At 60.2% G+C, this 61,639-nt stretch overlaps 1 protein-coding gene across 1 annotated transcript; it reads left to right on the forward strand.

Moving 5' to 3' along the window:
• The first annotated feature begins 1,992 nt into the window (after positions 1-1,992).
• On the forward strand, positions 1,993-30,340 carry MUC2 (mucin 2, oligomeric mucus/gel-forming). The gene is made up of 49 exons (XM_086384515.1): positions 1,993-2,074; positions 2,877-3,147; positions 3,931-4,045; positions 4,242-4,332; positions 4,419-4,528; positions 4,629-4,839; positions 5,039-5,164; positions 5,517-5,634; positions 5,794-5,932; positions 6,019-6,126; positions 6,212-6,281; positions 6,614-6,751; positions 6,838-7,002; positions 7,387-7,481; positions 7,974-8,100; positions 8,416-8,671; positions 8,785-8,837; positions 8,947-9,047; positions 9,405-9,556; positions 9,870-10,008; positions 10,317-10,427; positions 10,513-10,692; positions 10,799-11,038; positions 11,449-11,605; positions 11,737-11,868; positions 12,362-12,509; positions 12,794-12,837; positions 13,221-13,427; positions 13,780-13,815; positions 14,369-21,751; positions 22,402-22,674; positions 22,937-23,145; positions 23,442-23,616; positions 24,038-24,285; positions 24,705-24,888; positions 25,154-25,379; positions 26,170-26,348; positions 26,595-26,664; positions 26,784-26,884; positions 26,989-27,020; positions 27,521-27,698; positions 27,883-27,987; positions 28,205-28,245; positions 28,408-28,530; positions 28,691-28,789; positions 29,067-29,195; positions 29,387-29,426; positions 29,749-29,875; positions 29,968-30,340. The coding sequence occupies exons 1-49, from the start codon at positions 1,999-2,001 to the stop codon at positions 30,188-30,190; spliced, it is 14,061 nt and encodes a 4,686-aa protein (XP_086240641.1). The 5' UTR covers positions 1,993-1,998; the 3' UTR covers positions 30,191-30,340.
• The last annotated feature ends 31,299 nt before the right edge of the window (positions 30,341-61,639 follow it).

Below are 61,639 nucleotides of genomic sequence, written 5' to 3' on the forward strand. Positions count from 1 at the left end.
CCCGCCCCATGCCCGCCCCAGCCAGTGGGGCTGATGCCACTGCTCACGGGCCCGCCTCACAACCTGCGACTCTGCCCAGAGGGCTGGGGGCCGGACACAGGGGCCTCGGGCAGCCTGTTGCCCACCCAGAGGGTCCACAGGGCTGACCTGCTCAGACGCAAGGGGGACCCCACCTCCTCAGTCCCAGGGGGCCCTTCCTTCTCAGACCAGAGGCTGTGCTGGGCACCCTGTGTCTGGCCAGGAATCCCTGAACCCACCAGAGCAGAGGGAGCCTGGCAGGGAAAATGACTACCCTTGGGGCCCACGGCGGGCCCGTCCTCGGGTTTTCCCAGGGCTCAGTGCCAGCCGTGCCAGCCCCACGGGAAAGCGGCACGGCCGGCCCGCTGGCCCTGCCGCTCTGGTTCCCTAATCCCTGGGCCTTCTGCTTCCAGCCCTGCGCTGTGCAAGTCCCTGGGGCCTGCGGGGAGGCGTGTCCCCAGGTCTGGGGAGGGTGGATGAGGGGCTTCACCCTCAGGAGGGCTGGGTCTGGGGACTGTGGCTCCCAGTCACCCTCTCAGACTCTGGGGTGCCCGTCCCTTGATGTCCTGGCCCTGCAGGGGCCCTGGGAGCCATCACCTGTGCTGGGGGGAGCTCGTGGCCCTGGGCGCTGCCGTGGGAGGATCGGGTGTCAGGAGAGGGAAGGCCCATGAGGGGCTTCTGTGGGGGTGCCGGGCTCAGGGACTCAGGGGGTCCCACGGCCCCCCCAGGCGGCCCCCTCTTCCAGAGTAACTGCTGAGATGAGCCCCTCCCGCTCACCCTGAAACCGGGGACTGTGAGGCTGGAGCCTGCATCTCCCCTTCATCTGAACAGTCGTCCACGCTCGTGTGGGCCAGAGTCAAAAGCTGACCCAGGATGCACTGTTTTCAGGACGGGCGGACTGCTTGGAGGGGAGGCCCAACCTCGGTTTATCCACCAGCAATGGGGGCTGCCCAGAGGTCGCTAAGGTTCGGGGCCCGTGCAGGCCAAACGCCCCTTTCCGAGGCGTTTCCAGACGCGCTGGGCTCAGCTTGGAGGGTCTGGGATGCTCCTGAGGCCACAGCTCCTCTCCGGGGCAGGACCCTCTGCTGTGGGAGGCCTGGTCTGGGAGCACCTGTGGGCCACTTCCCTGGCTCTGGTCCTCCCCACTGTCCTGGGAGGCGGCAGGGCCAGGCCTGTGCTGGGCTGAGAGCCACCTCCTTGCCCAGACCTGGCCCCTTCCCCTGGGGGATGGCCACTCTTGGCCTGGGGCCAGGTGCCCTGTGTCCCAGAGGATGCTGGGCTCCCCAAGTTCCAATTACATGTAATTCCAGAGGCGGGCTGGGCTGGGGGAGGGAAGGGATTAGCGAGTGGGCTGGAGCCAGGCCCTCACGGAGCTCGCAGGCTCCAGGAAGGAGCTGTGCTGAAGTGAGGGATCCCTGGGCCCCCAGTAGCCCACGCCTGCCCTGCCTCGGGCAGCAGGGTTCAGGGAAAGCAGGGCCCCGCTGGGGTAGCTGTGGCCCAGATGACCTCTGGGAGGCCCCCAGGTGGGAGGGGGCGCCCACCCCACAGACTGGCCTATCCGGGCCCCTGGGGAGGCCCCCACTGGACCTCACTGTGCCAGGGGTGCTGGATGGGTGAGGTGGGGACGCGGGGAGCGCGCTGTCTGCTGGGACAAGCTTCCAGCAGGACCCCTGGCCCCAGGCTGGTCCAGCAGCAGGAGGGACGGAGGTCCGCCTTGGGTGTGTGCTGGAATCGGGTAGAAGGTGCCGCATCCCGGGCACGGCCAGCTCTACCGGAGCAATAAAAGATAAACCCCAGATAACCTGAGTCAATATTTCCCCAGCGGGCCCTCGGAGCCCCCACAGCTGTTTTCCTGATGACCTGGGGGGCGCCCCACCCGTCCCGCACCCTCCTGCCCTCCCCGCCCTCTGGCGGCTCTGTGGGGCATATAAGGCCTGGCCCCTGCCCCGGGCGCTCTGCCCTGCCTTCCTTCTGGCCACCATGGGGCTGCTGCTGGCCCACCTGGCGGCCCTCTGCCTGGCTCTGACCTGGGCCAGGGGCACGGAGCTCCAGAGAGGTGAGAAGGCTGCAGGATCCCCAGAGCAGATGGTCCTGCCTGGAGGAGAGGGGGTCCTCCTCGGCCCAGGCTTTGGGGTGGGCGACCTGGCCCGGCATTTGTGGCCCCACCCCTGCTGACTCTGGGTGCAGAGAGGAAAGGAGAAGGGAAGGGGGAGTCCCTTTGAAGGTGATGGTCCGGCCAGTGTGTCCAGGGGATAGTCCCAGGTGGACGCGCTGGGCCGGGCAGCTGCCTGTGGCTCTGAGGGAGGCAGGGGCCCAGCAGAAGGGGCCAGGCCCCCAGTCCTGGGTGCCAGGGGCCCTTGGAGGGTCGAGACCAAGACGGTCCCCTCTGCAGAGCCGGCTGTTTGCGCCTCTGCTCGGGGGCGGCTTCAGCCAGAGAAGCCCGTGTGAGGGCAGGACAGGGGGCTCTCCATCCAGCGGAGCCACCGGGGCCGGGGGGGCGGGGGCGAACCTGGGGGCCCCCTCTGAGGGGTCTGGCACCACCCTCTGCTGAGTGCGGGCAGGCTGGAGCCAGGGGAGGGGGCACTGGCTGGGGCATCACTGGACAGAGTGTGGCAACGGCCAGGGTAGGGGCCCCCGCAGGGTACGGGCGTGAGGGCGAGGCAGCTGCAGATGCCCTTGCGGGGGCCCGAGACCGCGCGGGCGGGTGACCAGGGGGCCGGCAGAGGGCCCTGCAGGGCGACCTCCCCAGGGCCTGGGCCAAGACCCCAGTGGCTCTGAGCAGCTGGCGGGCGCCTCCGGAGCAGAGGGTCCTTGAGGGAGGCGGCCAGGCCACTCACGCCTCCCCCCGCGGCCCCCAGAAGGCAGAACCCGGAACCACGGCCACAGCGTGTGCAGCTCCTGGGGCGATTTCCACTACAAGACCTTCGACGGCGACGTCTTCCACTTCCCTGGGCTGTGCGACTACAACTTCGCCTCCGACTGCCGCGACGCCTACAAGGAGTTCGCCGTGCACCTGAAGCGCGGCCCCAGCAGCAGTGGGGGCCCGTCCCAGGTCAAGTACATCCTGCTGACCGTCAAGGACGACACCATCTACCTCACCCGCCAGCTCACCGTGCTGAACGGGGCCATGTGAGTGGTCCGGCCGTCCCCTCCTGAGTCCTGGTGACAGGGCTGCGGCCCCTGCCCCCCAGCCTGACCCACTCCCCCGGCCCGCATCTATTCTGGCCAACGGCTCAGAAGCAGAGTGTGGGGTCCGAGTCCAGGTCATCGATTCATTCAGCAAATGCTGATGAGGCCCTGGCAGGAACTCCCAGGGGTGCGGGGCTGGGGAGGGGGCTCAAGGGATTTATTTATCCCGTGCGTCTCTGTCACCTTTTCTGCTGGGAGCCCACCAGGCTCTGGGCTCGCCGTCCTGGCGGCCCAGCGGGCTAGGGTTACGCGGGGCCCACAGGACGCCGTTCCTCCCCCACGTTGTCCAGCATTGTCTGGGGAACAATGGGGCTCTGAGCGCACTCCCGCCCAGCGGTTCCCCACCTGCAGGCTTTGCCCTTTCCCTGCTGCTCGGGGTTTAGTTTCCCACAGCCCGGGCTCAGCGTCGGGGTGGGCACAGGGCCCCAGAGGCGGTGCGGGGTGGGCACAGGGCCTGCCCTCGGAGGCTGGGTGAGGCTTTCCCAGTTCGCCCGCCCTCCTCCCAGGGCTCCTGGGGATTCCTACCAGGAATGGAGCCTGAGGTGGGGTGTGGAGAGGGCCCTGGGCAGGCGTGTGTGGCCCCACCTGGCCAGGCAGGTGGGCAGGGGCTCAGCCACTGCTCAAGTGTCCCCAGAGAGCGGCCACCCGACCCAAGCCCACAGCCTCGGCCCCTCTGCGAGGGGGAGCTGCATGGGCCAGCGTGACCCCCGTGCCCACCCCCAGGGTCAGCACGCCCCACTACAGCCCGGGGCTGCTCATCGAGAAGACTGATGCCTACACCAAGATCTACTCCCGTGCTGGGCTCACTCTCATGTGGAACCAGGAGGACTCAGTCATGGTGCGTTGCGGGGAGGGCCGGGGGGCTGGGGCGCCACGCGGGGAGCGGGGGGGCACCCTGTGAGGGTCCCTCTGGGCCCTCAGGGCTGCCAGAACTGCCCCCGGGTCTCCCACCACAGCTGACCAGGCTCTGAGCCCCACTTGGCTGTGGGGGGGGGCGACCCTGCGGCCTGCTCACCTGTCCCCTCCCCCGGCAGCTCGAGCTGGACAGTAAGTTCCGGAACCACACGTGCGGCCTCTGCGGGGACTACAACGGCCTGCAGACATACTCGGAGTTCCTCTCCGAGGGTGAGTGCCTCCTTGGGGGCCTCAGTGGGCGGGTGCGGGCGGCCCCCTGGCGCCCTCCAGCCTTGCTGAAGGCCGTGACCCCCCAGGTGTACGCTTCAGTCCTGTCGAGTTTGGGAACATGCAGAAGGTGAACAAGCCTGACGTGGTGTGCGAGGACCCCGAGGAGACGGTGGTCCCCGAGTCCTGCTCCGAGCACGTGAGTCCCCAGCCGCGGTGCGGGTGGGGGCTTTGGGGGGTGGGGAGAGCTGGGGGCGTGAGCAGCCCCACCCATGCCCGCCTCCTGCATCACCCCCCAGCGCGCCGAGTGCGAGCGGCTGCTGACGGCCGCGGCCTTCGAGAGCTGCCAGGGCCTGGTGTCCGTGGAGCTGTACGTGCAGGCCTGCATGCAGGACCGCTGCCACTGCCCGCAGAACGCCTCCTGCATCTGCAGCACCATCGCTGAGTTCTCCCGCCAGTGCTCCCACGCCGGCGGGCGCCCAGAGAACTGGAGGACCGACGCGTTCTGCCGTAAGCGGCGTGCCGGGACAGCGGCGGGAGGACGCAGGGGGCTCACGGGGGTTGACCCCGGGGAGCGTGCTGGTCTTTGTGGGTGCCGGGCAGGGCGGCCTGGTGTGTCCAGGGCTGGGGGCCACGTGTGTGCACCAGACCCTTCATGGTGTCTGCTGCGCCCGCCCCTTGGCTCAGGGGTCTGCCTTTGTTTGTCCAGCCAAGAGCTGCCCTGGGAACATGGTCTACCTGGAGAGCGGCTCACCCTGCATGGACACCTGCTCACACCTGGAGGTCAGCAACCTGTGTGAAGAGCACCGCATGGACGGCTGCTTCTGCCCAGAAGGTGAGGACGCGGGCGGGGAGTGGGGAGGCGGGATGGGGGACAAGCGGGAGAAAGAGCATGAGGGCTGAGACCCTCCCCACACAAGCGCGCACACGCACGCACACGCACGCACATGCGTGCACACACACGCACACATGCACGCACACACACTCAGCGTCAGCTTCCTGCTCCTCACCCCTGGACAGTCCTTCTCCAGCCTGGCCCGTGACCCTGAGTCTGGAGGCAGGTCCCTCAGACACAGTGTGGGTCCACAGCGCCCCCAAAGAGGGGTCTGTGGGTGGGAGGCCGGGTGCACCTGTGGCCCTGGGAGCGGCGGGATCGGGGCAGCTGAGGGGAACGTGTCCTGTTGCAGGCACTGTGTATGATGACATCGCGGGCGGCAGCTGCATCCCCGTGAGCCAGTGTGGCTGCAAGCTGCACGGACACCTGTACATGCCCGGCCAGGAGATCACCAACAACTGCGAGCAGTGGTGGGTGCCAGGGCGGGGGTCCTGGCGGGTGGGGGTCCCGGCGGGCGGTGGATCCCTGTGGGCTGGGGGGTCCAGGTGGGCCGGGGGTCCCGGTGGCCCGGGGGTCCCGGCGGACTGGGGGTGGCAGTCGAGCCTGACCCTGGGCCCTCTGCCTCACAGTGTCTGCAACGCTGGCCGCTGGGTGTGCCAGGACCTGCAGTGCCCCGGGACCTGCAGCCTGGAGGGCGGTGCGCACATCTCCACCTTCGACGGGAGGAAGTACACCTTCCACGGGGACTGCTACTACGTGCTGACCAAGGTGGGCTGGCGCTCAGCGGCGTGTGGGCGCTGGGCCCCTGCCCCACCGGCCGTGTGACTACAGCGCCCTCACCTCCACCCCCACAGACCCAGAACGACTCCTACGCCCTCCTGGGCGAGCTGGCCCCCTGCGGCTTCACGGACAAGCAGACTTGCCTGAAGACGGTGGTGCTGCTGGCCGACAACAAGAAGAATGTGGGTGTTCCTGCCTCCCACCCTCCCAGCTCCCCCGGGGCCACGGCCCTTCTCAGCCCCTGTGTCCCCTTGGCCTTGCCTGCAGGTGGTGGCCTTCAAGTCGGACGGCAGCGTCCTGCTGAATGAGCTGACGGTGAACCTGCCCCATGTGACGGGTGAGTCCTGCTCCAGGTGCGCCGACTTGAGGGGGAGACGGGGGAGGGAGGAGGAGATGGGGGATGGGCAGACCCCCACCCCTTACCGCCCCTCACACCCCCCCTCACGCCCCCCCACCGCCCCTCATGCACCCACTCACCGCACTTCATGCACCCACTCACGCCCCCCCCACCCCTCTGCCACCGTCCCTCACGCCCCCCCACCACCCCTCACGCCCCCCTTACCTCACTTCATGCACCCCCCTCACGCCCCCCCTCACCCCTCTGCCACCGCCCCTCATGCCTCCCCCCTCACCGACCCTCACGCCCGGCCTCACGCCCCTCCCTTGCAGCGAGCTTCTCCATCTTTCAACCGTCCTCCTACCACCTCGTGGTGACCACGACCTTCGGCCTCAAGCTGCAGATCCAGCTGGTGCCGGTCATGCAGCTCTTCCTGACGCTGGACCAGGCGGCCCAGGGCCGAGTGCAGGGTAAGTGGCGCCGCCCGGCTCCCCCTCGCGGCCGCCGTCGGGCCTCTGCGGCCCCCGCCCTTCCCAACCCTGTCCCGGCCCCTCAGGCCTCTGCGGGAACTTCAATGGCCTCGAAGGGGACGACTTCAGGACGGCCGGGGGGCTGGTGGAGGCCACGGGCGCCGGCTTCGCCAACACCTGGAAGGCCCAGTCGAGCTGCGATGACAAGCTGGACTGGCTGGAGGACCCCTGCGCCCTCAGCATCGAGAGCGGTGAGGCTTGGCCGCCGGGCCCCGGCCCCAGGCAGACGGGGTTCCTGGGGGGACGTGGTGGGTGGGTGAGGTGTGGCCGGCTGGCTGCCTGCTGCCTTCTGCCTTGCGGCTGGCTTACGGTGGCCCACGGTGGCAGCTGGCCGAGGGACCCAGCAGAGGGTCTGCTAATCCGTGGGTGGTGGCCTCGACTGGACGCCCTCACACCCACTGGCCGCCTGCCACGTCTGGGGAGCTGGCGAGAGGCAAGGGGCACCTGCCCTGAAGGGGGGGGGCCTGTTTTGGTCCACCGAGGGGCAATGTCTGCTCCAGCCTGGGTGACGGGGAAGCGGGATGCAGGGACGTGCTAGAGCGGCCGTCGCACTGAGGGGGCTGAACCCTCCACAGCCAACTACGCCGAGCACTGGTGCTCCCTGCTGAAGAAGCCCGAGACCCCGTTTGAGAGGTGCCACTCCACCGTGGACCCAGCCGAGTATTACAAGGTGGGTGGGCACGCAGCGGCCCCCGCTCCGGCTAAGCCCCACCCCTCCTGTGGGAAGCTGCTGTGTGTGCACAAGCACGTGTATATCGCTGCTTGTGTGAGTGTGCACATGCGATGAAGGGTGTGTGTGTGCACGCGTGTACGTGCTGTGTCTGAGTGCTGTGCACGCGTGTACGGGCTGCGTGTCTGAGTGCTGTGCACGCGGGTATGGGCTGCGTGTCTGAGGGCTTGTGCACGCGTGTACGGGCTGCATGTCTGAGGGCTTGTGCATGCGTGTACAGGCTGCATGTCCGAGTGCTTGTGCACGCGTGTACGGGCTGCATGTCTGAGGGCTTGTGCATGGGTGTACGTGCTGCACGTGAGTGCTGCGTATGAGTGTAAGGGCTGTGTGCGCGAGTGCTTGTGCACGCGTGTACGTGCTGCGTGTCTGAGTGCTTGCATGGGTGTGGCGCTCCCCAGCCGGCTCCCACCTCACGGCCCGTCTGCCCCCCAGAGGTGCAAGTATGACACGTGCAACTGCCAGAGCACGGAGGACTGCATGTGTGCGGCCCTGTCCTCGTACGCCCGCGCCTGCGCCGCCAAGGGCGTCATGCTGTGGGGCTGGCGGGAGCACGTCTGCAGTGAGTCTCGGGCTCCGGCCGGCCTTCCGGTCCCTGCCGTCCCACCCTGGCAGTCGAGGGGGGAGGGGATGGGGGTGACATCGCAGGGGCCAGTGGCAAACCAGCCTGGGCCTCTGCCTGCATGGAGGAGCTTGGAACCCCTCAGCCCAGAAGGTGGGGCACGTGGCCCCTGTGTGGCCGGGATGGGCCTGGGGTGACCGCTCTGCTGGCCCCTCGGCTGGGCGGGTGTCCCAGCTGGACACAGGGCTTGGGGCTGGCCTTTGGGGAGCAGGAGCTGGGGCTGCCCCACCTCACACAGGCCCCTCCCCTCTGCAGACAAGGACCTGGAGTCCTGCCCCAAGTCTCAGGTCTTCCTGTACAACCTGACCACCTGCCGGCAGACCTGCCGCTCGCTGTCCGAGTCCGACACCCACTGCCTGCAGGGCTTCGCGCCCGTGGACGGCTGCGGCTGCCCTGACCACATGTTTCTGGACGAGAAGGGCCGCTGCGTGCCCCTGGCCAAGTGCTCCTGCTACCACCGCGGCCTCTACCTGGAGGCAGGGGATGTGGTCCTGAGGCAGGAGGAGCGATGGTGGGTGTCCTGGGGTGGGGGAGGGGTGCGCCCCGTCTGCTCGGGGGGCCCACCCCCTGCCCGCCCATCCCATAGAGCCGCTGGGCCTGGCTCACCCCACCTCTCCCTCTCAGCGTCTGCCGGAACGGGAGGCTGAGCTGCATACAGGTCAAGCTGATCGGCCAGGGTAAGTGGCCGCCACCTCGTGCGCGGCCTCCCGCCCCCCACACTCTCCCTTGCCCGCCCAAGCCCCCACCCAGCTTCAGCTGGGCTCAGCGGCCCCTTCCGTCCCGCAGCCTGCAAGGCCCCGAAGATCCATGTCGACTGCAGCAACCTAACGGCACTGGCCACCCGGAGCCCCAGGCCCGTCAGCTGCCAGACGCTGGCTGCCGGCCACGTGCGTTCTGGGGGTGCCGCTGAGGCGGGGGGCGCGGGGGGCTCCTGTGTGGCCCTGAGGCTCCGGATCCTGGGCCTTGGACGCTCGGGCTTTGCTGCCCTCTCATCCCTTGAGGGAGTAGCTGCCCGCGGGCCCTTGTAGGGACCGTGGAGGGGCCCCGGGCAGGCCGTTCTCACTTGCCTCCCAGCCCCACAGGGAGCCTGAGGGTGGGGCTCTGGAGGCTGGACCAGGGCGCGGGGTCGAGGATCGGAGGGTGGGGTGGGAGACACGAGTGAGTGTCTGCAGTGTCAGAAGAGGGGCTGGCCATCCTGGGCCTGGCATCTGGTCCTTGAACCCCTCTCTCCAACCACCCCCCAGTACCAGATGGAGTGCATTAGTGGCTGCGTGTGCCCTGAGGGGCTGATGGACGACGGCCGGGGGGGCTGCGTGGTGGAGGAGGCGTGTCCGTGTGTGCACAATAATGACCTGTACCAGCCCGGGGACAAGATCAGGGTCGACTGCAACACCTGGTGAGAGCCCGGCCCTGCCTCTGACGCCTGAGCGCTCCGCCGGGAGCCTGCCCTGGGGCACGGCCTCCTCCGTGGGGCTGGCTGGGGTCTGCAGGACGCCTGAGCGCTCCGCTGGGAGCCTGCCCTGGGGCACAGCCTCCTCCGTGGGGCTGGCTGGGGTCTGCAGGGCCCTGGTCCTGATGGGGGCTGCGGTACGAGGGCTTGGAGGTATGAGCTGCTGGGGGTTTTCTGCAGGGCTCCAGGCTGCTCTCTAAGCAGGGCTGGGGAGCCCAGGCCCCTGCAGCCCCTCCAGCCCCCATCTCCCTCTCCCCAGCACCTGCCAGAAAGGGCGCTGGGCGTGCACCCAGTTCGTGTGCCATGGCACCTGTTCCATCTACGGGAATGGCCACTACATCACCTTCGACGGGAAGTACTATGACTTTGACGGACACTGCTCCTACGTGGCCGTTCAGGTGAGGCCGAGGGCACGGGCAGAGCCTGCCTCTGTTCTGTGGTCCCTGAACTGCTGGCCCTGGGTTGTCCCAGCCCAATGAGGAGGCTCTGAGCGGACAGGGTCTGGGGTCAGAGGGGAGCCCTTCCTTGGCCCTCCCATTCCACGACCTCCCGCGGGTGTCAGGGGTGAGGGGTGCCCAGGGGCGTGTGTGGGGGATGGTTAAGCCGCCTCTCAGCAGAGGAGGGGCTGGGGTGGGGCCCAGCTGGGGTGGGGTGCCCCTCACCCCGTGGCTGGGTCAGCCTGGCTCACGTGCCCCTGGGCCCCCAGGACTACTGCGGCCAGAACACCTCCCTGGGTTCCTTCAGTATCATCACCGAGAATGTGCCCTGCGGTACCACAGGGGTCACCTGCTCCAAGGCCATCAAGATCTTCATTGGGGTGAGTGCTGCCCCTCCCCGGGGGGTGCATGGTCCCTGGGGACCCCTTGGACCAGGCCAGTGACGGGCCTCTCCCCGGGGCACAGAGGACGGTGCTGAAGCTGGAGGACAGACACTGCATGGTGATCCAGCGTGACGTGGGCCACAACGTGGCCTACACCACGCGGGATGTGGGTCAGTACCTGGTGGTGGAGGCCAGCATCGGGGTCATCGTCATCTGGGACAGGAAGACCACCATCTTCATCAAGCTCGACCCCTCCTATAAGGTGCGCAGCTCCCTGCCTGCCCGGGCCGCCCAGGCACGCCCAGGGCCAGCCCCCTCCCTCCCGCGAGGCCCCCGGGCAAAGCCCCCTGTCCGGCTTGTCTCTGCAGGGTGCGGTGTGTGGCCTGTGCGGGAACTTTGACCAGCGGTCCAAAAACGACTTCACCACGCGGGACCGCATGGTGGTGGACAGTGAGCTGGACTTCGGGAACAGCTGGAAGGAGGCCTCCACCTGTCCGGACGTGAGGACCACCCCGGACCCTTGCACCGTGAACCTGCACCGCCGCTCCTGGTCGGTGAAGCAGTGCAGCATCATCAAAAGCCGGGTTTTCGCGGTCTGCCACAGCAAGGTGGGCGGGGCGCGGGTGTGGGCGGAGCCACCGCGAGGCGGGAGGGGCGTGTGGGCCTGTGGGCGGGGCCACGGGCCAGGGGCTCTCCCTGCAGTGTCACCCCTGAGCTCGGTCCTGTGTGTCCGGACACATGACCAGAGGTCCAGTCTTAACTTTGAGAGACGTGGCTGGATCCCCAGGCTCTCCCATACCTTCCAGGGCACAGCGCGCCCAGACAGCCGTCTGCTCCCGGCAGTGGGGGGTGGGTGTGGTGGGCACCGCTGTGGGACCCCCCTGGCAGGCCCCTGGGGGGTGGTGCCGGGTCACCTTTCCCTGTCCCAGCCTCGGGGCCCTGCGCTTCTCGGGGCACAGGGGAGGGCCTGGCCCCGGCAGGGCAGCGTGGACCCTGGCACATGGAGGCCCCTCCCCAGGTGGACCCCATGCCCTTCTACGAAGCCTGCGTCCAAGACTCCTGCTCCTGCGACGCCGGCGGGGACTGTGAGTGCTTCTGCTCCGCCGTGGCCTCTTACGCCCAGGAGTGCACCAAGGAGGGCGCCTGCGTGTTCTGGAGGACCCCCGACCTGTGCCGTGAGCGCCGGCCTGCCCTGGTCCCTGGGCACCCGCGGGGCGGGGCTGGAGCTGCTGAGTGGGGAGGGCCGTGTCCGTGGTCCCCTCCCCGCCTCCGCCCTCCCCAAGTCTGACGGCACCTCTACCCCCAGCCATATTCTGCGACTACTACAACCCCCCCGACGAGTGTGAGTGGCACTACGAACCTTGCGGGAACCGCAGCTTCGAGACCTGTCGGACCGTCAACGGCATCCACTCCAACATCTCCGTGTCCTACCTGGAGGGTGAGGGGCCCCGTGGGGTGTTGCCCTGCGTGCCAGGCAGGCCAAGCTCGCCCTGCTGCAGTTTGTTCATCAGACAGTCTGCTGGGAGTCTGAGCTGAGACCCCACTCTCAAGGGGAGAGACAGAAAGGGGTCAGGTTAGCACACCAGGAAGTCAGGGGGCCTCTGAGTCAGGAGCGAAGGTGCCATGGGAAAAGAGCAGGTCAGGATGAGGTGGGGGCTGAGGAGGCCTCTAGCTGAGAAAAGCTGGGAACTAGAGGACCATCTGGGGAGGGCGCAGGGGCCATGCCCCCCAGGAGGCTGGGCGGGGCCTGGCTGTCCCTTTGGCCAGGTGGCAGCGCCAGGGCGGTAGCAGGGGCATGGTCCAGGCCCCCCTTCCCAGAGGGCGTCCTGGAGAAGAGGGCCTGCGGGGCGGGGAGGGTCGGCAGGGTGAGGTGGACGGGGTGGATGTGCATCCTCTGCGCCGGTCCAAGCCCAGCGCCCTGTGCCCACCAGGCTGCTACCCCCGGTGCCCTAAGCTCAGGCCGATCTACGACGAGGAGCTGAAGGCGTGTGTCACCAGGGACCAGTGCGGCTGCTACATCGACAACACTCACTACTCACCGGGCACGTCCGTGCCCGCAGGGCACATCTGCCACGCCTGGTACCTAAGCTCCCGTCACAGGGGCCCCGGGGAGGTCGGCGCACACACACAGACATGCACGCCCACTCACACGCACGCACACGGCGGGCGGGAGGGGTGGCCCGTGTTGCCTCTGCACCTCGCCTCGTCCCTGCTCTGCCCACACTGGGAGCCCAGGTGGGGTCCCGAGCCGGCCTTTGGGGCAGCGTCACCCTGAGGCTGCAGGCCTGTCGTGGGGTGTGGGGGGCGGGTGAGGGCACAGGCCGGCGCCTCCTCGGGCCTGCAGCCTCGCGCTTGCTTTTCAGCGTGTGTACCAAGTCCTCAAAAGTTGTCTGCCGGGTTGATAAAGGTAAGCTGCCCACCCCCGGACGCTCCTCCTGGACCCACCTGGGTCCTGGCTGGGTGCAACCTCCTGTGCTTCTGTCCCCGGCCCCCCTGAAGGTCCGCGTGGCTGCCCTGAGCCCCTGTCAGCTCGGAGGTGCCTCTGGTTTGCAGCAGCCCTTAGGGCTCACCTGACACATCTGTGTTTCTCCTGATGGGGAATGAAGCCCCTTCTGTGACGCAGCCTCTATGTTCTGATGGGCACCGCTGAGGGTCCTGGGTGCGGGGTCCTGGCGGGCTCTGGCTGGCTGCTGGTTGGTGGTGGGGGACCCGTCTCCCCTGTGTGGACGGGCTGAAGGGCCTTGGGAGCCTCTGTCTTGTCCCTGATGGGTAGATATTGGCCTCCCGCAGGGAAGATCGTCAACATGACACAGGATGGCTCCTTCTGCTACTGGGAGTTCTGTGGCCCCAACGGGACGGTGGAGAAATACTTCAACGTCTGTGTGTCCACCTCAGCACCCTCAACCCCCACCACGACCACCTCCGCCACCTCAACCCCCACCACGACCACCTCCGCCACGACCACCCCCACCAGCACCACTCCGACCCCCAGCACAGGTAAGGCCCCCTCCCCTGCAGGGGGCCTGCCTTCCCCTGAGCTCGGCAGGGACAGCCCTTCTAGGCAGGCGGGAAGTAATGACCTGCCTCTCAGCTCGGGGCGTGTCCCCCGCCCCCTCCCACATTTCAACCACAGCCCCAAGCCCAGAGCAGGGTGACGGCCACACGGACCTGCAGGAGCCAGGGCTGGAGGAGGCCGCCAGTGCCCTGGGTCCCTCAGCTGGAGTCGTAGCTAGTGCTGAACAGGCCGCGGGTGTATAACAGCCACCGGGAAACAAAACATGAAAATGAAGAGATTTAACAAACCTCAAACCTGTACAATGACCTTCTCTCTCCCCACGTTTTACCGCAGCGTCACCTTCCTCTTCACCCACGACCGGTAAGTCACGTTAGCAGCTGGTCCCATGATGCAGGGCGAGGAGCAGCAGAAAGCGTGCCTCCCTCGAGACCCCGATGCGGGCTGGGCTGGGAGGCCGGACCACCGGCTCAGGGACTGGAGGTGGTCTGTTTTGGTGACCTGATTCCTGATTTGCTGAGCCCAGGGACTCATGCAGGGGACTTGACCAGCTCTGGGTGAAAACACTGGTCAAGAGTCCAGCCTGAGCCCCGCCAGCGGGCTTCTGGGCTGAGCTGGGTGGCCCTTCCTCGTTCATTTGTTTGGCTTATGGATTTGAAGGTAGCTGAGGAAGGGGCACTAGGCTGGTGCCTCAGGCCTGGTCTGTCACTGGCGGGGCATGGGGGTCTCAGGTTTTTAGCTGCAGAAAGAGGGGAGAAGTAGAGGGTGGAAGTTTAGGCTCAGCCTGAAGTCTCTGAGCCTGCTCCGGGCCCTTTGGTGGTGATGGGGACAGCTGGTCATGAGGGTCTCTGGGTTCTCTGAGCCCGTTGACCTCCCGAAAGGCGCGCCCCCACCTGACTGGCCAATGCCGGTCTTGCTCGCCTAGTTTCCTACTGCTCCTGGTCTGACTGGATCAACAACGACCATCCCAGTACCAATAGTGACGGCGGGGACCGAGAGACGTTCGACGGAGCCTGCAGGGCCCCCCAGGACATCGAGTGCAGGGCGGCCGTGGAGCCCTTCCTCAGCTGGGAGACGCTGGGCCAGAAGGCTCAGTGCAATGTCTCCGTCGGGTTCATTTGCAAAAAAGAAGACCAGTTTGGAAACGGACCTTTTGAGGTCTGCTATGACTACAAGATACGGGTCTATTGCTGCCGGCAGAGGGATGAGTGTCCTACCTCGACCCCAACCACCACCCCGCCAACCACCACCCCACCAACCACCACTCCACCGACCACCACCCCACTGACCACCACCCCAACCACTACCCCACAAACCACCACCCCAACCACTACCCCGCCGACCACCACCCCACCAACCACCACTCCACCGACCACCACCCCACTGACCACCACCCCAACCACTACCCCAACCACTACCCCACAAACCACCACCCCAACCACCACCCCGCCGACCACCACCCCACCAACCACCACTCCACCGACCACCACCCCACTGACCACCACCCCAACCACTACCCCAACCACTACCCCACAAACCACCACCCCGCCGACCACCACTCCACCGACCACCACCCCACTGACCACTACCCCACTGACCACCACCCCAACCACTACCCCACAAACCACCACCCCAACCACTACCCTGCCGACCACCACCCCACCAACCACCACTCCACCGACCACCACCCCACTGACCACCACCCCAACCACTACCCCAACCACTACCCCACAAACCACCACCCCGCTGACCACCACCCCACCAACCACCACTCCACCGACCACCACCCCACTGACCACTACCCCAACCACTACCCCAACCACTACCCCACAAACCACCACCCCAACCACCACCCCGCCGACCACCACCCCACCAACCACTACTTCACCGACCACAACCCTGCCGACCACCACCCCAACCACTACCCCAACCACTACCCCACAAACCACCACCCCAACCACTACCCCGCTGACCACCACCCCACTGACCACCACCCCAACCATTACCCCAACTCCCACCACAACCACAGTGACCCCAACTCCAACACCCACTACCACAGAGACCACCACCCCCACCACTACCCCAACCACCACCCCGCAAACCACCACCCTGCCGACCACCACCCCGCCAACCACTACTTCACCAACCACAACCCTGCCGACCACCACCCCAACCATTACCCCAACCACTACCCCACAAACCACCACCCCAACCACTACCCCACAAACCACCACCCCACTGACCACCACCCCACCGACCACCACCCCACTGACCACCACCCCAACCATTACCCCAACCCCCACAACAACCACAGTGACCCCAACTCCAACACCCACTACCACAGAGACCACCACCCCCACCACTACCCCAACCACCACCCCGCAAACCACAACCCTGCCGACCACCACCCCAACCATTACCCCAACCACTACCCCACAAACCACCACCCCAACCACTACCCCACAAACCACCACCCCACTGACCACCACCCCACCGACCACCACCCCACTGACCACCACCCCAACCATTACCCCAACCCCCACAACAACCACAGTGACCCCAACTCCAACACCCACTACCACAGAGACCACCACCCCCACCACTACCCCAACCACCACCCCGCAAACCACCACCCTGCCGACCACCACCCCGCCAACCACTACTTCACCAACCACAACCCTGCCGACCACCACCCCAACCATTACCCCAACCACTACCCCACAAACCACCACCCCACCGACCACCACCCCACCGACCACCACCCCACTGACCACCACCCCAACCATTACCCCAACCCCCACAACAACCACAGTGACCCCAACTCCAACACCCACTACCACAGAGACCACCACCCCCACCACTACCCCAACCACCAGCCCACAAACCACCACCCCGCCGACCACCACCCCAACCATTACCCCAACCACTACCCCACAAACCACCACCCCACTGACCACCACCCCACCAACCACCACCCCAACCATTACCCCAACCCCCACCACAACCACAGTGACCCCAACTCCAACACCCACTACCACAGAGACCACCACCCCCACCACTATCCCAACCACCACCCCGCAAACCACCACCCCACCGACCACTACTCCACTGACCACCACCCCACCGACCACCACCCCACCAACCACCACCCCACCAACCACCACCCAGCCAACCACTACCCCAACCCCCATCCCAACCACCACCCCACAAACCACCACCCTGCCAACGACTATCCCAACTGCAACCACTACAGTCACCACAGTGACATCACCCCCATGTCTGCCGGACTGCAGATGGACTGGCTGGCTGGATTCTGGTAAACCGAACGATACCGAAGCAGGCGGAGATGTTGAATCCCTTGAGAACATCTGCGAGACGGGCTGGGTAGCCGACATCTCCTGCAGAGCCGCCATGTTTCCCAACACTCCCCTCCAAGAGCTTGAACAAACTGTGGTATGCAACACCTCTGTTGGGCTTGTGTGCAAAAACCAGGACCAGAAGCCAGGGGGAGCCACCCGACCTGCCTGCCTCAACTACGAGATTAACGTCTACTGCTGTTTTGTTCCACGTAACTGTGTCTCCACACCTTCGACGAGCACTACCAAGACCCCAGGCTCATCATCTACCACCCGTTCAACAGAGACTCCAACCCCAACACCCACCACCACAGAGACCACCACCCCCACCATTACCACAACCACAGGGACCCCAACCGCAACACCCACCACCACAGAGACCACCACCTCCACCACAAGGACCCCAACCCCAACACCCACGACCACAGGGACCCCAACCCCAACACCCACGACCACAGAGACCACCACCCCCACCACTACCACAACCACAGGGACCACCACCCCCACCACACCCACAACCACAGTGACCCCAACACCAACAACCACAACCACAGAGACCCCAAGCTCAACATTTACCACCACAACAGAGACCACAACTCAAACACCCACCAGCACAGTGACCACCACCCCCACCACAACCACAGAGACCACCACCCCCACAACTACCACAACCACAGGGACCCCAACCGCAACACCCACAACCACAGGGACCCCAACCCCAACACCCAGCACATCAGAGACCACCACCCCCACCAGAACCACAACCACAGGAACCCCAACCCCAACACCCACAACCACAGTGACCCCAACCCCAACACCCAGCACCTCAGAGACCACCACCATCACCACAACCACAGAGACCACTACCCCTACCACAACCACAACCACAGTGACGCCAACATCAACACCCACAACCACAGAGACCCCAAGCTCAACATTTACCACCACAACAGAGACCACAACTCAAACACCCACCAGCACAGTGACCACCACCCCCACCACAACCACAGAGACCACCACCCCCACAACTACCACAACCACAGGGACCCCAACCCCAGGACCCACAACCACAGTGACAACTCACCCTCCATGTCTGCCGGACTGCAGATGGACTGGCTGGCTGGATTCTGGTAAACCAGATTATACCAAAACAGGCGGAGACGATGAATCCCTTGAGAACATCTGCGAGACGGGCTGGGTAGCAGACATCTCCTGCAGAGCCGCCATGTTTCCCAACACTCCCCTCCAAGAGCTTGAACAAACTGTGGTGTGTAACACCTCTGTTGGGCTTGTGTGCAAAAACCAGGACCAGAAGCCAGGGGGAGCCACCCCACCTGCCTGCCTCAACTATGAGATCAACGTCTACTGCTGTTTTGTTCCACGTAACTGTGTCTCCACACCTTCGACGACCACTACCAAGACCCCAGGCTCATCATCTACCACCCGTTCAACAGAGACTCCAACCCCAACACCCACCACCACAGAGACCACCACCCCCACCACTACCACAACCACAGGGACCCCAACCGCAACACCCACCACCACAGAGACCACCCCCCCCACCATTACCACAAACACAGGGACCACCACCCCCACCACACCCACAACCACAGTGACCCCAACACCAACACCCACAACAACAGAGACCCCAAGCTCAACATTTACCACCACAACAGAGACCACAACTCAAACACCCACCAGCACAGTGACCACCACCCCCACCACAACCACAGAGACCACCACCCCCACCACTACCACAACCACAGGGACCCCAACCGCAACACCCACCACCACAGAGACCACCACCCCCACCATTACCACAACCACAGGGACCACCACCCCCACCACACCCACAACCACAGTGACCCCAACACCAACACCCACAACAACAGAGACCCCAAGCTCAACATTTACCACCACAACAGAGACCACAACTCAAACACCCACCAGCACAGTGACCACCACCCCCACCACAACCACAGAGACCACCACCCCCACCACTACCACAACCACAGGGACCCCAACCGCAACACCCACCACCACAGAGACCACCCCCCCCACCATTACCACAACCACAGGGACCACCACCCCCACCACACCCACAACCACAGTGACCCCAACACCAACACCCACAACAACAGAGACCCCAAGCTCAACATTTACCACCACAACAGAGACCACAACTCAAACACCCACCAGCACAGTGACCACCACCCCCACCACAACCACAGAGACCACCACCCCCACCACTACCACAACCACAGGGACCCCAACCGCAACACCCACCACCACAGAGACCACCACCCCCACCATTACCACAACCACAGGGACCACCACCCCCACCACACCCACAACCACAGTGACCCCAACACCAACACCCACAACAACAGAGACCCCAAGCTCAACATTTACCACCACAACAGAGACCACAACTCAAACACCCACCAGCACAGTGACCACCACCCCCACCACAACCACAGTGACCCCAACACCAACACCCACAACAACAGAGACCCCAAGCTCAACATTTACCACCACAACAGAGACCACAACTCAAACACCCACCAGCACAGTGACCACCACCCCCACCACAACCACAGAGACCACCACCCCCACCACTACCACAACCACAGGGACCCCAATCGCAACGCCCACCACCACAGAGACCACCACCCCCACCATTACCACAACCACAGGGACCACCACCCCCACCACACCCACAACCACAGTGACCCCAACACCAACACCCACAACAACAGAGACTCCAAGCTCAACATTTACCACCACAACAGAGACCACAACTCAAACACCCACTAGCACAGTGACCACCACCCCCACCACAACCACAGAGACCACCACCCCCACCACTACCACAACCACAGGGACCCCAACCGCAACACCCACCACCACAGAGACCACCACCCCCACCATTACCACAACCACAGGGACCACCACCCCCACCACACCCACAACCACAGTGACCCCAACACCAACACCCACAACAACAGAGACCCCAAGCTCAACATTTACCACCACAACAGAGACCACAACTCAAACACCCACCAGCACAGTGACCACCACCCCCACCATTACCACAGTGACCCCAACACCAACACCCACAACAACAGAGACCCCAAGCTCAACATTTACCACCACAACAGAGACCACAACTCAAACACCCACCAGCACAGTGACCACCACCCCCACCACAACCACAGAGACCACCACCCCCACCACTACCACAACCACAGGGACCCCAATCGCAACACCCACCACCACAGAGACCACCACCCCCACCATTACCACAACCACAGGGACCACCACCCCCACCACACCCACAACCACAGTGACCCCAACACCAACACCCACAACAACAGAGACCCCAAGCTCAACATTTACCACCACAACAGAGACCACAACTCAAACACCCACCAGCACAGTGACCACCACCCCCACCACAACCACAGAGACCACTACCCCCACAACTACCACAACCACAGGGACCCCAACCCCAACACCCAGCACCACAGAGACCACCACCCCCACCACAACCACAGAGACCACCACCCCCACCACTACCACAACCACCGGGACCCCAACCCCAATACCCAGAACCACAGTGGAAACACACACTCAGTGTCTGCCAGACTGCAGATGGACTGGCTGGCTGGATTCTGGTAACCCGAACAACACCGAAGCAGATGGAGACGTTGAATCCCTTGAGAATGTCTGCGAGAGGGGCTGGGTAGCCAACATCTCCTGCAGAGCCACCGTGTTTCCCAACACTCCTCTCCAAGAGCTTGAACAAACTGTGGTGTGTGACACCTCTGTTGGGCTTGTGTGCAAAAACCAGGACCAGAAGCCAGGGGGAGCCACCCGACCTGCCTGCCTCAACTACGAGATCGACGTCTACTGCTGTTTTGTTCCACCTAACTGTGTCTCCACACCGTCGACGACCACTACCCATTCATCATCTACCACCCGTTCAACAGAGATTCCAAGTCCTACCACTACAGAGACCCCAGCTACAACAACCTCCACGGCTTCAACTGGGACTCCGATGCCAACCTCTAGCACCACCTCAAGAGAGACAACAACCACCACACCAACAACCACAGTGACCCCAAGCCCGCCATCTACCACCACTACAACAGAGACTCCAACCCCAACACCCATGACCACAGAGACCACTACCCCAACCACTACCACAACCACAGGTACCCCAACACCAACACCCACAACTACAGGGACCCCAATCCCAACACCCACCACCACAGAGACCACCACCCCCACCACTACCACAACTACAGGGACACCAACCCCAACACCCACAACTACAGGGACCCCAACCCCAACACCGACCACCACAGAGACCACCACCCCCACCACCACCACAGAGACCACCACCCCCACCAGTACAACAACCACAGGGACCCCAACCCCAGGACCCACCACCACAGAGACCACCACCCCCACAACTACCACAACCACAGGGACCCCAACCCCAACACCCACAACTACAGGGACCCCAACCCCAACACCGACCACCACAAAGACCACCACCCCCACCACTACCACAACCACAGGGACCCCAACCCCAACACCCACAACCACAGGGACCCCAACCCCAACACCCACCACCACAGAGACCACCACCCCAACCACTACCACAACCACAGGGACCCCAACCCCAACACCCACAACTACAGGGACCCCAACCCCAACACCCACAACCACAGAGATCCCAACTCCCATCACTACCACCACAACAGAGACCCCAACCCCCATCACTACCACCACCACAGAGACCCCAGCTCCAACACCCACTGGCACAGTGACTCCAGGCTGGCCATCTACCACCACCAGCACAGCTGTGGAGCCCTCTAGCACGCCACTGACCCCGACGCTGACAATGCCGACGGTCACTCCAGTGGGAGGCACCACCCTTCCAGGTACTTGGACACCAGTGTGGTTTGTACTCATGGTTCTTCCTCTCATCAGGGGTGCATCACAGCTCCTGGGAGTTCAGACAGGTACCTCCACTCTTCCCAGGGAATGCAGTTCCCAGGAAGGTTTTAGAAGGGCTCACTGGCCGTCCCACCAAGACCTACGGCCAAGTGTTCACAGAGGTGCTGACCCTCAGCCTGTGCCTGCTCCCACGGGATGTCTTTCCTTGGGCATGGCTGCTCGTGGCCCACATCCTCAGCCTACAGCTATATGATGGGTTCTGTGGGCAAAGCCCCCCTGCGGGAGCCACCAAAGGACCTGGGGCCTTGTGGGGAGTCAAGGCTGCTGGCCGGGCACCCTGGGAGACCCTCCTCTGTCCCCCCACTCCCACTGGTGCTTCCCCACTGGGGCTTCAGGGGCCAGTGGCCAGCTCCTCCGGGCGGAGCAGTGTCCCATGGTAGCCGCCCCGTTACACACCCCGAGGCCCGTGGGCCTGACGCCCCGTCCAGCCCCGAGGCCTGGAGCTGGGACGTGGATGGGAGGCCTCCACACAACGTGCTGTGCCTCCAGGGCGCTGCCTGTGTGTGTTTGCTGCCATGCCGCCTGTGCACTGAGTGGACCCCCTCAGCCCTTACAGCACCCTCCATTCTTACAGGCTCGCCGACCCCGGGTCCCACCTCCTCGAAGACCACCCCCACCCCTGGATCCACGACGGGGCCGCCTTTACCCAGCACAAGCCCCGCTTCCAGCCCCACGTCAGCAGGACGCCCATTGACCACGCCAGAGTCCACCAGCACCTGGACCTCCAGTGTGTCCACCTCCACTGTGACCCCAGGAACCTCCCCCCACATTACCATGAGCACCAGCGGGGTCACCCCTTCCCACTTGATTCGATGCTGCTTCTTGAATGAGACCTACTATGCCCCAGGTAAGCAAGCTCTTCGTTCTGATTCAGCAGCTCAGGCTGGTGGTGCTCTGGGTTCCCGGTGCTTGGGGGTCACTCAAAGGTCTGCACTGACAGCTTTCTTGGGAAGCTGGGTGCTAGGCCTGGGTGGATGTCTCCATGGCCGGCCCCACGTGCTGCAGCCACAGATCGGGGCAGTGGGAGCTGTGGGCTTCTTTCTCGTGGCCTCTGGGGGAGCTAGCCTGAGTGCTCGGGGTGGCGTCAGCACTGGTCTCTCCCCTTGCAGGCGAGCTGGTGTACAATGGCACGCATGGAGACACGTGCTACTACGTGAACTGCTCGCTGGAATGCACGCTTGAGTTCTTCAACTGGTCGTGCCCGTCCACACCCTCCCCAACACCCAGCCCATCCACACCTACCACCCACGAACCCCGCACATCCAGCACCCCGCCCCCCGGGGTCCCCGGGTGTCCAGACTTGGATCCTCCCAGGCAGGTCTGTGTCTGCGGCGGCTTTTGTCCCCTCTGGCATCTAAACCCCCACATGCTGCCTTCCTGTAGGTCGTGCCCTGCCTCTGCCCCACACCAGCCCAGTCAGGCCAAGGCTTCTGGCAGCCTGCTGGGCGCAGGGTGTGCGGGGGCCGTCCCGCCTTCTCCCCCTGGCTGGCTGCCCTCCTGGACAGGGTCGCCCTTGGCTTTCAGCCTCCTGGGCACGGCCTCGCCAGCACGGCCCAGCCCTCCCGTGTGGGCCAGGCCGGTGGCGCCGACCCCGTGTCCTTCCCGCCCCTGCAGGAGAACGAGAGCTGGTGGATGTGCAACTGCACCAGGGCCACGTGCAAGTACAACAACACCGTGGAGCTTGTGAAGGTCAAGTGCGAGCCCCCGCCCATGCCCACCTGCACCAACGGCCTCGCGCCCGTGCGCGTCGAGGACCCCGACAAGTGCTGCTGGCACTGGGAGTGCGACTGTAAGCCCGATGCGCGGGGACCCCCGCCTGCTCCCCGGGGGTGCTGCAGACCCCAGGCTGTCGTGCTGGCTTTGGTGGCTGGGTGCCCGCGGAGAGTCAGGCCCCCGTCGGGAGCCGTTTCTCCTGCCTCCTGCTGGCTCCTCCTCTCGGCCAGGGTCCAGGAAAGGCCGGGGCCGGCCTGGTGGAGGGTGGCCACCGCCGAGAGCGGGGCGCAGAGGAGGCGTCGGGACCGAAGCTGGGCCGCTGTGGGCCGAGGGGCGCGTGCCCTCTCGGGCCCAGATGCCCTGAGTGCCCCGGGAACCAGACTTCAGGGCCTTCCGCAGTTTCTGCTTGCCCTTCCCACCCGAGCCTTGAGCATGTCCTGTCCCCGTCCTGCCCCCAGCTGGGGGTGCGGCGCAGGCTCACCCCACTTCCTCCGCAGGCTACTGCACGGGCTGGGGGGACCCACACTACGTCACCTTCGACGGGCTCTACTACAGCTACCAGGGCAACTGCACGTACGTGCTGGTGGAGGAGATCAGCCCCCGGGTGGACAGCTTCGGGATCTATGTCGACAACTACCACTGCGACGTCAACGACAAGGTGTCTTGCCCCCGGACGCTCATCGTGCGCCACGAGACCCAGGAGGTTCTGATCAAGACCGTGCAAATGATGCCCATCGCGGTGCAGGTGCGCTGGCGGGGCGGGCGTCCTCACGCAGCGGGAGGCTGGGCTGCCCCCGACCCAGAGCCAGGCTTGGAGAGGTACTCTGAGGACACATCTCACAGGCCCTCTGGAGGCCTTCAGGGGCCCCCTGACCTCCGCTGCTCACGCCCCTAACCACTCACCCTGGACACAGGTCTCTGAGGCAGGCGCCCCCTCCCTGAGGACAGGGGCTGTCTACACACCACGTAGGGAGTCCTACCCGCTTTCGGGGTCCCCAGGCCTCCCGGGCGGACCGTGAGGACGGTGCCCCTGCCACCTGGCTCCTGGGATTAGTCAGGACAAGGATCTGGCCCAGTGTGATGGGAAGGAAGCGGGGAGGGGGAGGGGTGGCCCCCACGGCTCACCCCGCCCCCTGACCCCCCGCCCCGGGGTTCCTGCCGCAGGTGCAGGTCAACAGGCAGGCTGTGGCGCTGCCCTACACCAAGTTCGGGCTGCGGGTGTACGAGTCGGGCATCAACTACATGGTTGACATCCCCGAGCTGGGTGCCCTTGTGTCCTACAACGGCCTCTCCTTCTCCATCCGGCTGCCCTACCGCCTGTTCGGCAACAACACGAAGGGCCAGTGTGGTGAGCCCCTGGGGGAGGACGGCCTGGCAGAGGCTGGCTGCGGGAGCTGCTCCCCAGGGGTGGCTCTGCACACTGCTCAGGCCCCCACGGGCCCCCGGCCACGTCTGGGTCTGGCCCCTGTGGGAGGCCAGTCGGAGCCGCGTCTGTGCCCTTAGGCCCGGCCAGGTGCCCTCCAGGGACCCGGGCTGGAGCAGGGGTCCCGGGGGCTTGCCCTGCTGGACGGCCGGGCCTGGCGTGTGTTCACGTGGCCTCCCCACCCGCACAGGCACGTGCACCAACAGCACCTTGGATGACTGTGTGCTGCCCAGCGGGGAGAGCATTGACAACTGCGAGGTCGCGGCCGACTCCTGGGTGGTGAACGACCCCTCCAAGCCACGCTGTCCCCACACCGGCTTCACCACCAGGCGCCCGGCCCCCTCGCCTTCGGCGGGCACCAGCAGCTTCCCCACGAAGGGCTGTGCGTCTCCGCTCTGTGAGCTCATCAAGGACAGGTGATCCGCCCCGGAAGCCGCACCCCGACCTGGTCTGCCGCGGAAAGGCCACTGGCGCTGGGCCTGGGGCTGGGAAGGCAGATGGCAGTCACAGCGGGGCCAGGACTTGGGCTCCTGTAGGGTATCCAGGGCCCTTTGTGACTCCCCCCATCCCGTCTCTCCTGCCTCCTGAGATGGTGCAGCGTCTGCTGAGCTTGAAGGCTGGGGTAGGCCGGTTGACCCAGGATAGAGTTAGCATCCATAGCTGATGTTGGGGAGGGGAATCTGGGCTTAGAGAGGGGGCCAAAGCTGCTATCAGTGGGAGCGAGCCCCTCACCCCCAGAGGTGTGTGTGTGGAGGCCAGGACGGCCCCTGCTGGCCTTGCTGGGGGACCTTGGCACCTGGTGACCACTTAGACACAGACCTTCCCTCTCTAGGGGCCAAGCACAGTGCTCTTCCTCTGGCCTCAGTGCTGGCGGCCATGGCCTCAGGCCAGCCCCTGCCCCCGAGGCCAGCCCAGGCCCCCGAGGCCACCCCGAGCCCCCGAGGCCAGCCCATGCCCCCGAGGCCAGCCCGAGCCCCCGAGGCCGGTGCCCCCGAGGCCAGCTCGAGCCCTTGAGGCCAGCCCGAGTCCCTGAGGCCAGCCTGTACCCCTGATGCTCTGTTCCCACTCTTAGCACACGGGCATCGGTCTGGTGGTACAGGCTGAGCTGGGCCCCCAGGGGGTGCAGCCCAGATGGAGGTGCTGGGCAGGGTGACGTGAGAGGCTGGGGGCACCAGCCAGCCCGTGACCTGCATTCCTCCTCCACAGCTTGTTTGCCCAGTGCCACGCCGTGGCACCCCCCCAGCACTACTATGAAGCCTGCCTGTTCGACAGCTGCTACGTGCCCAGCTCGAACCTGGAGTGTGCCAGCCTGCAGACCTACGCGGCCCTGTGTGCCCAGGAGGGCATCTGCGTGGACTGGCGGAACCACACTGGCGGGGCCTGCCGTGAGTACCCTCCTGCCCCGCCCCAGGCTCAGTGGGAATCATGGCTGGGTGGGGGGCCAGGCCACCTGAAGACTGACTGTGCTAACCCCTGTGGGGCTGGATCCCCGCCTCCTGGCTCGGGACAGCATGAGGGGCTGAGGCCATGCTTGGCCTGTGTGGGACGGGGTCCTATGAAGGGGCTGGGCGGGGGTCAGTGGGGGTGGGGTGGGGGCCCAGGCCCCTCCCTCTGACGCTGCCCTTCCCCAGCGGTGACATGCCCTGCCCACCGTGAGTACCGGGCCTGCGGCCCCACGGAGGAGCCCAGCTGTAAGTCCAGGTCAGTCACGGTGGAGGTGCTGGGACGGCCGGCTGGCCCTCTGTGCTGCTCTGGGCAGCCCTGTCTGGGCCTGGCGGTCCCACCCATCCCCACACCCGTCTCCTGATGCCCTCCTCTAGCCCCTCCCAGCCGAACAGCACACGCCTGGTAGAAGGCTGCTTCTGCCCCGAAGGCACCACCAGCTACGCACCTGGCTTTGACGTCTGCGTGGACCTGTGCGGTAGGCTGCCCACCGCGTGGCCTCTGCCCTCCCCTTCCCGGGGCTGAGCCCAGCGCCTGTGGCAGGGGCCCGAGCTCACAGGGCCTATCTCCTCTCTCTCCTAGGCTGCGTGGGGCCCGACAACGTGCCCAGAGAGGTAGGGCACCCCCTCGGCGCCGGGGCCAGGCCCTCCCATGAGCCCTGCATTTTGGGGGGCGGGATGGGGTGGATGAAAACCTGGGACCCTCGGAGGCGGAGTAATGAGTCCCTGAAGTCCTGGAAGGTTGAGCCAGTGCGGGGCCCATCCACCCGCCCCTCTGTGCGCCCGCCCGCCCACCCCGCCCATCTGCCCACTAGCCCCGGATGCTCTGGCTACACCTGTGGCCTGTCTGCCCTGTGGCGTGCGTGTCTCTGGCACGTGGCTGGTTCTTTAGCTCTGCTCTGCGTGAGCCCCGCAGACACACCTGGTGCCTCTGCCACGCACCAGGCCTGTGGGCCCACGGAGCAGGTCCCAGCTGTGGTGTGAGTGTGCTCCCCAGAGCCTGCCCCGGGCACGCGGAGGTGGGGAGGGCTCGGGGTTTCCCGCCGGCCGCTCCGTGGGCCACGCGGCACAGTGCTGTCTTACGCTGACCGGGGCCTGCTCCCCATCCCCTGCAGTACGGGGAACACTTCGAGTTCGACTGCAAGGACTGCATCTGCCTGGAAGGCGGGAGCGGCATCATCTGCAAGCCCAAGACGTGCCGGCCGGAGCCCCGGCTGGAGTGCGAGGAGGATGGCACCTACCCGTTCACGGAGGTGGACCCTGCCAACACCTGCTGCAATCTCACCTCCTGCAGTAAGGCCCCCACCGGCGGGGCACGCGGTGGCCGGGCTCTTGCGTGGTCCGGGAGGCTGGGGCCTCAGGCGTGTCTGCGGGGCGTGGGCGCTGGGCAGGTGGGGGTTGAGGGGTCCCAGGCCCAGGGCCTGCCCTGCCTGGGGCAGCGTCTGCAAACTCACCAGCGTGTCCCCACTGCCTGCAGAGTGCAATGCTAGCCTGTGCAGGGAGAAGCCCCCGCTGTGCTCACTGGGCTTCCAGGTGAAGAGCGAGATTGTGCCCGGGAGGTGCTGCCCCCTGTACTCGTGTGGTAGGTGGGCCGGGCCAGGTGGGAGCGAGGCCTAGGGTGGGCAGGGCTCCAGCTGGGTGTGGGGGGCAGAGGACAGCTGAAGGGGCCCCTGCCTGGGGGCTCAGGGTCTGCCTGGTGGAAGCACCCAGCCCCATGCCCCCACGCTGTCCACTGGCTGTGCATCCGCCCCGGGGTCCGGCAGGACAGTCTGACCCTTGTTCTGGTTCTTTCTCCCAAGTGCCCAAGGGCGTGTGTGTGCTGGAGCACGCCGAGTACCAGGTGAGCCCTGCTGGCCGTGGGGAGTGGTGTGGGGGCGCAGAGGGGCTTTGGGGGCAGGGTCCTGGGCAGGCTCATGGTCAGGCTCGCCAGACGCTTGGCGGCGTCCTGGAGGAGGGGAGGCGCCGCGTGGGCCCACCTCACCCGCCCTCCCTGTGCCCAAAGCCCGGCTCTCCAGTCTATTCATCCAAGTGCCAGAACTGCGTCTGCACGGACCGCAGGGACAACGCCACGCAGCTCAATGTCATCGCCTGCACCCACGTGCCCTGCAACACCACGTGCAGCCCGGTGAGCAGCCCCGCCCCGGCGCACTGGGCCCGCCCACCTCACGCCACGCCCCGGCGCGCTGGGCCCGCCCACCTCACGCCACGCCCCGGCGCGCTGGGCCCGCCCACCTCACCCCCAGGGGCCCTTCCTCTTCCCATGCCAACCCCCCGGTGTCCTGCAGGGCTTTGAGCTGGTGGACGCTCCCGGGGAGTGTTGCAAGAAGTGCCAGCAGACCCACTGCATCATCACCCGGCCTGGCCAGCAGAGCCTGGTCCTGAAGGTGCGCCCCCGCCCCCGCCCGCAGGGCCGAGAACGTCCTGCCTCCCGTCAGGACACCTGTCTGGGGTTTTGGGCCCTCTGGGTGGCTTCTCCAAGTCAGGCCACCGCTGTGGGACATGGACCATCTGGGGACTGTGGGCCGCGGGTCCCTGGGCCCCTCCTATGTCACTGGCTCTGCAGCTCTGGGCCTATGGGCTGCACTTGGCAAGGTGGTCAGGGAGCAGCCTGGAGGGCTCCTACCTGGCCTCACACAGAACTCCCCCGACCCCGACCTGCAGCCCAGAGACATGAAGAGTGACCCCCTGAACAACTGTACCTTCTTCAGCTGCGTGAAGATACACAACCAGCTCATCTCATCCATCTCCAACATCACCTGCCCCGACTTTGACCCCAACACCTGCGTCCAGGTGAGCAGGCCCGTCACTCCTGGAGTGGGGCCCTGATGTCCCTGGGAGGTTGGGCTCCATTGCAGGATGTGGCAACAGCTGCAGGCTCCGCTCTGGGCCCTTCTGCAGGAACTGCCCCTTCCACCCTCTTGGCAGGGGGCACTGTCACCACGGGGGGGTCTGGGGTCCCAACTGTCTCTCCTGCCCCCTAGGGCTCCATCACGCTCATGCCCAATGGCTGCTGCAGGAAATGTGAGTGTGGGCCTCGGGCGGGTGGGCCCTGCGGCCCAGGCCTGGCGGGGGCTCCCTCTGGGCCCCTTGAGGGGAGGGGGTGGAAGGGGATGGTGCCCTTGGAGCCCCGTCCCCTCTGTGCCACTCCCGGCTGGACACTGACTTTGAGGACATCACCTGGGGTGCCCAGGAAGCCTGAATCCCTTCCAGGAGCCCATGATGACCCAGCTTGATTGAGGGCCCCGGAGTGGGTGGCGGTTGGGAAGGCAGGAGGAGGTCGTGAGGGGGGCAGGAGGGCCACAGAAGGCGGAGACCCCCTCCCAGCCTCTGCCTCTCTCCCCAGGCGTCCCTCGCATTGAGACCAGCGTCCCCTGCGCTGCCATCCCCGTCATGAGGGAGATTTCACACAATGGCTGTACCGCGTTGGTCTCCATGAACGACTGCTCTGGGTCCTGCGGGACCTTTGCCATGTGAGTCCTGGGCGCCGGGGCCTGGTGGGGGCCGGGTGGGGGAGGCTGTGCCCGCCGCAGCGGGCGGCGGACCCTGACCCTGCCTCCCCCAGGTACTCGGCCGAGGCCCAGGGCCTGGACCACAAGTGCTCGTGCTGCAGGGAGCAGCGCACCAGCCAGCGGGAGGTGACGCTGCGGTGCCCGGACGGGGGCGCGCTCCGCTACACCTACACGCACGTTGACAGCTGCCTGTGCCAGGACACCCTGTGCGAGCTGCCCACCCAGCGCAGGGCCCGGCGCTCCTTGCCCCTCGGGGTGGCCCCCGGGCGGGGGTGAGGGGAGGGCCCGCCCCCACCGTCCCGCGTCCCCTTCCCGATGATCCCTTCAGCTGCCTCGCCTTCTGAGCTGACTTTCTCTCTGCAGGTATTTATTTTCTGAGCCTTTGTTCGATTCTTTGCTTTCCAAAATAAACTTGGGCAGACACGCCGTGTTGGTGTGCTTCAGTAGTGGCTGGGGGCCTGGGTGGGCTGCTGGGCACAGCCCAGGTCTGGCCACTTCCAGGGGGGTGCATGGGGCCTGGCCACCAGGCTCTGCACGCGGGACATGGGGAGGGCTGTGCTCGGATGCCTGTCCCGCCCTTGGCGTGCACAAAGCCCTCTCTGTGCCTTCGAGATGCTGGAGGCTACCCCTGCGGGAGGCCCTCCGAGCCTGAATTTGTGAAAAAGGAGCCACTGAGCTGCGTTTGCACCTGTTTGTGCGCATGTGAGTGTGTGTTTGCCTGTGTGACCTGTGTGTGAGTATGCAAACATTTGCATACATGCGTGTGAAATGCACTTCCTCCTGGGGGAAATAGACACAAGCCTGGTCCTGAACCACGTCCCACCTGCTGCCAAAATGACAGACAGTGACCTTATGGGTCCGCCCGGGCCGCCGTAAAGCATTTGGCAGGGCCGCCAGACCCTTCAGACCAACCTGACGGAGCTGCAGGGGGCTCTGGGGACCTGGGCTGGAGGCGGCCCTGTGTGTGTCCACGTGTTCACCTGCCCATGCGTGTCCGCGTGTGTCCACCTGCCCACGTGTGTCTGCGTGGGTCCACTTGCCCACACGTGTCCACGTGTGTCCACCTGCCCATGTATGTTGCGTGTCCGCTTGCCCGCATGTATCACGTGTCCACTCGCCTGTATGTGTCCACCCTCCTGCGTGTGTTGGGGAGCTGCTTTGTGAGCTGGCCGAGCCGCCAGAGTGGGAATTCTGGGGAGGGACCATCTGACGCTTTGTGGCCGAGGGCAAGGCTGGTGGCCAGGGACCCTGAGGCTGGGAGGCGGCCGGGTGCCCAGGCGCCTGGGCTGAGGACCCTTGAGCACAGCATCACCTGTGGGCATTGTTGGAGGCCTAAGAGGAGGGTGCTGACCCCCTGGGACGGCCCCTAGTACCCTTTACCCCAGACACCTGTCTGCCACATTAACGCCTGAATGATGGATGGCTGCTGGGAGAAGCTGCCCCGGGGCCAGCGGGCTTGCCCAGGGCAGACCCAGGCCCCCCGCTCCATCCACTGCTCTCTCCTCGGCTGGACGGTTCCCTCCCGGCCCATCCCTGACGGACACCAGGTCAGGATCCTGCAGCAGCAGCCCCAGCCCAGGTCCTGGCTCCCGGTGACCCCAGGAGCTCACACAGCTGCTGGCCCTGCCCTGTGGACTCCTGGGCGGTCAGTGGGCCTGGGTTCGCCTTGGCGCTACTATGTCCCTCCCTGGAGCAGAAGTTTGCTAAGGCAATGGGGGCTGCCCGCCCAGCTGCATGGCCACGGCGGGGTTTTGGGAGCCTCGGAACCACCCCTGCACCTACCTCAGGCTCTGAGCTCTTCCTGTGCCCAGCCTGGCTGTGGGGGCCGTGAGCTCTGGAGGTGGACGCTAGCCCCGCCCGGCAGCGCCAGCCCTGGGGCCTGCGGGACAGGAGTCGGTGGCAGGAGCTGCGGCCTGTGGGGCAGGGGGGCCTCAGTCTCTGCCCAGCGTCCGCCTTCTGGGGCCCCTGAGAAGTGGGGGCTCCCCGGTGACCGGGCAGGGGTGGGCTGCACTTCCGGACCTGCTAGTTTAAGCCCAACAGCCCTGGCTTGTCTCTTCCGGACACACGGGTTTCATGAGGTTTTGTTTGGAAGGAGGTTTTCGGCTTAGAAATATTTTGACGACCATCAGCAGACGGTCGTGGAGGCAACAGCCCCAGGCCCAGAGAAGTCAGGGGCCGCCTCCGCCCCACCCACGCCGGACAAATGAACCAGAGAATAGCTGAACATATGCACGCACGCCTCGGTGACCCCAGGCTCCCCCCGGACCCCAGCGGGGGCAGGGAAGGGTGGAAGGTGGTGGGCGCTAAGTCACTTCAGGTGTGTCTGACTCTGTGACTGGACAGTAGCCTTCCAGGCCCCTCCAGGCTCCTCTGTCCATGGAATTTCCCAGGCAGGAATCCTGGAGTGTGCAGCCATGCCCTCCTCCAGGGGACCTTCTCCACGTAGGGGCTGAACCCGCACCTCTTACGTCTCCTGTGTTGGCAGGTGGCTTCTTTACTATTAGCACCACCTGGGGAGCCCAGGGGGTGGTATCGGTTCATTACCTTGCTTTTTTCAGGTCATCTATTTCTGCCCCCACCCCCATTTTTTGGTGAGGGCTCTGAGGGTCTGCTCTCCGCCGGGACACCAGTGGGTAGCAACCCTGCCCCTCTGCTCTGGGGGCAACTGCCTCAGCCTGCCCACCAGGCTCTCAAACAGAGCTGTGACAGGGGAAAGGCGTGAGATGGTAGATGTTCCCCACCGCCTGCGGGGCCCAGTGTGCTGCCTTTGGTAAATGGGTGCTTCCCGGCAAGAGCTCTGGGGAACAGGACCCCCCCTCCAAAGCCCCTGCAAATGGCCCACCCAGGTCACAGACGTGTGGGAGGGTTGTTGTTGTCCAGTTGCCTAGTCATGTCTGACTCTGTGACCCCATGGATTGCAGCACACCGGGCTTGCCTGTCCTTCACCATCTCCTGGAGCTTGCTCAAACTCATGTCTGTTGAATCAGTGATGCCATCCAACCATCTCATCCTCTGTTGTCCCCTTCTCCTCTTGCCCTCAATCTTTCCCAGCATCAGGGTCTTCTCCAATGAGTCGGCTCTTCACACAGGTGGCCAAAGTATTGGAGCTTCAGCTTCAGCATCAGTCCTTCCAATGAATATTCAGGACTGATTTCCTTTAGGATTGACTGGTTGCATCTCCTTGCTCTCCAAGAGACTTTCAAGAGTCTTCTCCAGAGCCACAGTTCAAACGCATTAATTCTTTGGCGCTCAACCTTCTTTATGGTCCAGCTCTCACATCCATACATGACTACTGGAGAAGCCATGGCTTTGACTATACACACCTTTGTTGGCCAAATGATGTCTCTGCTTTTTTAATACACTGTCTAGGTTTGTCATAGCTTTTCTTTCAAGGAGCAAGTGTCTTAAATTTCATGGCTGTAGTCACCATCCACAGTGATTTTAGAGCCCAAGAAAATAAAGTCTGTCTCTGTTTCCATTTTCTCCCCATCTATTTGCCATGAAATCATGGGACTGGACTCCATGATCTTTGTTTTTTGAATGTTGAGTTTTAATCCAGGTTTTTCACTCTCCTCTTTCGCCTTTATTGAGAGGCTCTTTAGTTCCTCTTTGCTTTCTGCCATTATGGTGGTGTCATCTGCATATCTGAGGTTATTGATATTTCTCCTGGCAATCTTGATTCCAGCTTGTGATTCATCCAGCTCAGCGTTTCATATGATATACCCTACATGTAAGTTAAATACGCAAGGTGACGATATACAGCCTTGAGGTATGCTTTTGGAGCCAGTCTGTTCCATGTCCGATTCTAACTGTTGCTTCTTTACCTGCATGTGAGTTTCTCAGGAGACAGTAAGGTGGTCTGGTGTTCCCGTCTCTTGAAGAGTTTCCCACAGTTTGTTGTGATCCACACGAGCAAAGGCTTTAGTTAGTCGATGAAGCAGAAGTAGCTGTTTTCTGGAATTCCCTTGCTTTTTCTAGCATCCAATGGATGCTGGCAATCTGATCTCTGGTTCCTCTGCCTTTTCCAAATCCAGCTTCCACAGCTTGAATTTCTCAGTTCATGCACTGTTGAAGCCTAGCTTGAAGGACTTTGAGCATGACCTTGCTAGCGTGTGAAATGAGTGTAAACGTGCAGTAGTTTGAACATACTTTGCATTGACCTTATTTGGGATTGGAATGAAAACTGACCTTTTCCAGTCCTGTGGCCACTGCTGAGTTTTCCAAATTTGCTGGTATATTGAGTGCAGCACTTTCACAGCATCATCTTTTAGAATTTGAAATAGCTCAACTGGAATTCCATCACCTCCACTAGCTTTGTTTGTAGTGATGCTTCCTAAGGAATCAAGATTGCTGCAAGAAATATCAACAACCTCAGATACGCAGGTGATACCATCCTGTGGCAGAAAGTGAAGAGGAACTAAAGGAGCCTCTGGATCAGGGTAAAGGAGAGTGAAGAGCTGCCTTAAAACTCAACATTCAAAAACTACAATTATGGCATCTGGTCCCATTACTTCATGGCAAACAGATGAGGAAAAAGTGGAAGCAGTGACAGATTTTATTTTCCTGGGCTCCAAAATCACTGTGGATGATGACTGCAGCCATGAAATTAAAAGACACTTGCTCCTTGGAAGAAAAGCTATGACCAACCCAGACAGAGTACTAAAAAGAAGAAACATCACTTTGCTGACAAAGATCTGTACAGTCAGAGCTATGATTTTTCCAGTGGTCATGTATGGATGTGAGAGTTGGACCATAAAGAAGGCTGAGCACCAAAGAATTGATGCTTTTGAACTGTGGTGTTGGAGAAGACTCTTGAGAGTCCCTTGGACTGCAAGGAGATCCAACCAGTCCACCCTAAAGGAAATCAGTCCTGAATATTCACTGGAAGATTGATGCTGAAGCTGAAGCTGCAATACTTTGGCCACCTGATGCGAAGAGCTGACTCATTGGAAAAGACCTGACACTGGGAAAGATTGAAGGCGGGAGGAGAAGGGGACGACAGAGGATGAGATGGTTAGATGGCATCACTGACTCAATGGACATGAGTTGAGCAAGTTCCAGGAGTTGGTGAAGGACAGGGGAGCCTGGCATGCTGCAGTCCAGTGGGTTTCAAAGAGTAGGACATAACAGCGACTGAACAACAAGACTAGAAGGAACTATTACTCATTTGTTAAGAGATATTGATCAAAAAAGGCAGCAAACATCAGATTTAGTGCTGGGGCTTTAGAATCACCCCATGGAAGGCCTGGTGAGTGTGTCCTGTGCCGTCCAGCATGCCCCTCGGGCCCCAGCAGGAGCACCGGGAACACGCAGCGGGGTGCCCGGGTCTCAGCTGAGGGTAAGGGCGAGAGGAGCCGCCGGCCAGGCTGGAGTGGCCCTGAGCCCCTCATCTCCCATGTGGTCAGTCCCACTCTGGACTCAGCTGGCCGGGCCGAGCCCACAGCCTGTGACCGGGAGGGCGGAGCAGGGACCCAGGGGCATGACCCAGCTTTGAGAGCCTTGAGGCGCCCTCAGGACTTTGCTCATGGGGTCGAATCAGATCCCATCTCTTTAAGGCTCTTCTGGCCACTGCCCCCCCCCCGCCCCTCCCCCCTGCCACCTGCTGGTCCTGGAGAGAAGCTCAGAATTTCCTCTCTGGGCAGGGGTTCACGGTCCCCCTTTGTCCTTGCAGGCTGTCTCGGGCTGAGCTGTGTCCCCAGGTCATAAACAGGAATCCTGAGCCCAGCCCCCAGATGTGAGTATTTGGAGATAAGATGGGTTAACGTGAAACGGGGGCTTCCCTGGTGTCTCAGTGGCAGAGAACCCGCCTGCCAATGCAGGAGACCCAGGTTCAACCCCTGGGTTGGGCAGATCCCCTGGAGAAAGCAATGGCAACCCACTTCAGTTTTCTTGCCAGGGAAATCCCATGGACAGTGGAACCTGGTAGGCTACAGTCCATGGGGTCGCAAGAGTCAAAGAAATGGCTGAGGGACTGACTAAGTGAGGCAGAAGGTAAAGTGAGGTCACCAGAGTGGACCCCGACCTCACAGGAGGACATCCTTACAAGGAGGTCAGGACACAGACACACAGAGGAAGGGCCACGTGAGAACGAGGGGAGGAGACGCCGTCTGCATGCCCGGGATAGAGGCCTCAGAAGGCCAGCCCTGCCCCCGCCTGGGTCTGGGGTTCCAGCCTCCAGGACTGGAGACAGTCAGCAACAACACTGTTGTTCAGTCGCCCTGGGAAGCAGCCTCCAGGAGGAGCGGACAGGGCGCACAGGGGCCACGGGCTTTGGGGCTGTCGCCTGTTGGCGTTCCCACTGAAAGCCCACCCCCTGCACGGCGGCGGGGTGTGACCAGTGGCTCAGAGACCCCAGCCCAGGGTGAAGCAGCTCTGTCCAGGCACAGTCTTGAGCGGGGTTGGGTCGACTATCTCTTCATCTGACAGACATCTAAGCCAGCCGAGATGCGCCAGCAGCCTTGGGGATCACGCCGCTGTGTAGGCAGCACCCCACCAAGCTGACCCCCGAGACCCAGGCTGGGCTGCCGGGAGATGGGGCGGTGGGGGTGAGGCCGGGGCTGCCCCAGGTCCCCTCCCCGCCCTCCCGGCCTGGTCCTGCAGCAGAAAGCGCCTGCCCTGTTCTTCGGGAGCACTTCTAAGCCCCGAATCCCCCTCTTCCGGAGTTGGGGTGCTATCTGCCAGCCGCTGAGCCAGGCCCCACGACCAGCCTCACACGTTCTTTCTGCCTCGTGACTGCGCCCTCTGCAGCCAGGCTGCCTCCTCCTGCACTCTCGGGTGGGGCGTTGGGGGCGAGGGGGGGATGTTGTAGGGCATTTTCCAGGCCCAACCCCCTTGGTGTCTGCAGGCCTATATATCAAGGCCCCAGGGAGATTGGGGGCCTTCACTTCCTGGCGTCGCAGGCGCCCCCGCAGTGGCCTGGGGCCCGTGGTGTCCTGTCTAATTGGCCTTCCCGGTGCTCCCGGCGTCTCCAGGGCAGTAAGCCATCAGCGCATCTTCCCTCTTCCTGCTTGGACATGGGCTCCAGCTCCAGCTTCAGGGTGGGCCATGGGCCGAGACTCCTGTGACCCTCTGTGGCCCCTGTGCCCGGCCCGACCCTTCCCCGGGGGCCTGGACGCCACCCCTGTGTGGCCTCGGCCCCCTGGCACCCACCCCTCAGCCCTGCCTGAACTGCCTCCGTTATAGTCTGCAGAGTCGACCCTGCCTCTGCCTGAAGATGGGACCCCGCACAGAGAGCCGGGAGGTGGGGCAGCGTGCCCCCTGCTTAGCGTCAGCTTTTAAGACCTTTCCTGCAAACCAGTCTCGGGTCTCCGGGGTGGGGGGTGCGGTGTCGTCTAAAGATGCCAGCGCCCACAGCGGCCTCCTGTCTGAAATCTGGGCTCAACAAGACCAGCGCTCAAACAGCAGCTCTTGGCCAAACCACAGGCCTCTCAGTCCTTTGGCCTCTTGGCATGAGGTGGGCTGAGCTCCAGGCCACGGAAGTTTACCCAGGGATGGGAAGGTCTCCTGCCTTCCCCTCCGGCAGGAAGCGTTGGCACAGTTCACTGAGAAGCTGGTCAAAGGCTCCCAGCAGGGCTGGGTGCTGGCTGTACCTTTGAACTGGAGGGCTGGTGCTCGGTCTGGTGGGGGACAGCTGTCCCTTCTGGCGCTTCCCCAGAGGCCATCCAGGGTCAGCTCCAGCCACTGCCTGGAGCCCATCGGAGGCCTCGGTCGCTGCAGACATGGGGGCCAGGGGTGGTAGTAGGCAAGGTGAGCGGCCCGCTGGCCACGAAGCCCGCGTGTCCGGAGTTCTGATGGTGGCTCACATGGGTCGAGCACTTCCTTCTGTTTGGCCGAGGTGTTTGGCACCGAGCGCTCCCAGGGTGTCACCCCCGCCCCTGTGCTGGCTTCTCAGCATCCACGCGTCTGCGGGAACTCTTCCAGGACCGGCAAGCTCAAGGGTTGTTTGGTGCCCTCGAGCTGGAGCAATAATTGGCCTAAGTATCAGATGAAATTCAGACTTCTTCAAGCATTTAAGTAGCCGACTTGTTGGAAAAGACCCCGGTTGGGAAAGATGGAAGGTGGAAGGAGAAGAGGCCGACAGAGGACGAGGTGTTTGGGTGACGTCACTGACTCAGTGAACCTGGGCAGACTCAGAGGTGGTGAGGGGTGGGGAGGCCTGCGTGCTATACCCATGGGTCACAGAGTCGGACACGACTTGGCGACTAAAAAACAGCAACCACAGCTCCTTGGTCCTGTAACCGGTGGGCGTGGAGCTGCCCAAGTGGGCCCTGCTCTCCTCTCCCCTGCCTGTCTATGACTGAGGTGTGACGGGGCCTTGGTAATGAGAGGCCTGAGGAGTCTGCCCTCCCAAAAGGTCCAGAGCCCCCCGGCACTCTGCTAGGTCCTTGTGGTTTCCCTCTCCATCTCCCCTGTTTTTATGATTCGTGCTGAGAGACGAAAGGCGAACCCTTTGAACTTCAGATTTGTGCGTGTTGTATCAGAAACTCGTTCTTTCTGTGCCTGGGCGCTGCTGTGCTGTCGTTTCACCAGGATTGCTTGTTCCTCCCACTGTGGTGGGCGTAGGTTACTCCCCGGGCCATGGGTGAGCTATGTCCCCCCACATTCATGTGTTGGCATCCGAACCCCGAGTACCTCCCAGTGTGACCTTATTTAGAGATGGGTCTTTTCAGAGGTGACATAAGGTCCTTGGCTGGGCCCTATTCCTGTGCGATTATTGTTTATAAAAGGGGGAAATGTGGAGACGGACACACACCAGGGAGGACGGACGCCATGAAAAGGTGAAGGCAGAGGTTGGGGTGATGCTTCCACATGCCAAGGATGCGGAGGATGCCGAAGACCGGGGCAGACCCCCACAGCGGAGGGCGAGAGCGTGCCACTCCTCCCTTTAGAGCCTTGGGGGGCAGCCCTGCAGGCCCTCGACCCAGGACTTCCCGCCTCCAGGACTGAGCAAGTGAACTTCCGCTGATCAAGCCGCCAGTGTGGAGCGCTCTGTCCTGGCTGCCGGGGGTGCGGCTGTCCTCGGTTCCGGGTGACTGTGAATAGACAATCACCCCACAGGGTGTTTCAGGCGACTGTGAATAGACAATCATTCCACAGGGTGTTCTGGGCGACTGTGGATAGACAATCACCCCACAGGGTGTTCTGGGTGACTGTGGATAGACAATCACCCCTCAGGGTGTTCCGGGTGACTGTGGATAGACAATCACCCCTCAGGGTGTTCCAGGTGACTGTGGATAGACAATCACCCCACAGGGTGTTCCGGGTGACTGTGAATAGACAATCACTCCACAGGGTGTTCCGGGTGACTGTGAATAGACAATCACCTGCAGGGTGTTCTGGGTGACTGTGGATAGACAATCACCCCTCAGGGTGTTCTGGGAAACTGTGGATAGACAATCACCCCACAGGGTGTTCCAGGCGACTGTGGATAGACAATCACCCCTCAGGGTGTTCCGGGCGACTGTGGATAGACAATCACCTGCAGGGTGTTCCAGAGGACTGTGGATAGACAATCACCCCACAGGGTGTTCTGGGCGACTGTGAATAGACAATCACCTGCAGGGTGTTCTGGGCGACTGTGAATAGACAATCACCTGCAGGGTGTTCCAGGCGACTGTGGATAGACAATCACCTGCAGGGTGTTCCAGGTGACTGTGGATAGACAATCACCCCTCAGGGTGTTCCAGGCAACTGTGGATAGACAATCACTCCACAGGGTGTTCCGGATGACTGTGAATAGACAATCACCCCACAGGGTGTTCCGGGTGACTGTGGATAGACAATCACCTGCAGGGTGTTCTGGGCGACTGTGGATAGACAATCACCCTGCAGGGTGTTCGGTGGTGCAGCCCCCACCTCTCTTGGAACCTCTCAGATACCCCAGTGGCCCAGGGCAGCCTCTGAGCCCAGGGGGCTCTGACAGCTCTGTGCGGGGCTGGCACCGGGGGCCGTCCTTCCACCTCCACCCAGAGCCCTTCTGGGAGTCCCTTTGGTCCTGGCGCATCACTCAGTCATGCCCAGGTTTTGAGGTTCCCATTTCTCTTGGTGGGTCGCCCCTGAGTCCCTTTCTTCTGAGCACTTTCATTTTTTACTGTGGGAAAATATTCCATTATTACTTTAACACTTTCCCTCTCCATTAAAACTTAAAAACTTGTTATCTGTGGTAAGAAACACATCATATAAAATTTTCCATGTCAGTCATTTCCAGGCGCACAGCTCAGGACACTGAGACATTCCCCTGGCTGTGTTACCTTCCCCACCATCATCCCCAGAACCTGTTCATCTTCCCAAACAGATACTCTGTCCCCACTGGACACTCACTCCCCTCACCCATGGCCCCATCCCCCATGGCCCCATCCCCCGGCCCCCCGTCCACTTCCTGTGTCTGTGGATGAGACCCCCCCAGAGACCTCCTGTGGGGCAGTCAGACAGCATCCATCCTTCTGTGCCTGGATTATTTCTCCGAGCATCCCGTCCTCAAGGTGCAGCCACGCTGCAGCCTGTGTCAGGGTTTCCCTCCCCTTTAAGGCTGAGCAATGTCCACTGATGGACAGACTGCATTTTGTGTGTCCATCCGTTCACCCATCGATGGGCACTCGGGTTGCCCACCTGGGCTGCTGTGAACACCAGTGCACAAGCCCTTGGCACCTGCTATCAGTTGCCTGGGGGTCCTCCAGGTCTTCTTGAGGAGAAAAGGGGCTGAGCCCAGGCCCTCAGACTCACCCTGACGTGTCCCCCTGGACCAGACCCCTCTTGGCCAGACCCTGCCCCGGGCCCTCTGTGGGAGGTGCATGTGCAGGCCTGACTCTCCAGCCAGGAGCTCGGAGTGGGACGCAGGGAGGAGGGATTCTGGGCGGGCTGGTCCACGGCCCTGCCCGCCGATTGCCAGTGCAGTACCCGTCGTGCCCCTCCCACCATGTCACTGCTGCAAACCTCTGACCTCTGACCCCAGAGCCCAGGAGCCTGTTTTGGGCTGAGACCAGAGAGCGGCCAGAAGGCCTCATCCGGCCTGCCCACCTTCCCAGCCACACACCCGGCCAGCAAGGCAGCCTCCAGCTCTCCCGCTCAGCACCTCTGTGTCCCTGTCTCTCTCTGTCTCTCAGACATTCCCCACTCTGGGTGCTGATCAGTAACTGCATCATTAGATAGGACTTAATTAAAACCCCATAAATCTCAAAACTAAATAAAGCAGCCGGGCCAGCCCTGTGTGCAAACAAGAAGCATCCGTGTGGCCTCCGCCCCACTGCTGGGGAGAGCAGGACAGCTCCCAGCCTCCGGCACTTTCCCGCCAAACCCGCTGACACCTCTGAGGCCTTTCGTGGCGGAAGGAGGCTGCGTCTGTGCTGGGCCGCCCCGAGGCTGAGGGAGCCCCGAGAGCAGGTGGGGGGTGCCCAGCACACCTGGGGCTCCATGCACATCCATTCCTGGCCTCCCTGCCTCCTGCGGACCCCCCAGCACCAGGCTCTGTCCTCGAGGGTGAAGGGGGGCGGGAGTCTGCTGCTCTCCAAGCCCTACCTGTGGGCTTGGTCACCTGTGGGCTGGGCTGATGCCACCATCCTGCCCACGGTGCCCTGAAGGGACAGAGGGTGTAAAGCTATGGGGGCCGATCCCCCACCCACAGGCACCCCCTCACTGAGGCGCCGGGGGCTGCAGGGTCACTGCCTGGGGCCCAGTGTCCCCCCGGGATGGGACAGCCATAACCCGAGTGTGGGCTGACCCTCTGGTCCCCAGCGGTGAGTCCGGGAGGCAGGCCATGTTCTCAGGTCCCCGAGCCCCACCCCCAGGCCCGTGTCTGTGGCCCCAGGAAGGTGGTGTCCCCAGGGGCAGCAGGCTGGGCCCGTGTCCCTGAAGCCAGAAGATCAGGCACTTAGGCAGCTCGAGGCGGCCTGGCCCGGCCTGAAGGTGGCTGCCACCCTGCCCTCCGGGGCTGGGCCCACATCGCTGAAGACAGGTCCCCCTCCCTCCTGCACAGGCCTGGACGTGGCCTCAGTGTCCTGGTGAACAGCCTGCCCCGGGCAGCCCTGTGCCCAGGGCTGCCGTGTAAGGAGCACCCACCGCCGTCTGGGAAGCCTGGCCTCCCCGTGTGATGGGAGCGCTGCTGGGCAGAGGGCCTGATTTGCCGGGGCGGGGGTTTTTAAGAGTGGGGCACCTGCAGGCCCCAACACCAGTGTCTCTCACCCCCAGCAGCCCCCTATAAAGTGGGAGCAGCGGCCATGAGACGTCTGGTCGACCTGCAGGCAGCCTGGGGCTTGGCCACATTCTGAGCTGTGTTCCCTTCCTTCCTCTCTGGCCTGGAGCCTTTGTTTTACTGGGGAAAGGGAGGCCCCAGTAGGTCTCTCCTTTGCTGGGAAGAGCCCTGCTTTCACTGGCCCAGAGCTGAGTGCACAGCTGTGGGCCAGAGAACCCGCAGATCGACGTGGGCCAGGAGAATCCAGCTCCCAGCGGGAGGTGCCGGCCCTGGGCTGAGAGACCCCCATGAGCTCCCGAGGGCAGCCAGCTGCCTGTGCCAGCCCGTCCTCAGATCCCCTCGGGAAGCAGTGGCCGCCTGGCCCCTCCCCACGCAACCCCAGGTCGGTCTGTGGGGTTCGGGCAGACAGCAGTGCCCTGCGTGTGTGCACGCGGGGCTTCATCAACGTCCGCAGCACAAGAAAAGGAGAGAATGGTTCCAGCCCTGGTCAGCGGAACGTGTGTCCACGCAGCCCCCAGGAAATCCAAGTCCTCCTGGTCTGGAGCCACAGGTCAAGTCCTTTGGTGTGGAGGGTGGGCAGAGGCCAGATCTGTGCTGGGAGCGGCCCAGACACAGCTTCTCCCTGACCCTGCTATTCTGTCCAGGAGGTGTCCTGCCTTCCTTTCTATAGATTATGCTGCCCAGAGGGTTGATTTTTTAAGTTATTTTTTTAAAAACGTGGCAAAATGCACACAACATAAAGCCTGCCATCTTAACCGTTTGTGAACGAGGTTTCAGCAGCGCTGAGTACGTTCACATCCTGTGCAACCGTCACCAACGTCTCCTCCAGAAACTTCTCACCTTTCCAAACAGACCCTCTGTCCCCACTGAACGCCCGCTCCCCTCCCGCTCCGCCAGCCCCTGCCCCCTCCGTCCACTTCCTGTGTCTATGGCTGTGACGTCTCCAGGGACCTCCTGTGAGTGGAGCCAGACAGCATCTGTCCTCTGTGACTGGGTTATTTCTCTGAGCAGCGTGTCCTCGAGGTCCATCCAGGTTGCAGCTTGTGTCAGGGTTTCCTTCCTCTTAAAGGCTGAGTACTATTCCACGGGTGGATGGACCACGTTTTGTGGATCCACTCACCCACGGCTAAACACTGAGTTGCCTCCTCTTGGCAACTGTAGCGCTGCTGTGAGCACAGGTGTGCAAGGGGCTGACGTTCTGTAACGAGTGGGCAGGTGAGATCTGAGGTCACACGAGAAACATGGAGGCTCCTGCACACCCCACAGAGGTGTGGCCCCAAGCGTGGGCCCAGCTGAAGCTGCCTGGGGCTCAGAGTGCAGGGGCTGGATGGGTGTGGGGGCCCCCAGCCCCGCCATGTGCTCCGTCTTGCTGGAATCCCCTCATCGGATGTCTTGCAGGTCTGGTGAGAAGCCCTGGGGACCCCGGCCCATGAGGGCATTGCCAGTGGGCTCGGAGTGGGCAGCCAGGCATGGTAGTCTCAACTTTAGAGTCCTTGAAAAGCCCTAAGTCTATTCTCAGGTCGAGGGTGGACCTCAGCCTGACCACGGGGCTGAAGGCAGCAGAGGCCATGAGCCGGCCAACGGTCAAGGTGCGCCCGCAGCTGTCTATCCTCAGTGACGCCCATGGCTGCCCCCGTGCCTGGCGGCGTTGAGCTGCTCTCTCTCCTACGAGGCCCAGTGGGCCCACCCCCACCCAGGAGCTCAGATTTCCCTCTAGACCTCCGCGACGACGTTCACATAAGAAGGCTTTCCTCGTTATTCTCTGGAACTCTGCATTCAGTTGGGCATATCTTTCCCTTTGGGCTTCCCCGATGGCTTAAATGGTAAGGGATCTTGTCTGCAATGCAGGAGATGTGTTTGATTTCTGGGTCAGGAAGATCCCTTGGAGAAGGGAATGGCAACTCACTCCAGTCTTCTGGCCTGGAGAACTCCATGGACAGAGGAGCCTGGCAGGCTACAGTCCATGGGGCCACAGAGTTGGACACGACTGAACGACTAACACTTTCATTTTCGTCTTTCCCTTTCTCCTTTGCCTTTAGCTTCTCTTCTTTTCTCAACTATTTGTAAGGCCTCCTCAGACAATCACTTTGGCTTCTTGAATTTCTTTTTCTTTGGGATGATTTTGGTCTTGCCCCCTGTACAGTATTATGAATCTCTGTCCATAGTTCTTCAGGCACTCTGTCTACCAGACCTAATCCCTTGAATTTATTCACCATGTCCACTATATAATCATAAGGGATTTGACTTAAGTCATACCTGAATGGTGTAGTGGTTTTCCCTACTTTCTTCAATTTAAGCCTGAATTCTGCAATAAGGAGCTTATGATATGAGCCACTTCAACAGTACGTGAACCATGAACTTCCAGATGTTCAAGCTGGATTTAGAAAAGGCAGAGGAACCAGAGATCAAATTGCCAACATCCACTGGATCATAGAAAAAGAAAGAGAGTTCCAGAAAAACACCTACTTCTGCTTTATTGACTATGCCAAAGCCTTTGACTGTGTAGATCACAACAAACTGTGGAAAATTCTTAAAGAGATGGGAATACCAGACCACCTGATCTACTTCTTGAGAAATCTGTATGCAGGTCAGGAAGCAACAGTTAGAACTGGACATGGAACAATAGACTGGTTCCAAATAGGGAAAAGAGTACATCAAGGCTGTATATTGTCACCCTGCTTATTTAACTTATATGCAGAGTACATCATGAGAAATGCTGGGCTGGAAGAAGCACAAGCTAGAATCAAGATTGCCGGGAGAAATATCAATAACTTCAGATATGCGGATGACACCACCCACCCTTATGGCAAAAAGTGAAGAGGAACTAAAAAGCCTCTTGATGAAAGTGAAAGAGGAGAGTGAAAAAGTTGGCTTAAACCTCAACGTTCAGAAAACTAAGATCATGGCATCTGGTCCCATCACTTCATGGAAAATAGATGGAGAAACAGTAGAAACAGTAACAGACTTTATTTTGGGGGGCTCCAAAATCACTGCAAATGGTGACTGCAGCCATGAAATTAAAAGATGCTTGCTCCTTGGAAGGAAAGTTATGACCAACCTAGACAGCATATTAAAAAGCAGAGACATTACTTGGCCAACAAAGATCCATCTAGTCAAGGCTATGGTTTTTCCAGTAGTCATGTATGGATGTGAGAGTTGGACTGTGAAGAAAGCTGAACGCTGAAGATTTGATGCTTTTGAACTGTGGTGTTGGAGAAGACTCTTGAGAGTCCCTTGGCCTGCAAGGAGATCCAACCAGTCCATCCTAAAGGAAATCAGTTCTGAATATTCATTAGAAGGACTGATGCTGAAGCTGAAGCTCCAGTACTTTGGCCACATGACTAACTCATTAGAAAAGATCTTGATGCTGGGAAAGATTGAAGACAGGAGGAAAAGGGGACGACAGAGGATGAGATGTTTGGATGGCACCACCGACTCAATGGATGTGAGTTTGAGTAAACCCCGGGAGTTAGTGATGGACAGGGAGGCTACAGTCCATGGGATTGTAGAGTCAGACAAGACTGAACGATTGAACTGAACTGAACCAATCTGAGGCACAGTCAGCTCCAGGTCTTGTTTTTGCTGATACAGAGATTCTCCATCTTCGTCTGCAAAGAAGAAATCGATCTGACCTCAGTATTGACCACTGGTGATATCCACATGTGGAGGCATCTCTTGTGCTGTTGGAAGAGGGTGTTTTCTGTGACCAGTGTGTTCTCTTGGCAAAACTCTGTTAGCTTCACCCTGCTTCATCTTGTACTCCAAGGCCAAACTTGCCTGTTACTCCAAGCGTCTCTTGACTTCCTACTTTTGCATTCTAGTCCCCTATGAAGAAAAGGACATCCTTTTTGGTGTTAGTTCTAGAAGGTCTTGTAGGTCATGATAGAACCATTCAAATTCAGCTTCTTCGGCATTAGTGGTTGGGGCACAGACTTGGATTACTGTGAGAGTGAATGATTTGCCCTGGAAACAAACAGAGATCATTCTGTCATTTTTGAGACTGTACCCAAGTACGGCATTTCGGGCCCTTTTGTTGGCTATGAGGGCTACTCCATTTCTTTACAATAGAAATTGAAGAAAACAATAGAATGAGAAAGACTAGAGATCTCTTCAAGAAAATTAGAGCTATCAAGGGAATGTTTCATGCAAAGATCGGCACAATAGAGGAAAGAATCAGCAAGGGCCTAACAGATGCAAAATAGATTAAGAAGAGGCGGCAAGAATACACAGAGAAACTATACAAAAAGGATCTTAATGACCCAGATAACCATGATGGTGTGATCACTCACCTAGAGCCAGACATCCTGGAGTGTGAGGTCAAGTAGGTCTTAGGAAGCATTATTACGAACAAAGCTAGTGGAGCTGATAGGATTTCAGCTGAGCTAGTTTAAAACCTAAAACTTCATACTGGTAAAGTGCTGTACTCAATATGCCAGCAAATTTGGAAAACTCAGCAGGGACCACAGGACTGGAAAAGTTGTTTGCATTCCAACCCCAGAGAAATGCAATGCCAAAGAATGTTCAAATTGTGCTCATTTCCCATGCGAGCAGGTTCATGCTCAAAATCTTTCAAGTTAGGCTTCAGTAGTATGTGAACCAAGAAATTCCAGACGTACAAGCTGGATTTAGAAAAGGCAGAAGAATCAGAGATCAAATTGCCAACATCCATTGGATCATAGAAAAAGCCATGGAGATCCAGAAAAATATCTACTTCTGCTTCATTGACTATGCTAGAGCCTTTGATTGTGTGGATCACAACAAACTGTGGAACATTCTTGAAGAGATGGAAATACCAGACCACTTGACCTGCCTCCTGAGAAACCTGTTTGCAGGTCAAGAAGCAACAGTTAGAACCAGACATGGAACAATGGACTGGTTCAAAATTGGGAAAGGAGTTTGTCAAGACTGTACATTGTCACCCTGCTTAATTAACTTCTATGCATCATCTGAAATGCTGGGCCGGATGAAGCCCAAGCTGGAATCAAGATTGCCGGGAGAAATACCAATAACCTCAGACACGCAGATGTTACCACTCTAACGGCAGAAAGTGAAGAGGAACTGAGGAGCCTCTTGGTGAGGGTGAAAGAGGAGAGTGAAAAATCTGGCTTAAAACTCAACATTCAGAAAACGAAAATCATGGCATCTGGTCTCATTATGTCACGGCAAACTTGTTGCTGTTGTTCAGTCGCTCAGTCGTGTCCGACCCTTTGTGACCCCATGGACTGCAGCACGCCAGGCCTCCCTGTCCATCACCAACTCCTGGAGTTTACTCAAACTCATGTCCATTGAGTCAGTGATGCCACCCAACCATCTCATCCTCTGTCGTCCCCTTCTCCTCCTGCCCTCAATCTTTCCCAGCATCAGGGTCTTTTCTAAAGATTCAGCTCTTTGCATCAGGTGGCCAAAGTATTGCAGCTTCAGCATCAGCTTCAGCCCTTCCAATGAATATTCAGGATTGAGTTCCTTTAGGATGGACTTGTTTGGTCTCCTTGCAGTCCAAGGGACTCTCAAGAGTCTTCTCCACACCACAGTTCAGAAGCATCAACCCTTTGGCGCTCAGTCTTCTTTATGGTCTGACTGTAATAGCCATGCCTGTCATGGCAAATAGATGGGGAAAAAATGGAAAGAGTGACAGATTTTCTTTTCTTGGGCTCCAAAATCACTGTGGACTGTGACTGCAGCCATGAAATTAAGATGCTTTCCCCTTAGAAGGAAAGCTCTGACAAACCTAGATGGTGGATGAAAATGCAGAGATGTCACTTTGCTGACAAAGGTCTGAGTAGTCAAAGCTACGGTCTTTCCAGTAGTCATGTATGGATGTGAGAGCTGGACCAGAATTTCTAAAATCTCTCAGCAGCAGCCCCCAGGGGAGAGGGCAGAGGGGCCGACCCGGAAGCCCGCGGGATCCCTGGTGAGGATGGTGATCTGGCCCCATTCCCTCCGGCTGCTGCGTCTGGCCAATCCTCACCGGGCTGGGCTGGTGTTGTCCTCACAGCCTCCCAGAGGGTGGCAAGTACCCACCTGCCCCAGGGACGGGAGACCCACCTGCCCCGGCACAGGGGTGCAGTCACACCAGGACTCACCTACCCTGGGGGTCCCAGCCTTGGAGGCCCAGATGCCGGTGTCCAGGTAGAGTCCCCTGCGCTCTGACCCAGTGGGGGTCTAGCACTTGGGACTGAGCCTCCCGCAGACTCGCTGGGGTCAGGGTCCCTGCTGCCCCCACACCACCCCTCACCCTGCTGCATCGACGCCTGTGAACAGTGTGTCCCCCAAACCTCAGGGGGGGCTGAAGGGAGGGGCTCCATAAACAGTGGAATAAATGGATGAGTGCAGGTGAGCCAGCTGCAGGCATGGCCCTGGCGTCCTGCAGAGCCTCCTGGATTGAGCTGGCCTGGCAGCCAAGGCAGGAGCATCTCCTGGCCGGATCTGCCCACCGCATGTGCCCGCCCCGCCCCCCGTCCTGGTGGTGACCTGTGGTGGTGGGGGCAGTGGGCAGGGGGGCCGGGGCCAGCTGCCTTGCTGTGCGGCCACTCAGGGCCTGTCCCCCAATAGGGTGCCCGTGGCTGCTTAGCGCAGGGCCACGCCCTCCCAGCCTGAGCTCTTGGAGGTGCATGGTGATCTCAGCCACCACGACCAGCGACCCAGGCCGGAGAACATTGCCCCCAGAAAACGTCGCTCCGACCAGGGGTCGGAGGTCAGGGAACTGGAGGCCCCGAGGATGTGGCTCTGGCTGCTCGGTCAGCCCCGGGGGTGCCTGTGCGCTGGGCTCAGTGCAGCAGCCGTCCTGTGCCCACCCCGTCTCCAAGGCCGCGCCCCCTGTGGCTCGTGGCTCGCCTCCCCCTCCCTGACCGCTCACCACGACCCTTGCCTTGGAGCTGGACCCAGCAGGGAACCAGGATGAAGGGTGCTCAAGGGCCTCCCCTTAGTTGCAGCCGTGAAGACCTGTTTCCCCAATACACACACTCATAGCTTCTGGGGCTGGGGCGTGAGTCGTGGGGGCACCATTCACTAGCTTCACTCACAGCCCAGACAGGTGGTCCAGAGGGAGGGCGGGGCGTCCCGCACGGCCGAGGGTCCGAGTCCCCGCAGGCCTGACCGTGCCAGGCCCACATCTGCCCTGCACTGTTCCCGCTTTCTGGAAAGTCCCCAGGCCTCTCCCCTCTGGGACAAAGACCCTGGGCCTCAAGCTGACTGGTCACTAAGGTCCTTCAGGTGCTGGAGGTGGAGCCATGTCACCTCCCCCGCTCCGTACCCAAAGACTAAACCCATTGTGCCCCTTGCTCCCGAGAGAACAGCCACAGTCCCCAGAGACCCCAGAGCCTGTTCCTGGGCCCCACTCTTCGGCCCCTAGGCAGGCCCGGGGGCTGAGCATCCCTGGGACCCCCCACCACCTGGGGAGGACGCCGTCCAAGCCCCCCAGGCCAGCTGTCTCAGGCACCGCGGCGCACAGCCGACCCGCCCACCCGGCCTGTGTCCTGGCCCTCACCCTGCCCACCTGCCAGCCCTGCTGGGGGAGGGGCATCTGTGGGGACCAGCAGCCTGGCACCTGCCCTCAGAGCCCACGTGCCTCCCAGAGGCCCTGTGTCCTCGTTTCTGAAACTACCGCCCTACCCCACACCCCCTGGCCAAGTTCTTCCTGGGGTTTATCGCTGGCGACCAGCATCAGAGCCACGACAGGGTGAGGGGGTGGTCTGTGCTGAGATCAGCCCTCGGCTGGCGTCCCGACTGAAGAAAGCAGCAGCTCACTCACGTGCCGCCTCCCTCGTGCCCCACCGGCTTCATCCTCGCAGCTGTTGTGGGGTGGAGAAGAGGATGTCCTCACAACGCAGGAGGGGTCCCCAGCCTGCAGCCCGAGCAGGGCTCCCTGGGGCAGCCCGAGACGGGAGTCAAGGCTGGCCTGGCTGCCGACCCGAGACCCGCGGCCCTGTGTCCTGGGGAAGCCTCAGCGGTGTCCCCGGCCTGGCCAACCAGAGCCCACGGAGCCCCCTTCTCATGCGATGCAGGGGCTACCTGCCGCCTCACTGCCTCTGCCAACCTCAGGGGCCTTCCTTGTGGAGGCGCCACATTTCACGTCCATTGAAAACAAAAGCTGCCGCCAGGCAGGGGTCCTGGGCTTTCTCACTCTTTGAGGCAGGACATGCGGGCTCCCTGACCCCCGGGACGCTGCCGTGAACGCACGTGAGGCTGGCTAGGATCCCGGAGGTGCGTCGTCACCCGAGGCCCTGCCCTGTGCTGCAGCTGGTCCCACTGCTGCTGGAGGGGTGCACGTGGGCTGGGGGGCTGCTGGGAGAGCCTGGGAGCCGTCCGTGCCAGAGCTCTGGCCATGCGCCCTAGTGGAGCTGCCATTGTGAGGGCGGGGGGCCTTGGGAGGGAGGCTGTCCAGGTGGGCAGGTCCTGGGGAGGGGCAGCCGGCACCCCCAGTGGCTGGGGGGCAGGCGTGGTGGTGGAGGGGTGCAGGGGGTACCCCGCAGGCCCGTCCTCGGCCCGATTGCCGCTGAGGAGGCCCACCTGCTCCCCGCGCTGTGTCCTCCAGCTCGTGGTTCTCAGGTGCAGCTCGAGGTCCAGGGACCCTGCTCTTGTCCAGCTGCCCTTTCGAGTCACTTCCTACCCACTGTCCTGCTGGGCCCCCCGGGGCACGCTGGCCCCCGGCCCCTCACCTGGTCCACAGGGCAGGCAGCTCTCACTCCCCTCCCGCAGGCGCCCAGCACCCACTCTGACCCCTGGCCCCAGGGAGAGGGGCGGCTCAGGGGCACCTGCCAGGCGGAGGCTCCCGGCGAGTGCCCTCCAGCCGGAGCTGCCCGGTGGGGAGGGGCACAGGCCACGCTTGAGGACGCCGTCCAACGATGGGAGGGGGTTAGGACGGCCTGGGCCGAGGAGGCTCAGACACCACGGGGGAGCAGGTCCCTTCCCGGGCCAGGTGTCCTGCAGGTGGACACGGCTCCACGGTGACCCCTGCAGCCGTGGGGCATGGGGAAGCGGGCATGCCAGGCGCTCAGCTCTGGCCTTTGCCGACAGGCTAGCTGATCTGGGGCAGCAGGCACGCCTCCCTCCTATCAGGCCCGGGGGGGCTCCTCAGGGAGTGGCCTGGCGGGTCCCCACGTCAGCAGGTCAGGGCCGTGAAATCAGCCTTATCGGCGGGGTCCCCGCGTCAGCAGGTCAGGGCCGTGAAGTCAGCCTTATCGGCGGGGATGTTGTCTCAGGTGGAGCTGGGCTGCCAGGCCTGGAGGGCGTTCCCTGCCCCTCCCACGGCCCGGGGGGAAAGGTGGCCGGTAGCCTGGGTCAGGGGCCTGGGAGGGCCAGGCGGGGCGGGCAGCAGGATGCCAACCGCTCGGCCTGATCTCCAAGGGCCTGTCCTGCCCCTGGCCCTCCCAGAGCTTCTGCACTGGGGGCCGGGTGACGCTGGGGTACGGGGGGCCTGGCCTGCTCCGGGCCCCGCTGGGGAGGGGCTGCGGGCACCCTCCGGGCAGTGTCTGCAGTGGCGTTGGGGGTGCCTGGGGTGCCCGAGAGCACCCACATGCCCTCTGCCTGGATTCTCAAGAGGGGACCCCTGCCCACAGTGAGGAAGAAGTCTCGGGGCCTTGTCTGCCTCGCGTGAAGTCACTGGCGGGTGGTTCAGACCGTCACGGTCAGAGCTCGCCTCATCCCGCAGGGCCGGGCACCTCGCAGAGACACGCAGTGCAGGAAAATAAAGGCAGCCCCGTGGGGAAACAGGGAAAGAGAGGCGGCCCTGGACGCGGGCAGGGCCAGGCCGGCAGCGGGCACTGCTCGGGCGGGCACTGTTCACTCGTGGCAGGGTGGCTCCAAGTCTTCCTGCCGCTGCTGCCTGGACACGGGAGGTGGGGCCACGGAGAGGGAGGGGGCCAGGGCTCCAGGGCCCTAGGGGCTTAGAGGAGGGAGGGGCAGAGGGCCAGGGGTGCAGACTCACAGCCGCCGGGGCCTCCGCGTCCGCCAGGCTGAGCCTCGTCTTCGCCCCCAGAACATCAGGTTCTGGGTCTGCTCCCAGAACCCCTGCCAGCTCCCAGCTCTGTGTCCACTTCGTGAAGGCCCAGCCCGCATCTGAGCTTCCCTGGACACCCCTGCACAATGCCCTTCCCTGCCCCCTGAGCCCGTCCTCACCCCACCTGGCCCTCAGCCACAGGTGGGCAGCAGGTCTGAGGTCAAGCTCCCAGGCTGGGCCCTCCGGCCGGCCCTGGACCTGCGTATGCATCCTGGGAGCTACAGCCCTGAGGCACTCTGGGCGGTGTCCTGGGCCCCCGCTCTGGCCCAGAGCCAGGGGGCGTCTCCAGCTGGAGAGGAAGGCAAATACCCCTTTGTCTGCAGCTTTGGCTTCTGCTTGAGGGTCTCAGGGGACAAAAGCCAGGTGGGCCGAGGAGCCTGAAGGCTGTCTAGACTGCCCCGCCCGGGGGGAGGACAGGGACGCACAGGTGTGGGGGACGGGAGCCTGCAGAGGGGCCAGAGCTGAGGCGGCCCGGCCATGGTCCTGCCGCCTCGTCCCGACCCGGCTTGGCCCTGCGCGAGGTCACCTCCTCCAGGAAGCCAGCAGGATGTGGCTTCCCTCCTGTCTCCCCCTACTGGCCTCAGAGCCCCTCCAGTGGGCCTGTGGTGGGGGAGCCGCCTGTGAGACTTGACCTAAGGGGCTGGCCGGGGGTGATGCCCTGCTGTGGTCCAGTGTCGCCTGGCCTCTGGCACCGGCCATCGAGACCCCCTGTCCTGGGAACCGGTGGGCCTCATGCCTGCTTCCGACCGTTGCCCCTCACACGCCCCCACTTCCTCTCTGCATCCCAGCCCCTGGCAGCTCGTCACCAGCCTCCATTCTCAACACGCGGCATCCTCCCGGCCCCACGCAAGCGTTCCTCACCCAGGTGTGCGCGCCCTTGGAAACGCCCTGCGGCCTCCAGGCAGGCCCCCCTCCTTGGAACACCGCTCCCCTGGCCTCCTGTCCGTCATCTCCAGACCTGCCGGAGACCCGGTCATCACCACCCCATTCTTACTCCATCGGCCCCGCCGGGATTTAACCCTTCAAGGCCATTTTCTCCTGGCACCCAGCCTTCTCATGTGCTCACAGCTCTCGCTTATTCAGGATTACTTTATTGCCCTGGGCAATAAAGATGCAGAAGTAGGAACATGTCTAGCAATACTCTTGGCCCAGGGCTCTGTCCTCTGCCACAGCGTGGGGCAATGCCCCAGGAGCCCAGGTCCCGCAGCAGGGGGTGCCACACACAAGGCCCCAGCCAGTCCACAACAGACCTGCATGCTGCCTGGGCCCCCATTAGAGCGTGGGGAGTTTGAACCTCAGACTTTTAACAAACTGACAGATACACTAACCAATCACTGAGCCCTGGCCCGAGGAGAACGCACGATCCCCTCCACAAGAAAGTGCCAGAGGCCTGGAGAAATTACTTCACAGCAGGCAAACCACAAGCAAATAAAACCAACTGAAGCGGGGCCCTTGAAAAGAGGCATCTGCTAGTATGAAAGAAACATTTCTGCTGAGAGACAGAAGAGACATAATAGTTTTGTAAGAAAAAAAATTAACAGGGAAGTAAAGTATACTTCAGAAAATGTCTATTAATTCAAGGAACTATTGACTCTGAAACAAGAAGTGAAAGATGGAGAATGAAAGATGGCTGGTAAGTTCCCCCCAGGATCAAGTGGCCCACCGAAAAGTTAACTCCCTGCTGACCCAGACCAGAGCCTGCTCCTGAGGAAGAGAAGAGGACCTAGAACCTGGGCATGCATCCTGCACAAAGTCCTGCATGCAATAAAAGCCACTGGGGAGTCGAAAGGAGAAGGGGGCAGCCGAGGATGAGAGGGTTAGACAGCACCCCAACTCAATGGACCTGAGCAAACTCCAGGAGGTAGCGGAGGACAGGGAAGCCTGGCGGGCTGCACTCCACGGTGTCAAAGAGGTGGACACGACTGAGCAACTTAGCCGCCGCCACCATCCCCACCGTAGGGCCACAGGGACCGTGAGAATAATGCCAGGCTATACAGCAAGTCTCAACAGACTTTTGAGAATTGATGTCATCCAAGTATGTTCTCTCACTAAAATATAAATTCACTAAAACCCAGTAACAATAGTTGGTAAGAACACCCTTAAGTGTTTGAAAGTCAAGCAGCATCATGAGTTCTAAATAACCTATGGATTGAAGGTGCCCCAATAAGAATGACAGCTGATTTCTCCTTGGAAATAACAGTGGCTAGAAGATGATAGAAGGGCATCCTTCTAGAGCAACAGCCGCGCGCCAGTGGAGCTGAGATGGACAGGAGCAGAGCGCCAGAAGCAGCAATTAGAAAGGCAAACACAGATGAAAGAAATGTCAATTTTCTTAGTTTTTCTTAAAGAACTATTAACTGTTTAAAGCAAAAAAAGGACTTGACTGGTGGTCCAATGGCTAAGAATCCTTCCGTGAAGGCCGAGGATATGGGTCCAAGAAGATTCTACATGCTGTGGAGCAGCTAAGCCCGTGCACTCCAACCACAGAGCCCGTGCGCCCTAGAGCCAGCGCTCTGCGACGAGAGGAGACAGCACAGCGAGGAGCCCTCAGACCAAGACGAGGAGCGGCCCCTGCTCGCCGCAACTAGAGCAAGCCTGTGCAGCAGTGAAGACCCAGAGCGGACAAAAGCAAGCAAATAAGGAAATAAAACAAAGCACCGACCATGAGAGCGAACGGCACATGTGGTAGTAACATATATAACACCAATAGCACCAGCCATGGAGGAGAAATGAAATTAGAATGTTCCAAAGTCCTCACGTTTCAGTCATTTCCCAACAAAACCTTTGCTTGAGCCCTGAGAACCACATATCAATTTCCAAAAGAAAATATTTGTTTCAACTATAAGTTTCTAGGGCAGACATTGAAGCCAAAATTCACATTTTTGTTTATGACACTCATCAGATCAATGTTCTCACACACGAAATAAAGTTCTTACACCTCACATTGAGCTATATGATGTTAATTCAAAACAGATTCTGATAAGTTAAGGATGCATACCATAATATTTTTAAAAGCCACGAGAAGTGTAAAGGCAGACACATGAAAGACAACGTGTGCACTCAGTCGTGCCCAGCTCTGTGGCTCCTGCCAGGCTCCTCTGTCCGTGGAATTTTCTAGGCATGAATTCTGGGCAGGGTTGGCGTTTTCTCCTCCAGGGGTTCTTCCCGACCCAGGGATTGACTCTGTGTCTTTTGCATCTCCTGCATTGGCAGGCAGTCTTTACCACCACACCACCTGGGAAACCCAAGAAGCCGACAGAGGTGTTCAGATTACATATTGAAAAATACTTAACCAACTACGCCAATTGTTGGCAAGAATGTAGAATAAGTGTCCAGCCCTTTGCGACCCCATCTCCTCTGTTGATGGGATTCTCCAGACAGGAATTCCGGAGCGGGTTGCTATGCCCTCCTCCAGGGGGTCTTCCCAACCCAGGGGCTGACTGCAGAGCGGCATAAACAACTCTTTTGGAGGTGGTGGAAATGTCATATCTCGATCGCAGTGGTGGTTTTGTGAGTGTAAACGTTTGTTAAAACTCATTGACTAAGAGCTTGAAACGAATTAATCTTATGGTGTGTGAATTATATCTCAATAAAGTTTACTTTAAAAGGAGAAAAAAAGATTAATTGAAAAGAAATCAGGAAAGAGGAACAAAGAACAGGCGCGTAAGACACAAAACAAGCCGAGAACTAAGCCCGACTGTGCCGACCGCACAACAGAGCTGAAGATAAGGCAGGGGCCTTTCAAGCCGAAGCAAGACATGAGTTTTGCTCATTTATTTAGCTGTTTGAGAACCTGACCTGTCTTTTCTCATTGAGCAAAAGTCACAAGAACAGACAAAGTCCTTGCTCTCACGGGAAATAAAATACAGTGGGATCATCATTTTCTGGTTCTGCGGTCTCATTAATCAGTGTATAATTGGAAAAGGAACATAATTCTATGGGAACATTCTTCCCAGGAGGTGAGCCACCTGAAGTAGAGAACAGCCAGAGAAGGTGTCCCTAAGCGGGAGATGGAGGCCCAGACACAGGTGTTCAGCTGGACTGGGAGAGGACAGGGCCTCTGAACGCTGCTCAGTCCAAGGATTGTTATTTCTATTCTTTTTTTAAATGATTTTTTGATGTGGACCATTTTTAAAGTCTTTATTGAATTTTGCTACAATATTGTTTCTATTTAATGTTTTAAAGGCATGAGGCATAGGGATCTCAGCTCCCTGACCAGGGGTTGAACCCACACCCTCTGCAACAGACGGCAAAGTCTTAACTGCTTCAGCCTCTTAGACCACCAGGGAATCCCAAAGGATCAGAAAGAATAAATATTCTCCATGTACTTTTCCTGGAAACTAAAAGGACTCAAAGACATGCTTGGAGATGATACAGTCAAGAAACAATCTCTGTGGACGTCCCTGGCGGTCCATTGTTTGGGACTCTGCCCTCCCAGTGCCTGGGGCAAGGGTTCATCCCCTGGATGAGAAATAAGATCCACAAACCGCATGGAGTGGCCTAAAACAAAATTCCTAATAAACTTTCAAATTCTGTTAAAAAAAAAAAATTGCAGCCTGAATAGGATGCTCAAGAATGAGGAAGCTGCGATCTAAGGAGGCCGGTGGGGGCCCTGGAGCACTCTGGCTTGGGCGTCACTCCAGGCGGCAACAGTTCTGAGTGCAAAGATGACAAACAGCCCCTGCGGCAGACCAAGGGGCCAAAGTGTTATCCCCACCAGAGTGAACATTCCAGAATAATGCCTGGGAGAACAGAGGGTGGTGGTTTTCCTGCCATACACAGTGGTGAGTCAATATTGTTGGAAGAAAAAGATAGTCTCTATGGTGAGGTGAAGTCACAGAGTGAGTGCCCACAGGGCAAAAAAGGCCAGGCAAACGTGCGCCAGTGGCGAGAGAGGCACAGGCTGGAGAAAGAGGCAGAGATGCAGGCCACGCGGCCTGGAGCGCCCACTCTCACCTGTGATGCCAGAGGCGCGTCCAGCCTCTCCAGAGCACGAAGCTGCAAGTCAGGCTGAAAAGGCATAAAAGTACCCACAGGCTGACTGCACGTTCTGCGTAAGAGACACACCTAAAAACCACGGCACAGCACCCGGGTGTCCGCTACAGCACTATTTACAACATCCTTTTCGTGGAAACCACGTAAATGTCCATCAACAGAGAAGTGGACAGAGAAGATGCGGTACATCTGCACAGTGGGATGTTACTGCACCATGAGACACAGTGAGACGATGCCATTTGCAGCAGCGTGGATGAACCCAGAGATTATACTGATTGAAGCAACTCGGACAGAGAGGAGAAACATCATTTGACACCCATTACATGTGAAATCTAAAAAGAAATGATGCAAATGAACTTAGAAAGCAAAAAAAGACTCACAGACTTACAGAACCAACTTATGGTTGCTGGGGGGAAGGATGGGGGAACGGACAGTTAGGGAGTTTGGGATGGACGTGTACACACGGCTGATTTAGAATGGATGATCGACAAGGACCTGCTGTCCAGCACTGGGAACTCTACTCAGTGCTATGTGGCAGCCTGGAGGGTAGGGGAGTTTGGGGGAGAATAGGTGCATGTGTATGTGGGGCTGAGTCCCTGAGCTGTTCACCTAAACAGCCACAGCATTGTTAATCGGCTACACCCCAATATAAAAGACAAAGTTTAAATAAGTAAATAAAAACCCACGTCACAGAAAAGTCAGAGGAGAAAGGCAACACGAAGTTGACAGAGGCCAGAAGCAGAGTCGGCGACGGTATCAGTAAACCAAAGAGCAGGGTGAGAACAGGAAGCCCAACAGGACGAAGGGGAAGCTCTGGTTCAGCCGACCATCCTGAGTGTCCCTGATAGAACAGGAGACGGAGAGTCAACAAGGATGCGGAAGAATTTAATACTGTCCACCAACAGGACTAATCGCCTTTTACAGAACGCTCCACCCAGCAGTAGCGGAACACGCTGTTTCAGGTGCCCACAGAAGATACACACCAAGACGGGCTGTATCCCGGGACACAAAACAAATTCAACAAACTTAATGTGACTGAAACCATGCAGAGTTTGTCCTCTGACCACATAGCCAGAGAATCAGATTAGAAACCAGTAAGCAAAATTTACTTACTGCAGATGGTGACTGCAGCCATGAAATTAAAAGACGCTTACTCCTTGGAAGGAAAGTTATGACCAACCTAGACAGCATATTCAAAAGCAGAGACATTACTTTGCCAACAAAGGTCCATCTAGTCAAGGCTATGGTTTTTCCTGTGGTCATGTATGGATGTGAGAGTTGGACTGTGAAGAAGGCTGAGCACCGAAGAATTGATGCTTTTGAACTGTGGTGTTGGAGAAGACTCTTGAGAGTCCCTTGGACTACAAGGAGATCCAACCAGTCCGTTGTAAAGGAGAGCGGCCCTGGGTGTTCTTTGGAAAGACTGATGCTAAAGCTGAAACTCCAGTACTTTGGCCACCTCATGCGAAGAGTTGACTCATTGGAAAAAACTCTGATGCTGGGAGGGATTGGGGGCAGGAGGAGAAGGGGACGACAGAGGATGAGATGGCTGGATGGCATCATCGACTCAATGGACGTGAGTCTGAGTGAACTCCGGGAGTTGGTGATGGACAGGGAGGCCTGGCGTGCTGCGATTCATGGGGTCACAGAGTCGGACATAACTGAGCAACTGAACTGAACTGAACTGAAGTGAAAGTTAACAAGAAGACCTCCACATGCTCAGAACCGCATTTCTAAATAATTCATGGAGCAGCGAAGAAGTCTTGAGGGAAACACAAAGATGCATGCAACTGACTGAAATGAAAACTCAGCCCATCAGAACTGATGGACAGAGCTAAAGCAGTGCACATTCTAGGAAAGAGGGAGAGCTTCAGGTCAGGACACCGAGCTCCCACCTCAGAACCTAGGAAGAGGAGAGAAAAAACAGACTCAGGTCAGAAGGGGGAATAAGCAAACACAACAGCAGATTTCAGTGAAATTGAAAATAGGAAAATGGGAACGAAATGCATTTTAATTCATTCAAATGAAAGAAAGGAAAGGAAAAACGCCAATAAAATTAACAAAACTCTAGAAAGTCTGCAAAGAAAAAAGAGAGAAGACCTAAGCTGCCAAGATCAGAAATGAAACAGAGGCTATCACTACAGACCCCACAGTCATAGAAAGGATAATGAGCAAGTGCTGGAAACATCACACAGAAACGACAACTTAGATGAGATACACCAATTCTTCAAAAAGCACAAGCTACACAACACAATTTAGATAGTTTGTGCAGCCTTATAACCATTGGGAAAATTAGATTCGTAATTTTAAACTCCAAAAAGGGAACCTGGGGTCAGACCTCTTCAGGGAAGAATTTTTTCAAACTTTTAAAGAATTAACACCAAGTCTGCACAATTTCTTCCAGAAAATAGAAGAGGAGGGACTCGTCCCAATGTATTTCACAAAGCTAGTGTTACCCAGATATGATAATCATAGAGACAGCACAAAGAAATTAAAAACCAACTCTCAAAACTACAGATCAACATCTCTGATAAATATAGACACCAAAATGTTGAATAAAGCAGCCGCACACAGAGTTCATTGGTACATAAAGAGAATTATGCATTATGGCCAGGTGGGGGATGTAAGAGATGGAAGGCTGGTTCAACATCAAAAAATTAATGAAGTCAATTGTATTAACAGGCCAAAGAGGAAAAATCACGAGCTTATCAGTTGATGCAGAAAAAAACTCTTGACAAAGTTCAACATCTGTTCATGATTAAAGCTCTCAGAGAAATAAGAATAAAGGGAGCTTCCTCAGCTGGATGAAGGCCATCTACAAAAAGCTGTATTTCTAACACTGAACTTTGCAGGAAGAGGTGAACACTGGGAACCAGAGAAGGACACCCATCTCCTCACTCTTGTTCAACAGGCCTGGAAGTTCTGGTCCATGCAGTAAGGTGAGGGAAGGAAGTGAGCATCCAGGTTGGGTGAAATGAAGCTGTCCGTATTTGCTAATAACATACACATCTACACAGAAATCTCCAAATAATCTATTAAAAGCCTGCAAGCACTAATAAGCCAATTATGCAAGTTTCAAGGATACAAGATAAACATAGAGCCATGAGTTGAGGTTCTCAGTTCAGTTCAGTCGCTCAGTCATGTCTGACTCTTCGAGACTCCATGAATCGAAGCACGCCAGGCCTCCCTGTCCATCACCAACTCCCAGACTTCACTCAGACTCACGTCCATTGAGTCAGTGATGCCATCCAGCCATCTCATTCTCTGTCGTCCCCTTCTCCTCTTGCTCCCAATCCCTCCCAGCATCAGAGTCTTTTCCAATGAGTCAAATCTTCACATGAGGTGGCCAAAGTACTGGAGTTTCAGCTTTAGCATCATTCCTTCCAAAGAAATCCCAGGGCTGATCTCCTTCAGAATGGACTGGTTGGATCTCCTTGCAGTCCAAGGGACTCTCAAGAGTCTTCTCCAACACCACAGTTCAAAAGCATCAATTCTTCGGCGCTCAGCCTTCTTCACAGTCCAACTCTCACATCCACACATGGCCACATCTTAGCAATGACCAGGTCGTCACTGACCACTGTATTAAGATCACAGTATTGCGGGCTTCCCTGGTGGCTCAGTGGCGTAGAATCCGCCTGCCGGTCAGGTTTAGTCCCTGATCCAGGAGGATCCCACATATTGTGGATCGGCTGAACTCATGCGCCACAACTATTGAATCTGTGTTCTAGAGCCTGGGAGCCTCTGCTCCTGAGCCCACGGGCCCAGAGAAGCCACTGCAGTGAGAAGCCCATGCACCCACAACTGAAGAGAAGCCTGTGCAGAAATGAAGACCCAGCACAGCCATAAAGCAGTAAACAAAATGATAGAAAGAATACAGCGCCATTTGCAATTGCTCAAATCGATTGAAAACGTTAGATGTAGATCTAACAAAGCATATACAGGACTCGCGTGCTGAAATCTACAAAACACTGATGAAAGAAATCAAAGAGGATCTGAACAGATGGGAATGTTCTTGAACTCAGCTGGCTGCTCACCAGCTGAAGGATCCAATGCTAAGAGACAGATGTTGGGTAAACGGAAAGGTAGCTTTACTGAGGAAGCTGGCAGCCCTGGAGAAAAGGGGAACTCATGTCCCAGAGAACCAGCTCCCCAGCTGCCAGTAAGAGGGCAAGCGATTTTCAGGGATTGTTCAGGGTGCACAGGCAGGGCGAGGGGGCTGAAAGTGGATGCAACTGAGTCAGTGCTGACCTCGTCGTGAAACTGGTCATGTAGTGGTCTCATGAGCGTCATCTTGACTGTTGTAATTTTAAGGTTAATCTTCAACTCCACGGTCATCCTTTTTTTCTTCCTGTTTCCTTGAGGCCAGTTCTTAGAATTGTGCAAGATGGAACAGCTTATGTAATGACTAACGTCTGATCATCATGCAGTTGGTTTTTTCCAGTTTCAGCATCTATGAAACAGCTCAGTGGATATTATCTACAGCCCCTGAGGAGGAACAAAAGATCCTTGACTTTGTTTTATGGCTAAACTATTATTTTGTCCTGCT

The sequence above is a fragment of the Bos grunniens genome, chromosome 29 (assembly GCF_055505025.1).
Source record: "Bos grunniens cultivar Pamir isolate PY7600 chromosome 29, Bosgru_T2T1.0, whole genome shotgun sequence".
NCBI classification, from domain to species: Eukaryota; Metazoa; Chordata; class Mammalia; order Artiodactyla; family Bovidae; genus Bos; species Bos grunniens.

Bases quoted from the DNA above. Each gene is read 5' to 3' on its own strand.
- MUC2 (XM_086384515.1), top strand. From the start codon at position 1,999: ATGGGGCTGCTGCTGGCCCACCTGGCGGCCCTCTGCCTGGCTCTGACC. The intron at 29,196-29,386 runs GTGAGCAGGCCC...CCTGCCCCCTAG, and splicing joins ACCCCAACACCTGCGTCCAG to GGCTCCATCACGCTCATGCC. The intron at 29,876-29,967 runs GTGAGTCCTGGG...TGCCTCCCCCAG, and splicing joins TCCTGCGGGACCTTTGCCAT to GTACTCGGCCGAGGCCCAGG.